The 70,960-nt window shown below is 46.3% G+C and overlaps 1 protein-coding gene across 6 annotated transcripts; it reads right to left on the bottom strand.

Moving 5' to 3' along the window:
• Positions 1 to 18,201: 18,201 nt before the first annotated feature.
• Positions 18,202 to 65,512, bottom strand: TTLL6 (tubulin tyrosine ligase like 6). 6 transcript variants are annotated; one of them, XM_077852893.1, is made up of 17 exons: positions 65,234 to 65,512; positions 62,021 to 62,113; positions 59,309 to 59,529; positions 57,847 to 57,885; positions 56,782 to 56,900; positions 56,515 to 56,645; positions 54,845 to 55,001; positions 53,544 to 53,687; positions 52,847 to 52,932; positions 47,241 to 47,466; positions 45,552 to 45,727; positions 43,233 to 43,421; positions 42,205 to 42,382; positions 41,016 to 41,297; positions 27,406 to 27,775; positions 26,490 to 26,758; positions 18,202 to 20,768 (listed from the first exon to the last, which is right to left on the bottom strand). In XM_077852893.1, exons 2-16 carry the CDS (start codon positions 62,095 to 62,097, stop codon positions 26,490 to 26,492), a joined length of 2,664 nt encoding a protein of 887 aa, XP_077709019.1. In that variant the 5' UTR covers positions 62,098 to 62,113; positions 65,234 to 65,512; the 3' UTR covers positions 18,202 to 20,768. The 6 variants fall into 6 exon arrangements, 3 of the variants coding, with proteins under 3 accessions (XP_077709019.1, XP_077709021.1, XP_077709020.1); XR_013354498.1 differs by lacking the exons at positions 59,309 to 59,529; positions 62,021 to 62,113; positions 65,234 to 65,512 and having other exon boundaries at positions 18,202 to 18,398; positions 18,981 to 19,038; positions 19,909 to 20,768; positions 57,847 to 57,887; XR_013354496.1 differs by lacking the exons at positions 59,309 to 59,529; positions 62,021 to 62,113; positions 65,234 to 65,512 and having other exon boundaries at positions 18,202 to 18,398; positions 18,981 to 20,768; positions 57,847 to 57,887.
• Positions 65,513 to 70,960: the final 5,448 nt, after the last annotated feature.

Genomic DNA, 70,960 nt, shown 5'->3' with positions numbered 1-70,960 from the left:
TCTTGGAAGGGAAGACCTCCCTCCCTCCTTTTCCTACTCTCAGATAGCCAAGAATAGGATCCTCTGATGAGTCCTTGGATTATTCAGGGCTCAGAGAGTGTCAAAGACTGAATATAGTCCCAGACCTAGAGGCAAAATTGCTGTTATCAGGCCAGAACTATCCAGTTCTTTCCTTGGGAATGCCCTGAGAGACCTCCATGCTTCCCAAGTGAACCAGAGCAGCCTCTGTTTCTGAGGTGGAATATCCAGACTAGTTTTGCTATCTCTTACTCCTTTCTGCTCCTAGGGCATCACTGCAGGGGGAACTTGAACTTCTGTCCCCGCTGTTCTGTGTTGCCAGCTGAGTGCCCTTGGGCTAGCTGCCTCCTCGCTCGGACCTTCAGTCTCCTCATCAGTAGAGTGGAAGTGATTTTCTTTGCCTACCCTTCTTCCCTGGGGCTGCTAAGAGACAGAGGAGGGAAGGAAAGATTGTCAAATTTACTATACATATGTAAATAACGGGTTGTTTCTGTCGTAGCTGCTGGTATCAGAGGAGAAGGTGAGGATTTCCACTGGGAGAAGAAGAACCAACCTACAACCTTGATCTGGCCTCATGCCTATGGAGAAACACTGCTCCCCACACCCACACAACACGACCTCCCAAACTGGGAGGTGAGCTGAGCTTGGTGGTGCCCAGCCAGAGGAGAAGCTGTGACTTCTCGGCTTGGAGAAGAGGATCAGGATGCCCACTCCTCTTTCCCAGGGACTGTGAAGGAGTCTGGAGCCAGGATTTTGTCTCATCCCTGAATTCCCTCCCTACAGCCCACACCCCTTCTGGCTTTCCAAGGCGCCCAGCTCTGCTGTATCAACCACCCCACAGCCCCAACTTGTTTCCAGGAGGAACTCCAGAAAACACTGGTGGGGTGGCCCTGGATACAGAAGCTGAAGAGGGGGTGCTACAGGCTGCTCTGCCCTACTCGTCTTAGCTGAAGTCCCTCCCACCACCCGGAGAGTTTGCTCTTGGGGACCTGGTGAGAGGGAGTCTCCATGAGTGAGTGCTGAATGCAGCGCCGACCTCATTCATTGAAGAGTGCTCGCATTTTTTATTTCCCAACTACACCTAGCTCATAAAAAGCTGGCAAATGTAATAAATTCTCCTCTGCAAGACATGGTTTTAATTAATTATTGGGTTATTCAAGGTGACTCATGTGTGAAACACAATTTGCCCTCGTAAACCGAATCTCACATAATCCATCCCGAGTAACGGGCTGCTTGTGATCCTCTCTGAGACATACACAAAACTTGTATTTATCCTTTGAAAGCCTTGGGGTGAAATATAAGCGTGACTTTTGCTTAGAGTGAGCTTGCTCATCCTAGCAGCAGTGCCTCTGAGAGAGAGAGAGAGAGAGAGAGAGAGAGAGAGAAGGGAGGGAGCTGGGGGAGAGCAAGCTAACTCACGCAGCCAGCCAGGGGTATTAAGTGAGTCTGACTTTCTCAACTGCTGGTTTGATAGGATTTCTTTCTTTAAAAATCTGTTTTTTTGGGTGCCTGGGTGGCTCAGCGGCTGAGCCTCTGCCTTTGGCTCAGGGCGTGATCCCGAGTCCCAGGATCGAGTCGAGTCCCGCATCAGGCTCCCTGCAGGAAGCCTGCTTCACCCCCGCTTATGTCTCTCTCTCTCTATCTATCTGTGTCTCTCATGAATAAATAAATAAAATCTTTTTTAAAAAAGAAAATCTGGTGTTTTATACACAAACACATCTTTATATACCTTATTCACTTGTTCTGCAATATCTGCAAGGGACACGTGAAGCTATCTCATTGCAGAAAAGAAATTTAGGCTCAATTTTGCTTCCGCTGACCTGGCAACTGCAGCTCCTCCTCCTACTGGGGCCTCTGGGTCTTTATCATCCAAGATTCCAGTTTGCCTTACATCACGAGGTCTTTGCAGCATGGAGTTTCCGTTTGGGATTTAAATTCCTTTCCATCTAACGTAAAAGCCCTTTACTCCAGACCCCCATCGACAAAGCAGGCTCCTTCCCTACGGAGTGCTGGATCCCCCTAGAGCCATTAGCATTGCAGGGCTGGTTCCTGGCACCAGGGAATCTACATTTTGAAAACTTTTCTGATTTGCTGGGATTGGAAAGCTGAAGCCCTTTATTTAAAGAGAATCTGGAAATACCATGTGGAGCGGGGCAATCTGGAGACTCTGGGCAGTGACACCTGTATGCCAAGCTCCTTTGCCCTGACCAGGACAGTGCAGAGTGGGGCAGGAAAGGTAGGAGAGTGGCAGGGATTCAAGGGGGACTTGGAGCCGGCCAACCTGAGTTCAAGCAAGAAGGGGTGGAAGACTCTGGCACTGCATCTGGGTTCCTGCCTCAGAGAAGAGTATGGGTATTTGAGGCGGGGAAAGAAGGGAAGACTTAAGGAAGAACAGCAGGATGGCTTGTTTACACAGTCTTTGGCACCTGAGGTGGGTGTGGAAGGTTCTGCTAGGGGCCCAAGACTGAGCCAGTTCTGAGCTAAGAAGGGCCTCACCACCGCCAGCTTTTTTTTCTTCCTGGTTTTTTTTTCCCTTTTGCCTCCTTTAATTTCCTTCCTTGGGTGCCTGGGTGGCTCAGGAGTTGAGTGTTTGCCTTCAGCTCAGGGCGTGATCCTGGGGTCCTGGGATTGAGTCCCACATCAGGCTTCCGGCAGGAAGCCTCCTTCTCTCTCTGCCTATGTCTCTGCCTCTCACTGTGCCTCATGGATAAATAAATAAAATCTTTAAAAAAATTTTTACTTCATTTGGATGCCAGAACTTATTTATTTTTTAGCAAAAGGGAGGCTGGATTCTAAACACCTTAGCTCCCTCTTAGTCCCCTCTGGACCCCAGAACTCTGTCCTAGCAGTTCCATCCAGTTCCCCAGATCCTTCCGAATGTAGGTGGTAAAGTCTGTATCTCAGCTGGAGTCTTGGCCTGGAAACTTTTTTTTTCCATTCATGGCCAGGCCAGCAAGACTACAAACTGAAACAAAATAAAATCTTCCATCTCTGACCTACTCGAATTTTCAGTTTCAGGAGGAACGAAATTTTGATGCTATTTCAAAGTGTGTGGGAATTTAATAAACACAGGCAGACAGCAGCTGCGTCCTCACATACAGGATCTCTGATGTAGCATTTGAACAAGCCAATTAATGGGTAACCAGGTAATTCCATCACCAGACCTATGGGACTGAATCCAGAGGAACCCCAGAACCCCCAGAGAAATGGATGCAGTGACAGACAGAGAAACAGATAGGAATATATATGTGTGGAGGAGGGAGGAAATGGATGAAAACTGAAGTTAAAGAACTTAGGGAATTTCAGTGCACACAGAGCAAAGGGAAGTCCAAACAAACTAGACAAGAGGATAGCAGGGGCTGGAATCATCCAGACCCCATGTTGACACAAATACAGATCACCTAGTTCAGTACCTGCTAGGCTGGCTTTCTAAGATGCCAAAGTAACCAGCTAGGCTCAGCCAATTCTGGAAGAAATCAGCCAGAGCCATTGTTTTGCTTTTCTTTGACCAAATATTTGATTGTCTGGAATATTCACTCTACCTGAGTTGTTAACTCCTGTAGGGAGGCTGTCAGGCCTCCTTTGCCCTTATCCAGGTATAGATCCACCCTTATGGGGGAAAATCTCTCACTTCTACCAATTACCGATTATTGAAGAGAAAGTATTCTGGTTCCTTGCTTATAAACAAATCAATCTAGAGTGATACTGAAGTTTTATCAGTTCTAATCTTATGTCGGAAGCAAGACCAAAGATCCACCCACAATTTAAAGTCCTCCAAAGCCAATGAGGTTTTGTTTCTATGTTTAGTGTTTAGTATAAGTCTTATTCTTGGTCATCTCCTCTCCTCTCGTTTGGTGTTACAGAGCCACATTACACAAAGAAAGCTAGAGCACTCAGATTCCAAGCCTCCCCCTCCTCCAGTTTAAGTCACGCCAGTCAAAGGGGGGAAAGAAGGAGGTGGTGGGGGTGACAGAGGAATACGATTCCAAGGACCTTGCTTAGCAGACACTAATCGGCCCTCATTTCCCAGTTTCTTTGAAGGGAACTGGCAACGCTGACAACTGGTAGCAGAGTCCCCAGTAAGGGAGAGGAAGGAGAAAAGGGAGGAAATTGATGGTTTTGGATGGGGAGGGGATAAATCCAGTCAGTTTATAATTCCAATAATGTTTGGATCATTTTAGCATCTGAGAGGCTGCTTTTTGAGAAGACTCCAGAAGCTGGGAAGGTTGGCTTGCTGGCTCTCAAGTCCGAGTTCTGCTCCCCAGGGCTCCTTGTGAGGCTCCTGGAGGGTCAGATCTCCCTGTTCTCCAGGATCCCCTCTCCTGGTTAGGATGTCTCTCACCCCCAGTTAGGGCTTTACCTCTTTGTTCCTCCTCACACCACGACGTGTCTTGGGCTTGCCAAGGATCCTGCTGACCACAAAACCATCCCGAGATCTCCTAATCCAATTGCAGCAAATCTCTTTATAATCTTCTGTGCCTCTGTTTCCCTGTATTTTTAGAGAAGGAGACCCGCAAGATAGCCGAGGCCTCGGTCTATGCAGGAAAGAGGATTTGGGCAAAGCTGCGGGGAGGGGTGTCTGACCCCAGGCCCAGGGTTCTGCTGAACGGGTCCAGGCGATCGCTGGTCGCTCCAGGGACCAGGAGAGCAAGCGCCCTGAGTCGCCCCAACCGAAAGGGCACCCCGCTCTCGCTCCACGTTTTCCGAGGGGAGGGGGGTGCCCAGCTCAGTACGGGCGGCGGGAGAACCTCAGGCCCGACGGCTTCCCCACCCAGTCCTCGGAGAACCTGCACCGGGAGGCCGACCTCTTTCTGAGTGAGGCGCGGGAACCGGCCCGACCCGCTGAGATTGCCCGAAGCGGGGCCCCAGCGACCCGGCGGGTCGGGGCGAAGGGCTCGGGGTCCAGGCCCTCCCTCTCGCCTGGGGTCTGGGGAGGCCGCAGACAAGCATTTCTTTCCATCAGGAGTACGGTGCACCGTGCACGCTCTCTCTGCCCCATCTCGGTTCCCAGGTGCCCTGGGCCCCCCAACCCCCGCGGCCCAGGGGCCCAGCGGCCGCCGCCGCAGCTTCTCCGCGGGCCGGGGACGAAAGGGCCGGAGATCCACGGAGCCACGCCGCCCAGGGAATTTGGGGAGCCCCCAGCAGACTCACATAGTGCCTATGTTTCCACTTAAAAACGCACGGTTAGACTTTGGCTTCATTTTTAGTCTGAATGGTGCAAATCTTTTCCCCTTCATTCTGCGTTGTTCCGAGGTCTCAGCTGTACAGACCTGGTCTAGGCGCCAAAAGAGTGAGTTCTTACACACCCTCCGCCCCCACCGAATACATCTTTTCACCCGGACCTGCTTTGGCATCATCCTGGTTGGATTAAACTGCAAACCTGCTTCAGAAAAAAAAAAAAGTAATAATAACTCTTTTTATTTTTTCAATGGATTAAGTCAACGATCTGATATTTTATTAGTTGTAATTATCTGAGAAAAGTCCACACGTTAGTTATTATCAAGATTGTGTAGATGAGATCTTATAAAAACAGGCATGTAATTTGTTTTTAATTTTTGTTTTCAATTTTTTTCACAATAAATTTCTATTGCCTACATAACACCATGTAACACAATACCTACATAACAAAATGAACACAATTAAAATAATAATTCCTGGCTTTTAATCCATCTTTTAAAAAACAGATAATGTATGCTAAAGGAAAAATTCAAAAGTTACCAAAAGACATACATTGAAAAGAAAAGTACTCCCGCTTCTTTCCTCAGACCTTCCCAGAAGCAACTGCTCTGCTGAGTTTTCAGTATCCTTATAAATATAGCCCTTAACACAAATAGCAGCATGCCATACACAAAGCTTTGTATTTTGTCTTTTATTTTAAAAATCATGTTGATAATGGTTCTCTATCTTTACTAATGCCTCCTTTTTAGTGACTCTATTTTATTGTATGAATGTGCCAGAACTTACTTAACTAGGCAACTATTGATAGCTATCTAAATTGTTTCCAATTTTTGTCTTCCTTTTCTTCTACTACTGTATACAAAATGCACAACTCGGTGTGTATATGCATGTTATAGTCTTAGAAATGGGTCCTATCAAAAGCCTTGTGCATTTTTTGCAAAGTTAATGATTTATTTATTTGTTCTGACTAGTAGGATAACATTTTCACTACTATATACCAAAAGATTATTGAATATTGTAAATCTACATTCCCTTGTGCATTTTTAATGATCGCAGAGTCTAAACTTATTTTCATAGTGTTACTTTTAACAATTTGTGTGTCCTTTTTTAGAGAACTGTCTTTTTGGATCTGCCCATTTTCTACTGTTTTTTGTTGATCTAGATTCTTTTTTTGTTTTTTAAGATTTTATCTATCTATTCATGAGAGACACCGAGAAAGCGGCAGAGACATAGGCAGAGGGAGGAGAAGCAGGCTCCATGCAAGGAGCCAGATGTGGGACTTGATCCCAGGACCCTGGGATCACACTCTGGGCCGAAGGCAGAGGCTCAACCGCTGAACCACCCAGTGTCCCTAGATTCATACTAATTTGTTTTTTATTATACTTATTAAAATGTAGGATTGTGGTTTTGTTCTGTCATTAGAGTTATACATGTGACAGAGGACTTAAAATGTACCCATCAGGGGATCCCTGAGTGGCTCAGCGGTTTAGCACCTGCCTTCCACCTGGGTGTGATCCTGGAGTCTTGGGATCTAATCTCACATCAGGTTTCCTGCATGGAGCCTGCTTCTCCCTCTACCTGTGTCTCTGCCTCTCTCTCTCTCTCTCTCTCTCTCTCTCTCTCTCTCTCTCTCGGTGTCTCATGAATAAATAAATAAAAATAAAAATTTAATTAAAAAATAAATAAAATGGGGATCCCTGGGTGGCGCAGCGGTTTGGCGCCTGCCTTTGGCCCAGGGCGCGATCCTGGAGACCCGGGATCGAATCCCACGTCGGGCTCCCGGTGCATGGAGCCTGCTTCTCCCTCTGCCTGTGTCTCTGCCTCTCTCTCTCTCTGTGTGACTATCATAAATAAATTTAAAAAAAATTTAAAAAGAAGTAAACTGTTAAATAAATAAATAAATAAATAAATGTATCCATCTGTAGGTACTGGAGTTTTTTTCTGGGAGGTGACAATTTTTTTCTGGGAGCTGAAGAAAAAAAATGGATGAAATGGGCTGTAGATTTAGGACTATTGCCCACTTCGATTTTCTCTTGCAGAATTCCATCTGTATTGGAAAATGGGGGTGGGAGATTTGGTTATTTTCTTAATTATCTCCTTGTCTTCTCCATTCTCCTTAAGATTAGAGGACACAGGGGCTCCTAGCTGGCTGTCGAACATGGGACTCTCCATTTGGGGTTGTAAATTCGAGTCCCAGATTGGGCTTATTACTTAAAAAAAAAAAAAAAAGACACAGGAAAGTCCCATGTTGGACAATGATGGAAACTTCAGCGTTGCAGAACAGAGACCTCAGGTCCGCTGCTCGCTCATCCTGGCTCCCTCTAAGCTTCAGCCCAGTGCAATGGCCTCCCAAGGTCACCAGACTCTCATCCAACAGCTTACAAAATACTAGAAAATTGGGGTGGAGTCTAAGATATAGCTCCTCCAGGCTTCTGGCAGATAGGTTTCTGGAAATTCCACCTTTCTAAGGGGGGGGGGGTGATGGTCTGTCTTTTGAGCCTCCAATTTTCTGGGGGAACTGAGAGAAAACAGCCAGTGCCCTGGCTGCTCCCTCCCATGACCTAGTGATCGCCATCCACTTATTACATCCGCAGAGGACACAAGGGACCACAAAGACTGGGTGGGGGCAGGAGGTTCAGTGGGACTGGAGTTGGGGTGCTAGGGTGCAAGAGAGGCAAGCAAGGAGTCAGAGATCCGAGGAGCTGCAGAGATCACTTTTTCAGACATGGGATCCCCACAGGGAGCCGACTGCCGGGGATCCCAGGGACAAAGCTGCAGGCGGGGGCTCCGCTGTCCCAGGCTTGGTGGCAAATGTAGCCCCATAAGGCTACACCAAATTTTCCACTGAATGGAGCGCTTCGGAGCCGGGCCATGGCCAGCGCTTTGCTGGGGGTTTACTGCTCAGCCCTGCACTCCCGGCATTTCCAGGAGTTCTTTGGAAGACAGAATGGTTTGCGTCCATTTATGTGCTTGAGATACTAGTCAAGAGACGTGGCAAAAAACCTAAGCAGATCTTTAGAGGGAAAGTCAAGAGAGAATTCAAGCCCCCTGCAGAGTTCCACTGAAGGGAGCCAGGGCCACGGCTGCAGAGGGGACGGTGTCGCTAACATTTACTGAGCACTACGGCAAGCCAGGAACTTGCTAACAACTTTGGGGTTGCGGGATCTCTCTGGTCAAACGGCTCAGGGCAGTATTCAAAGTTTGAAAATGATATATACTTCCCCCCAAAGTTTTGTTATTAAGCTTCATCCCCTCAAGAATTGTTGGAAGTGACATATAGATTGGGTAAATCACATTTTAAAGATTTTTTTAAGTATTCAGGTAATGATTTAATATCGATTTCTTTTTTGTCAAAAGACCTCTCTTTTGGAAAGAAATCTAAGGGCTTTACTACCTAATTTCTGGCCAAACGACATTTAATTTTGTGGTCCTATTACTGCATTACTTTCAGTTAGAAAATGTTCTCATTTGAGCACCTGGGTGGCTCAGTCGGTTAAGCATCTGCCTTCAGTTCAGGTTGTGATCCCAGGGTCCTGGGGTTGAGCCCCACGTGGGCTCCCTGCTCAGCGGGGAGCTTTCTTCTCCCTCTCCCTCTGCTGCTCCCCCTGCTTGCGTGCTCTCTTTCTAACAAATAAATACTCTTTTTTTTTTAAGGGAAATGTTCTGATTTATCCAAATAATTGTTCAAATTGGTAGAAACTGCACACTTAGACTTAAGACCTCAGGTCCCATCTAGAAAGGATGGTGGCCCCTCCAGGAAGGAAGAGCTCTCATCCCCACCACATCTGCCCTCTCTCCTGGATGCCACTTCCCCACACCCCCACCCTGCCTCTTTGGCCAGAGCCTGTCTTCCAGGGGTCTCTTCCAGGAGCCTTCTCTTTCTTTGGAGAAGGAGTGGGGAGAAGAGGGCTAGGAAAGATTCGAGGGCAGATTCCATGCCCCTGGTGGCAGTGAGGGTGCCTGGAGCAAGCAGCTGCATCAAAAATGACCGGCTTCTTTTCTTTTCTTTCTTCTGTTTTTTTTCTTCCTTTCTGTTTTCTTTCTTTCTTTCCTTCTAAATATTTTATTTATTTGAGAGAGAGCGAGAGAGCACATGGAGGAACATAGAGTCACAAGTAGACTCTATGTTCAGTGCTCAGCCCGACATGGGGCTTGATCTCAGGACCCTGACATCATGACCTAAGCTGAAACCAATAGTCAGAGCTTTCATCAACTGTGCCACCCAGGCGCCCCAAGAATGATAAGCTTTCTTCTTCTTTTTTTTTTTATGATAAGCTTTCAAACAGTGGTTCCCTCTGTCCCGGACAGATGGCCTGCAAACTCGAGACCGTGATCCACACTTTGTCCACACTCCGTCCATACCAGGGGAAAACTACCATCCTGATACTTCCCAGCAACTGGTTGTTTTGGTATAGACATTATCTCCTGTCTGTCCGATTCCTCCTTTTCCTTTGTGATCGAGGTTCTGAAAGGCAAAGGGAAACGAGCAACTCAGAACACTATTTGGTTGTGCAGTCCCAGTGGACAACCCAACTCCTTTCCCCTCACGTTCACAGTTAGGCTGAGAGGGATTTTAAGTTTCAATTTGTGAAATCGTTGCTGACATTTTCTGACATCCTTTCTCTCTCTGAGTTTTACTGTTTCCTGGAAGTCTTCTAAGAAGGTCCACATAGGCAAGCTGAGTTGTGGCTCATGGAGGGTGAGAAAACATTATTTTAGACCAACAGAGTGTCACAGAAAGTTGGTTCCTGGTCCAGAAGCATGAGGATGGGAAAGCAGACGTGTGGCAAAGGCCATATGTGTGGTGTGTAGAAGTCCAGTTCCCAGAGAAACTACAGACATCCACCCAGGCAACCCCTCCGCCCGAGGTCGGAGAAAGGACAGGCAGGAGTCTAGAAAGGCAAAGAAGTTAACGATGTTTAGCTGTCTGGGGGCTTATCAGTGTGTCGGGGTCAGGTGGGGGCCGGGGCAACACAGCTTGGGCAGATGAGGCTGAGTTGAGGCTGCACAGGTGAGGGAGGGGGCTGCCTGGGGCCCTTGCCACCCCACTGACCCAACCTGGGACCTGCCTTTCCCAGCCTGCAGACAGACGGGGTAGCTGGTAAAATATTAACCCCTTCTGGGTTCTGAAGTGGGGATATCGTCCCTGGAGGGCTTAGAGAAAGGGGGTGGGGAGGCTGCATTTATTCTTCTTCCCTGAATCCTGGGCTTCAAATCCAAGCCTTTGAACCCCTAACCCCTGGCCAATGGGAAGGTGCGAGTTCTCGTGTCTCCCTGCGTCCAGGCTCTTCCTCCATCAGTTTTTCAGCCCAGTTTGGAGGGGTGGAGGGTTGCTGAGCAGAGATCGCTAGGCTTTCAGCTGGGTATGCCTCAGGCAGGGTCACGAAAGTCTTCTGGTGAGTTGGGGTGAGGTGGAGCATATTATGGGCAACTGTCCTTCAGCGCCCTCGATCTCAATCCAGACAGGGACTTGGGGGTGGGGGCCACCCAGGGCCACCTAGGAGTTCTCCTAAGGTCTAGCTCTCATCCAGACCTGGCCAGCGGTGGGGGGGGGGGTAGGGCCGGTGGCGGGAGGGATGCCCTTGGGGCTGGGGAGGCGCAGAGACATTTATTGGCTGGGCGGGGTGGCGTTTCCCAGCCTTGATCACCTCCCTTAAGCCCGCCTGCTTGGGGCCTGCTTGGGGCCCACTGGGCCGGGGCCGGGCTTGGGTTCCTCCCTGCGGTGAATCAGGCTTCTGACCTCAGCCTAGAGTCCGCCTCGCTCAGGAGGGTAAACATCCTCTGCGTTTTGGGAACTGGTGGGACCAGAAAGGTGAGGGGGTGGCGAGAGAGGGAGGAGGGTTAGCAGAGAGGCTGAGAAGAGGGGACGTTCTGAAATCCCGTCTGCCTCCAGCCAGGAATCCAGTGGGCCCTCCTTGGGGGCTTCTGTGCTGCCTACCGGAGGCCAAAGAAGGAGCATCCCATGGCGCTGTCTCTCTCCTCCTACATAAAGAATCGGGTTACTCAAACCTGGGAAATGTGACTTTGGAAAAGGTCCCAGGCTTGGGGAGTGGGGGTAGGAGGGAGCAGGAAAGGGCTGAGAGGTGCCGGCCCTGTTCCCATTCCCCCAGGATTACCTGAAGGATATCCCTCTGAAGGGAGACAAGGCATGGGAGGGGTTAAGGATCTAGGCAGGATAAGAATGTAATCTTCACTCCTTAGGGAGGGACTTGGTCACAAAACTTTAAGAACATGGTTATTAAGGCTATCATTTTTGAAGGTTGAAGAATGGTGTGAAAAGAGCCTGTTTGGACTCCCAATTCAAGCCATCCTTGGGCTGGTCGAGAGGAGCTCTCAAGCCAAACAGATCCAACATAGACCTGGATCCCAGTGCCCACCAGCTTCAGGCCCAGCAAGTGTCTTCGTCACCCTGAGTAGTCTCCTTGCTTGTAAAAGAGAGATGACACTAACAGCCACAGAGTTGATGCTGGAATCAAATCAACAAACGGAGTGGCCCGCCCAGCACTTAGTGACCACAGGGATGTCCTGCCAGCCTCAGCTCCCTCTCTGACCTTGCCAAGCCCTGACTGCATATATCCCAGAGAAACCCTCTGCCACTTGTCTTCTGCTTAGTCCTAACCAAGTGACTAAAGGCCCTGAGAAGTGGATCAAAGGAAAAGTCATACTCTGCTCTTCTCCACAGCCCCCCTCCCCGCCCCAAGGGAGGGAAGCATGGAGCTCCATTCTCTGCTCTGGAGCCCAGGGGGTGGCCCTCCACACCAAGAGGTTCAATGGCTCTGAGAAGAGGTAGATGTGAGTAGATCTTACGTACTGTGGTCCAGAGACACTCCGTGTTTTCAGCATCCCATTTACTTCAAAGATGAAAATAATTCATGAGAGGGCTGAAAGCGCTTCCTGGGTTTAGGACATCAGAAGCCCTTTCGTGGAGCTGGCCTCTGGACTACCTGGGCCCTGGATGTGGCTGAACTTGTTCCTAGTCTGGAAAACTGGGGGAACTGTCATTCCCACCAAGTCTTCCCTCCCGAGGGGTCACAGAATGGAGGGGACTACACTGGAATGCTCTGTCTCCTGCGTGGTATTGCAATGATCTCCACATTAGGAACTAATTGGGAGCACACAGTTTCAAGTTCAAGCAACCGTCTCCTTGGAGTCGTGACCAAATTCAGTCTTGCCTCCCATACATATTGCCTCTAGCATTACTCTGCCTCTCAGGGCCCAGTTTTCTAATCTGTAAATGGGGACTGAACCCCTGCCCCCCATTAGGTGGTTTTAGCTCGGAAAGCGGAAAGCGCTTGGCCCCGGGGCCTGGCACATAAACGGGCAACACAAACAGCACAAAATGCAGTGTTCCCTGCGAAGGGGGGGGCGGGGCTTACCTCTGCGGCTTTGGGGTACCTGAGTGGGAGCCGCTGGGGCGCAACCTGGAGCGGGAGGCTCTTGGTAACTGGCGGTCGACCCGGCCCTGAGCGTTTCCACTGGGAGAGCTCGGCAGCTCCTCCAGCCCCGTCGTACTTCCTCCAGCCTCGAGCGGATCCTCCTGGGACCCCGCTGGGGCGAAGTCGGGCTTCTCTGCGCGCGAGGAGCCCCGAGACGAGACGCTGGGCTGGGCGGCCCCACGCACCAGACGGGATTTTTCCCGGGCCAGGAGAGCGCGGGGCTCAGCCTCAGCCGAAGACCTCGGTCGCTTGGAATGGGCCTGGGTCGTGGGGAGTGAACTTTTCTTCTCCGTGTGTCCTAATCTCCAATTCTGTGCAAAGTTGCCGGCTGCGCCTTTTCGCGTGCACCTTCTCCCACAGAACCCCCAAACCAGCCCCGCACAGGCCTCTCCCCCGACCCCCCTCCGGGATCCCTCTAAGTCCTCGCTCCAGATGTGGGGGATGGAGAACTCTCTCCACCCGAGCCCTCCGCCTCCACCATCCCAGGCCCCCTCTGGCGAATGGCATTTCCCTGCAAGGTCCCCGGAGGCAGAGCGAAGGAAAATTCCAGGGCAAGAGGACAGGTTGTAGGGGTTGAGTCTCATGAGAGACGCCTCTTTCCTCCTCCCGTCTTTCCCTCCCCTCAAAGAGGCACGATTGGAAAATAATCTGGAATTTTCAAAGACTCAGGAAATTTGCTGAGGAATGGAGACCCAGAAGAGAACAGGCAATCCAACAGCTGCCTTTCCTTCTCTCCGTAGGAACCCAGTCCTTCCATCACATAGGACTACAGCTACTGTACATCTTTCCATGAAACCTGAATTTCCCAACCAGGCTGCAAGAAATATGAATTTTTATGGGTACACTGAGCCTTTGAACCACAGAGACGCCAGGTTGTAAGAGGGTCTATTCAGGCCAAGTCTAACTACAACCAAATTACAATATGAAAACCAGAGATCTTGATTCAAATCTTTTATGTGTAAATAAAGAGGAGGGGATGGTACCTGGGTGGCTCAGTGGTTGAGTGTCTGCCTTTGGCTCAGGCGGTGATCCTGGGATGGAGTCCAGCATCAGGCTTCCCATGGGGAGCCTGCTTCTCCCTCTGCCTGTGTATCTCTCTGCCTCACTCTGTCTCTCATGAAAAAATAAATAAATAAAATCTTTTTTAAAAGAGAGAAGAAGAAAAGAGAAAGAAAGAAAAAGAAAGAAAGAAAGAAAGAAAGAAAGAAAGAAAGAAAGAAAGAAAGAAAGAAAGAAAGAAAAGAAAGGAGGGGGGACACACTTTTGAAATCTCCAAAGAATTCGAACTATTCATAAAGAGATTCATCTCACTGGGATTCTGGTTGGCGGGTGTGGCAGATAGAATCTGGGACAGCAACTAGCTATTCTCTGGTCTAAAACAAACATAACCCCCAACACACACCTCCTTTGAGCCTCTGCTCCTCAGCTATGAAATAGAAAGAACCCAGGTCCCATTTAGATGGTGAAAATTGACTTTGGAGAGTTCAAGGTGGAGAGATGGGTGGGTGGAGGGAATAGGAAGTGCAATAGTCACTGAATCAGAGGCCCTGAGGCTAAGTCCTGGCTGAGTCTTGACTTGCCCCTAGCCTCAGTGTTCTCATATGTAAAATGGGGATAATACTGACCTCCCAGGACTCCTGTGAAGAATAAACAAATACAGATGAAAGTGTTATCATTATCAGACTTTCCTTAGCCTATCCCAAATTGAAAGAGGACCTTGGCAAAGGAAAACAAGGGTTCAGCTTGGGGCTTTGCCTGGGGTTGGGTATGAGCATCCCCATGGCTACTTGATGCCTTGACACGTGGCTCTGCTGGCTCGGTCTCACCCTCCACCAGATCCAAGGGGAAGCGAGAGTCCACTGCAGCGGGCCTGCCTCAGCCTCTGTTTGCTTTGGCCACATGGTGATGGCCCTGCTAGGCTTGCCAACCGGATTTTGGTGTTTGCTCTCCCACCTGGCATGACTGCTGAGGCAGCTGGCATTCTGTTCCCAATTACCCCGCCAACAATGTTGCCCGTAGTGAGAGGGATCTGTCTCAGCACTACCTGCTGGACTTCCTGTTATTTCCACCCCTTTCTCAGATGGATGGGGTCCCTTTTCATTTTTAAGACTCCTAGGCGGGATGGGGGGGGGTGTGACAGCACAGTCTTGCCCTTTAAAATGGCTGCCCAAGGGGCACCTGGGTGGCTCAGTGGCTGAACATTTGCCTTTGGTTCAGGTTGTGATCTTAGAGTCCTGGGATCAAGTCTCATATCTGGTTCCCCGTGGGGAGCCTGCTCCTCCTTCTGCCCATGTCTCTGTGTCTTGCTCTGTGTCTCTCATGAATAAATAAGTGAAATCTTAAAATAAAATAAAATGAAGTAAATAAAAATAAAATAAAATAAAATGGCTGCCCAAGAAGTACATTTTCAAGGATTGAAAGGAATCAAGAAATAAGTCAGGAAAAGAAATCAGACAGCCAGAGAAATCAGGCACCAATTCTAGACTTTTTTTTTTTTTTTTATGATAGTCACAGAGAGAGAGAGAGAGAGAGAGAGGCAGAGACAGGCAGAGGGAGAAGCAGGCTCCATGCACCGGGAGCCCGATGTGGGATTCGATCCCGGGTCTCCAGGATCGCGCCCTGGGCCAAAGGCAGGCGCCAAACCGCTGCGCCACCCAAGGATCCCTAGACTTTTTTTGAATGACTTGTTTTGCTTTTCTACATTTCTTTCCTCATGTTTTCTGGGGATAGTAGATAGTTCAGGAGTAAAGAGGAAGGGGGACCCTTGTTGGAGGTCACCCCAGACCAGAGTCTGTGGTTCAGGAGAGTCATGGTGGATGAATGATTAGCAAGTACCTGATGGGAAGAACACATGCTCAGAGCAATCACAACCCTTCCCACCCCAAAGTAGCTCCTGGAGCCTCCAGCCACCTCCCCAACACACAGTACGCACTCAGGAGTCATGAAATATACTCCACATGACACATTGCCTACTTGGCTTTCCCAGGCTGCTGGTTAGTAACTTGAAGTCATGGCTGAAGAATGCAAAATAATTGAAAGCAATGCTTAGTAAATTGCAGTTCCACGGTCTTCATTGCCTTCCTAACAATTTGCAAAACCCATTTCATTGCTTTTTTAGATTCCTTGAATTGCAATGCCACTGTGTGCTGTAATTAAGCTAAGTGACATGCCAGCTGTAAAGACAAGGGTTGTGAATGATTATATTCAGCTCATGTAATCATCCAGTACCAGTGGGGGAAGCCGCTTGAACCAGCTGCCAATCTGCTTGACTTCCACTCCCTGCCAAAATGGAAGGAAAACTGGAATCTGCAATTGCCCTTTTAAGGCTAAGGAGAGTTTCCCAGCCTGTTCCACACATGGGTTAGGGGTTGCCCAGTGTGCGATGAGCCAGATAAGTGGCTCCCAAACCTGGCTATGGGGGAGCTTTCTAATTCAGGTCAACACTCTCCCCCATACTGACTACTCTGGTTTTCAAGGGGTGGAGCACACATGTATCTTAAGCTGCCCAGGTAGTTCTGAGCCTAGAGAACCTGCCCAGTCCAAGATGGCTATTTTTAACCATCTGGTCTTCAGGAAAATCATTTTTGCACTTGGAAGGTTTTCCTTTAGTGTTGTTCTTTTTTTATTATTTAAATTCAATTAACATATAATGTATTATTAGTTTCAGAGATAGTGGTCAGTAATACCTGTCTTATGTAACACCCAGTGCTCATTATATCATGTGCCCTCCTTAATGTCCATCACCCAGTTACCCTATCCCTCCTCCCCCCTCCCCTCCAGCAACTCTGTTTCCTATGATTAAGAGTCTCTTATGGTTTGTCTCCAACCCTGATTTTGTCGTTTTATTTTTCCCTCTCTTCCTCTGTGATCCTCTGTTCTGTTTAGACTCCATATATGAATGAGATCATATGATAATTATCTTTTTCTGATTGATTTATTTTGCTTAAGCATAATACCCTCTAGTTCCATCCACATCATTGCATGATTTTGTTTTTTGACGGCTGAGTAGTATGCCATTCTTTTTTTTTTTTTTTTTTTTTTTTTACTTATATTTTTTTATTCATGAGAATACACAGAGAGGAGACAGAGAGAGAGGCAGAGGGAGAAGCAGGCTCCATGCAGGGAGCCCGACGTGGGACTCGATCCGGGGTCTCCAGGGTCACGCCCTGGGATGAAGGCAGGCGCTAAACTGCTGAGCCACCCGGGCCGCCCCTAGTATGCCATTCTTTTAAATATATCTGCGGACAGGAACTCATCCACCTGCTTTATGAAATAGATGATGTGATTTCCATCACCCCAAAGCTCCTTCTCCCAATGTTTCTATTTTCTTTGAGGGGGCTCAGTTCTTTTTTTTTTTTTTAAGTAGGCTCCATGCCCACTGTGAAGCCCAATACAAGGCTTGAACTCATGACTCTAAGATCAAGACCTAAGCTGAGATCAAGAGTAGGATACTTAACCAACTGCACCACCCAGGCACAAGACTCAGCTCTTTTGAAGCTGTCATTGCTCTTCTCTTTTCCTACTCCCTTTCGTTCACTCAGCTGTGATGTCCCAGCTCTCCAGTGTTTTTCTCACCTGCCTCCTTTTCTTTCCCATGGCCCATCATCCTAAGAAGGGCTGCGAGGGCTTGACCTCTTATGGAGGTCACCAAAAGAGCCTCCTAACTGCTCTCCCACAATGGGTCTCTCCCTTATGCCAGTCATCCATTTTACCATCTCCCACCAGATTCGATTTTTTTTAAAGATTTTATTTATTTATCCATAGACACAGAGAGAGAGAGAGGTAGAGACACAAGAAGAGGGAGAAGCAGGCTCCACACAGGGAGCCAGATGTGGGACTCGATCCCAGGTCTCTAGGATCACACCCTGGGCTGCAGGCGGTGCCAAACCGCTGCACCACCGGGGCTGCCCCAGATTCGATTTTTTTTTTTGTATTTTATTAAAGATTTTATTTATTTATTCATGAGAGACACAGAGAGAGAGAGGCAGAGGGAGAAGCAGGCTCCATGCAGGGAGCCAGACGCGGGTCTCAATCCCGGGACTTCAGGATCATGCCCTGGGCTGAAGGCGGCGCTAAACTGCTGAGCCACCCAGGCTGCCCCAGATTCGATTTTCTAATGCTCAAATCCCCCACTCAAAATCTCTGTTGGTTTTCCACTGAATTCTGTAAACACTTCCCAGGATAACATTTTAGATCCTCAATATTCAGTCATTCAGCAAATATTTACCGAATTTTTATCATGTCCTAGGCACTAGGCTAAAAGCAGGGGATATAAAGATGTAAAGAAAAATAAAAAAATATATAAAAAAAAGATGTAAAGACATGGTATAGCCCTGTGGAGAGACAGCCACGTAAACAAGTTCACCATCACGAGGAACGCAATACTGGTGATATAAACAAGGGCGCTGGGGTCTCCAATATGGTCTGGTCTCACACACCACCTTCTCATTGTCACCTCCCAATTTTCCTTTTGGAACTATCCAGATTGGACTCGGCTTTGCTTTTTGACCATGTTTGGGATTGTTTTTGTCTTCTTCCAGACCAGTAAGCCTCAGTACCACACCTCATATCCGCTTTAAAAAGTCATATTTATTGTAAGGCACCTGGGTGTCTCAGTTGGTTAGGCACCCGACTCTTGGTTTCAGCTCAGGTCTGGTCTCAGGGTCTCAGGGTTGTGGGATCGAGCCCTGCATCCGGCTCCACACTCAGCCGGCAGTCTTCTTGAGGATTCTCTTCTCCCTCTCCCTTTGCCCCTCTTCCCACCCTCTAAAATAAAATAAATCTTTTAAAAAACAATTCAAAATTGTATTTATCTTTCCTTGCCATCTCAAATATCACCTCCTCTGAAGAAGGGGACTTGATCCTCCCAGCTGGTGCGAGGGCATTTCCTTCTCAACTAATGACACTTTTTATTAGTGGCACTTAATTCAGGCCAGCTGTCTGTGGACCTGTTTTAGTCTACTGCCAATCCACAGGGGCAAGGTCTGTCACAAGCATTTTTTGTTCAGCAGACAGTTGTTCTGCAAAACCCTATGGGTGAATAGGCAGGCGGTGCATGGGGCCTGCCATTTTGCCTTCTCATTGGATAACTCAGACCTGTTGAAGCCAGTAGCAGGACTGGCTACATAATGTGGTGGGTGCAAAATGAAAATGCGGGGCTCCTTGTTCAAAAAATGTCCAGAATTTCAAGAGGGTGACAACAGAGCATTAACCAAGTATAGGGCCCTTCTAAGTGTGGAGCCATGTGAGATTACACAGATTGCATGCTCATGAAGCTGAAACTATGTCTAGGATTAAGGATGTGGGCACCAAATTGTCCCCTAGAAAGACAAATAATTCTGACTTCACCTTATTAAAAGAATTCCTTTTTATCAGCTTAGGAACCTTGACTGGCTGGGGCTGGTGACTAGGGAGAAAAAGGGAAAGACATCGAGGTTTTAGAAAGCCCCATTTCAGAAAGTCTTAAAGTCTTACATCTTTTGTGTGGTCCAGGCTATAATCTATAGCAAACTGATAATGACAATGGAAAAACTGGCCTTGAATCAGTCCTTGTTGAGACTTCTAAATGGTGTTGGGAAAGGGCTGGCAAAGGGAGAGTGGATTTTTTTAAAAGTAATCTCTACACCCAATGTGGGGCTCAAACTCACAACCCCAAGATCAAGAGTCGCATGCTCCACTGACAGCCAGCCAGGTGCCCCAGGAGGGTTAATTTTTTACTAATCTCCCTAGTTGTAATCACGGCTTCCTTCTTCTGCCATCCAGGTAGGCCTCAACTCACTAAGAACTCTACACCAGGAGTCTTTGAAAACCAGGCATAAGTGGAGATGAAGGTGTTATGTATGTGTGTGTTTCACAGCTGGATGCAAATGGATTTTCCATTCAGTGTTTTGGATAATTAAGTGAGGAATAGTGTAGGCTTCAATTATCTCAGAATCTCCTGACATCCCTGGGGCCAGAAATTCATCCCATTAGGACTTCATAGAGTAAAGCTGAATCAACATTGTGAAGCAGGCTCTTGACTTCAGACCTCATCCTTCTTCCACCCCTGCCCCATACTCCTCTTCCAAAGCTCATTCCTGGGACCTAACTCAGAAAGAGCAAGTGAGGCAAAGTCTTGGATCACATTCTTAGAGAGGGTAGAGAACGAACTGGCAAAATGAAATGTTATGCCTGGAGTCTAGCCAGGATTTATGTTGGGCAGACACATGGCAACCATGGAGCCCCCCAAAAGGTCCACCTCAGACACAAGGCTCTCAGCAAGGAGGACAGGGCTTACCATTCATCCAAAGAAATTCTTCAAAGGCTCCCGATGCATTTTTGGTGAATTTGGACCTTTCTTAATGAGGAGTGCTCAGGAAAACTCTCTCTCCCACTTCCGTCTGCTCATTCTCACTCTGGATCAGGCTCACCATCCCAGCACTGAGCATGGCAATTTATTTTATTAGCAGATACCTGAGGGGAAGATGCATCATTTCTGCAGGCTGATGGAAGAAACACCTGCAGGCTGGGTATTCTTGCCTCACTTCTTCAGCAAGATTGATGTGGCTGTGGACTGGTAAGGGAGGTAGCAAGAAGGTGTTGGGCACAGAGGTGGCTCAGGTGGGAGGAGGAGGTCTGGTCTGTACCTGGTAAAGTTATACCTGCCTCAATTCCCTTACTCAGGGTTCAGAATCTTCCATCAAGCCTTGCCCTTTCTCTGTCTTTTCTCTTTGGAGTTGAAAACCTACTGACACAGACCTGTTGGTAGACTGAGGGCTTTAGATTCCTGGAAACTTTGAGTTCCTCTCTGAAACAGTCCTCCGTTCATATTGCTCTATCTGGGGGGAGTGTTCTGGATGATAGTGTCATCTGAGGGACCCAAAGGAATGCCACTAATGGGGCAACTGGGGTGTGTCCTGGAGTAGCACCGATACGTCTCAGAAGTCATGGGCCTACAGCACTAACTGGGAGGGTATAAAACACAAGGCTGTTGGCCCAGTGGTGTTAATGGGAAGTTATAAGACCAGGTTATCTAGATGAGGAAATAAAATTTTCAGTTGATTCTATGGACATTGTAGACACTTTAAAAATAAGATAAATCTTTTCCTGGGAATAAGAGGTAGAAAGAGGGAGAAATGGCAGAGATCCAGTATGATTCTGAAAAGAAAAAAAAAGATTTTTTTCTTAGATTTTCCTTTAAAATGGCACCTAGAGGATTCCAGTCAATTAACTCTCCTTACCATCCTGTCCAGCAGGTCAGGAGGCACTCAGATGATCACATCCATAATCACCAGAAACTCATTTTACCTACATGCCATTTATCTTCCTGCATCCTTACAGCCCCAAACATTGAATATGGACCATTTAAGAGCAGCCAAGATGGCTGGTCAGAGACAATAAGAGGTAGTGGTTAAGTGCATAGGCCCAGGAGCTCTGAGTGTTCTCGTGCAAGTTACTTAATCTCTCTAACCTTTGGCTTTCTCGTTTGAAAAAAAAAAAAAAAAAAAAGAATAGGGATCCCTGGGTGGCTCAGGGGTTTAACGTCTGCCTTCGGCCCAGGGTGTGATCCTGGAGTCCCAGGATCAAGTCCCGCATCAGGCTTCCTGCATGGAGCCTGCTTCTCCTTCTGCTATGTCTCTGCCTCTCTCTCTCTCTGTGCCTCTCATGAATAAATAAAATCTTAAAAAAAAAAAAAAGAATTATAGTGATTCTTACCACACAGTTACTTTGAGGATGGAGAGAATGCACACAAAGCTTTTAAAAGTACACCAAAAGCAAGTGTGTTTTGCTTTAGTCCCTACTGGGGTCATCACCATCAACACAGTATCATTATCATGATCATCATCACCACTGCAGCCACCATATACTCACCAGGGTGCCAAGCATCCCCCTTAATAAGCTTTTTTTTTTTTTAGATTTTATTTATTTATTCATGAGAGACAGAGAGAAAGAGAGGCAGAGACACAGGCAGAGGGAGAAGCAGGCTCCATGCAGGGAGCCCGACATGGGACTCGATCCCGGGACTCCAGGATCACTCCCTGGGCCAAAGGCAGGTGCCAAACCACTGAGCAACCCAGGGATCCCCCCTTAATAAGCTTTTAATCATCTTAAAATCTACAAAGTGGGCTATTTATCCCCTAAAACTGAATTGTTGACAGATCTGAAACCCTAGGCTCAGTGGCTGACCCACTGCGAAAGTAGATCGAGAGGAAGGATGATGAGATGATAGTGATCTAAGTAGAGACATGCAGGAAATTGTCAGGGCTCCTTCTTCACATGGATCAAGATGGAAGAAACATCATGCTATTTGTCCAGAATGCATCACTTGTGTGAGGTTGGGCGAGTCATTTACTGCCCCAAATTGATGTCTTCTTGCTAACCTCACAGCACTGACCTGAGGAATTACACAGGACATGGTACCTCAACTTGATGTGTGGAGGGTATTACACTGACCAAGAGAGCCCTTGATCCATAATTCAGACCTCTGCTCTACTCTTTCCTTCCTTCATTCAACCATTATTTATTTTATTTTATTCATTTATTTGACAGAGAGAAAGCACAAGCGGGGAGAGCAGCAGGCAGAGGAAAAGGGAGAAACAGGTTTCCTGTGGAACAGGGAGCCCAATGCAGGGCTCGATCCCAGGAAGATCATGAGATCTTGAGTCCCATGACTCGAGAGTCCTATAAGATCATGACTAGAGCCCAAGGCAGACAGCCTAACTGACAGAGCCACCCAGGTGCTCCTAACCATTACTTATTATACAGAAGCCCTATTCTTATGCCACATCATCCTCCATTTGTTTTTGTTTTTAAGATTTTTTATTTATTTATTCATGAGAGACAAGAGAGAGAGGCAGAGATACAGGCAGAGGGAGAAGCAGGCTCCATGCAGGGAGCCCAACATGGGACTCGATCCTGGGTCCCCAGGATCACGCCCTGGGCAAGCACTAAACCGCTGAGCCACCCAGGCTGCCCTCATCCTTCATTTGTAAATCAAAGCATCGATAGCCAGGCATTGCCCTGTATATAACTAGACTTTATGAGTTTGCCTTGTATGTGTCAGTCCTTTGTGGACTGATTAATTGGGCATTTTTTGAAGCCATCATTTGACCTAAGAGCAGAGAGCCAGCTCTGAGATCTGGTGACCCCCATGGCATTCTAAGAGGCCTTGCCTGGTCTTGGCTACCTCTGCTACCTGCAGAAATGCCTTCATACAGAGCTATTTATTATGCCCTTAGGCTCAAACTGAAGATTATTATTATTTTTTTAAAGATTTTATTTATTTATTCATGAGAGATGGAGAGAGAGGCAGAGACACAGGCAGAGGAAGAAGCAGGCTCTCTGCAGGAGCCTGATGTGGGACCCGATCCCCAAACCCGGGATCAGGCTCTGAATCAAAGGCAGATGCTTAACCACTAAGCCACCCAGGCGTCCCATCAAACTGAAGATTATTAAAAATGCCATTTGAAAGAAAGATAGTATGGTTTGGGAATCAGAAACATCTGACTCATATCCTTGCTCTATCACTTAAAAGCTGTGTGACCTCCCAAAGGTTAGGCGTTACGCTTTTTGAGACTCAATTTTTTTTCTTTTCTAAAGTGCACAATTGAGATTGGAATGAAATTAGATTAAAAAAATAAGTGCTGGCACACTTATATGGTAGACTACCAAAAAATAGAGGTAACTATTACCATCATTAATATTCATTAAAAGTCAATGCCTTCAGTCACTGTCCACTACGGTAGTAAAAATCTATAATATGAGACTCCGTATGACAAACTGCTCTCAGAAATTAGAGCCAGGGCAACAAGTCTCTCCTAAGGAATTATCTATCTTTATTTTTTAACTTATTTTTACTCATTTAGGAGAAAATACCAAAAACTTCTCTGCCAAAAAAAAAATCCCAGAGCCTCTCAGGGAGTCTCAATCCACGCTGGACTTTGCTAAAGAATGACACAAAGAGGGGTGCCTGACGTCAGAGATTCAACTGAGCAAAAAGCTCTCCCTGTTTCCAGCTCACTATAACCCAAATCTGGTGTTGAGGAACCAATTATGTAAGTGCCAGCATGGGGGCACCTGGAGGGTACAGTCAGTTAAGCCTCTGGCTCTTGGTTTTGACTCAGGTCATGATCTCAGGGTCATGAGATCAAGCCCCAAGTCCAGCTCCACACTCAGTGTGGAGTCTGCTTGAGATTCTCTCTCCCTCTGTCCCTGTCCCCAAGAACGCGCACTGTCTCTGTCTAAAAATAAATAAATATATTTTTTAAAATACCAGTATGTATTAAAAAAAAAAAAAATACCAGTATGTACAAGGATGTACCAAGAGCCCAGGGGATGAAGTGACCAATAGCCCTAATCTTTGAGGAGCTCCCAGTCTGGGCTTAGCAGGGGAGATGCAGCCCCTGCCCTCAGGAAGACCCCAGTCTGACAGTAGACACATAGTCCATATACTTTTTTTAAAACCTTTTTTTTTTTTTTTTAGGATTTTATTTATTTATTCAAAGAGACACACACACAGAGAAGCAGAGACATGGGCAGAGGGAGAAGCAGGCTTCTGGACTCGATCCTGGATTGTGGATCCTGGGATCACGCCCTGAGCCAAAGGCAGGTGCTCAACCGCTGAGTCACCCAGGTGTCCCCATAGTCCATATCCTTAAGAGAGTCTCTATTCTTATTGGAGAGACAAGAAAGACCCAAACAGAATGCTTTGTTTGGCCTTTTCTGTTTAAGAGATTCTGGGCCAGGGGATCCCTGGGTGGCTCAGCGGTTTGGCGCCTGCCTTCGGCCAGGCCGCAATCCTGGAGTCCCGGGATTGAGTCCCACGACGGGCTTCCGGTATGGAGCCTACTTCTCCCTCTGCCTGTGTCTCTGCCTCTCTCTCTATGTCTATCATGAATAAATAAATAAAATCTCTTAAAAAAAAAACTAAAAAAAAAAAAAAAGAGATTCTGAGCCAAATTCAATAGTCAATTCAAGAAGCCCTTTATCACTCTCTCTTAATATAATGATCTTCTCTCTTTCTCTGTGTGGCTTCTGATCATTATAACTTCATTGTAACAGTCACATTGAATAAATTTTTCACTGTAATCTGCTATATCACCCCCCCTTTTCTTAACAATAGGAGCATAAATAGCAATAAATAAGTAACCGTATCTTCACTTAAATTTTGAATTTGGGGTACCTGGGTGGCTCAGTTGGTTAGGCATCTGACTCTTGATTTTGGCTCAGGTCATGATCTCAGGGTTATGAGACTGAGCCCCAGGTGGGGCTCCATGCTCATCTGGAAATCTGCTTGAGATTCTTTCCTTCTGCCCCTTCCTTTGGTTGGCTTGGCCACCTACATGTGCACACATTTATACATGCATTTTCTCTCTCTCTCTCTCTCTCTCTCTCTCCCCCTAAAATAAATAAATAAATCTAAAAAAAATTTTTTTTTTAATTTTAGTACTATAAAATTACAAACCAAAGATAGTAGGGGTAGGTTTGAGCTCCATAAGGATCAGGGAGTTTTGTACTAATATCAGGCCCACAGGTCAGGCCTGGCTATCACAGGTTCCTCTGCCCAGGCCTGGGTCTAGATGTAGGACAGCCCTCACTACCACACCTGAGGTACTTATTCAAGAGACAGATGCCCAGGGCCTCATCTCAATCCTCTTGTGTCAATTTTCAGGGGTGTCACCCAGAAAGCAATAGGCTTAACAAGGGCCCCCCATGATTTGTATTGCCAAGGAAGTTTGGGAAACACCAGGCCCACTTTTTCTCTGAGGGTGGTGAGAAGGGCATCAGAATCATAAAGAAGACCTTCTCAAATGCAAATTCTTGGGCCCCTACTAGGACTTATTGAATCAGAATTTCTGGAAGCACGCCCTGGCATATGCATTTTTACAAGCACCCAAAGTGTTTACTGGCCCACCCTTCTGCAGTGTGAGCTACTGGTCATGAAGGGGCCCAGTCAAACTGGTGGTCATAGTCTGCTTTAGTGGCAGGAGTGAGGGTGATGATTAGAATGCAGAGCCTTGGGGTGCCTGGGTGGCTCATTTCATTAAGCGTTTGCCTTCGGCTCAGGTCATGATCTCAGGGTCCTGGGATGGAGCCCCAGGTCCGGCTCCCTGCTCAGTGGGGAGTCTGCTTCTCTCTCTGCCTCTGCCTCTCCGCCCTGCTCATGCACCTGTGCTCTCTCTCTCTCTCAAATAAATAAATAAAATCTTAAAAAAAAAAGCACAGCCTTCCTCTCTAGGTAGCCAAGTAGCATAAGCCCCCCTTCTTCACACCACGCTACGCTGTCGAGCTCTCCTAAGTTGGTACATACCAGCCTTGATCATTTGGATCCCACAAAATGACGTTGTGGAAGCCTAGGGCTTCTTCCTATGCCTTCTTGATTTAAACAGACTAAATAAGCCAAGCTCATCACAGAGGGCTCCTTGCTATCTCCTCCATTCTTGCACATAGTGGGATCAAAGCTTCTCCAGGGTCTTTGTTTTCAGATCCCCTCAGGTTCCATTGTCCTGTTGTATTGTTCCTTCTGTGCATGTCATTAGAGGGCCAGCTTTTGGGGCAAGAGACCTGGACTGAGGTGGAATGAAAGGTGTGGTAATCAATCCCTCATGGTTCTACTTCTGGGATCAATGTTAACGACTCTCAATTTTAGCCATAAGTGGAAGACAAGCAAAGCACCCCCAAAGCAGTGGGGACAGAGTGGTCATGGCAGATTTATACATTGCAAGGGGGCCACATCATGACTGAGGTCTGTCTTAATTATTTACTTACCTGTATGTCTTTATCCATCCAATCATCTACCTACCTACCTGATGTTCCAGAAATACGCACGTGGTGCCTGCCAATGAAACAAGCACATGAAGGGAACATGGGTGGGCCTACCTAGTCCCTCTCACATCCTTTCTGGCCAGAGATCAGGCCGTGGCTGTATGCTTCCTGCTCCTGCACACACGGGCCTCTCATGGCGCCACTATGGCTCCTGCCAGGCCTGGGATCCAGTCGGGCCGGGGTGGCAACCACCAGCAGATCATTCAGAGACACGTCAGGGCTGGGAGGATCATTCAGGAGGAGCACGGAGGACACACGCAGCTGTTTCTTCTCACCAGAGCTCCGGCTGCTGAAGTAGCCCTCCCAGGGCGGGGAGCGGTTTTCTGGAAAGGTGAAGTGATAGGCATCAGATATTTGTGTTGCTGGACTGGGCACACGTTGCGGGCGGGAGGCCACCTCCCACAAGGGTCCCCTGGCTTAAAAACCAGCTGAAGTTCCTGAATCACAAACAGCCACGACATGCCCCTTAACTGATGCAGACTCAGCTGCATGTGCCTCACCTGAGTAACAACCAGGAAACATGGAACAGGGTACTTGTCTAAAGCATTCTGTTTACCCTTTTTTTTTTTTGTATTTTCTTTTCTTTTTTTTTTAAAGATTTTATTTATTTATTCATGAAAGACAAAGGAAGAGGGGCAGAGACATAGGCAGAGGGAGAAGCAGGCTCCCTGTGGGGAGCTCGATGGGGGACTCGATCCCAGGACCCCGGGATCACGACCTAGCCAAAGGCAGACGCTCAACCACTGAGCCACCCAGGTACCCTCCACCATTTTTTTTTTTTTTTTTGTATTTCAGTAAGACCTGAGATCCCCTAAGGATGTGGCCTATGTCTCCACTATCAGATGGGGGTCTCCCTGCAGGCAGGGGCTGCATCTCCCCCAATCCCCCCAAACTGGGCTCTCTGCAAAGACGAGACTGGTTGTGTTAGTTACCCGGTCCCCTGGACAGGCCTGGACACACTGGCACTCACGTGATTTGCTATTCAGCATCAGCTTCGGGTTGTAGTAAGCTGGGAACAGGGAAAGTTTCTCCCTCGGTTGAACCTTGGTGAAGAGCTCTGACATCAGATGCTGCTTCCTCCTGTCGTTCTTCAGTGAAGTCCGCTTTCGGTTCAGACTTCCTAAGAAGGTCTGGGATTTGGTTGGAAGAGAAATTTTTGCTATTTTACCCTGGATGAGGTGCTGGGGAGTGTAGTGGTGCTTGTATTTAAGGGAGACCGCCTTATCCATCTCGGGGCTGCTGCATTCAGAGCTGGTTGTCCCGGTCCTGCTCAGCAGAGACTCTGGGGAGTCTGAGACCTGGGTGGCAGAGTCTGAGGAGGTTTCTATTGAGGTTAAGGGCTGGAAGAGAAAACAGTCCAAAATGAGGTTGTGGAAGCCTAGGGCTCCTTCCTATGCCTTCTTGATTTATTGTTTATTTTTTTAAGATTTTATTAATTTATTCATGAGAGACACAGAGAGAGGGAGGCAGAGACATAGGAAGAGGGAAGAGAAGCAGGCTCCATGCAAAGATCCCGATGAGGGACTCGATCTAGGGACTCTGGGATCACGCCTGAGCCAAAGGCAGATGCTCAACCGCTGAGCCACCCAGACGTCCCTTTTTTTTTTCCTTTTTTAATATATTTATTTATTCATGAGAGACACAGAGAGAGGCAGAGACACAGACAGAGGGAGAAGCAGGCTTCGTGCTGGGAGCCTGATGTGGGACTCGATTCCCGGATCCCGGGATCATGACCTGAACCAAAGGCAGTCGCTCAGCCACTGAGCCACGCAGGTGCTCCGCCTTCTTGATTTAAACAGACTAAGTAAGCCAAGCTCATCAGCAACAAGAAAGATTAGGTTAGAATCATTTCCTAGTCGATTCCTAACCAGGAATCGACTAACCACTAGGGCAGAGGATGGTGGAGAGGTCCACAGAGCTTCTTCTGTTTTTTTTTTTTTTTTTTTTTTTTGTTGTTGTTGTTGTTAACAAACGAGAGATTTTTAAACTCTAGAAACCGGTCATCAGAAAAATAGATATTATTTCACAGCTATGATACTGGAAAAAATTAGAAAGCTATTGGTGGGGGTGCAGAATAGGGACTCTCATGCACTGCTGATAATGTAGACTGGTATAGTCATTCTGGTGAATCATCTGGAAATAGTCAGTTAAATAAGATTATAAATACTCTGTGACCCAGTATTTCTGCTTCTAGGTATGAGTTATTATATGACTCCTTTTTAAAAGGCATGTACACCAACATTCCCAGCAACATTATTCATAACAGCCAAAAGGTGGACATAACCCAAATATCCACCAATGGATGAATGGATGGAATACTATTCAGTTTTAAAAAGGAAGGAAATTCTGATATATACTACAACATGAGTAAACTTTGACATGTTATGCTAAGTGAAATAAACCAGACACAACAGTATAAATATTGTATGATTCTAATTATCTGAGGTACCTACAGTGATAGACACAGTAAAATAGAGAGGAATGAAATAAGGCAGAAAAAATACTTGAAGAAATAATAGCCATAAACTTGTCAAATTTGGTAAAAGACATCAATTTATAAAACCAACAAGCTCAAGAATCTTAAATAGAATAAGTACAAATAAAATGACACCCAGATGCAGTGCCCGGCTGGCTCAGTCAAAAGCATGTGACTCTTTTTTTTTTAAGATTTTATTTATATATTCATGAGAGACAGAGAGAAAGAGAGAGAGAGAGAGAGGCAGAGACACCAGCAGAGGGAGAAGCAGGCTCCACGCAGGGAGCCCGACATGGAACTCCATCCTGGGTCTCCAGGATCACGCCCTGGGCCAAAGGAGGCGCCAAACCACTGAGCCACCCGGGCTGCCCTAGAGATTACTTAAAAAAAAATAAAATCTTTAAAAATAATGACACCCAGACACATCATAGTCAAATTGCTGAAATCCAAAGATAGAACAGCCAAAGAAAAATGACACAGTGCATATAGGGGACAATGTTACAAATACAGTTGACTTCTTAAAAAAGAAAAAGAAGACGGGAAGATAATGAAACAACATTTTTTAAAAATATTTTATTTATTTATTCATGAGAGACAGAGAGAGAGAGAGACAGAGACGCAGAGACACAGGCACAGGGAGAAGCAGACTCCATAGAGGGAGCCTGATGTGGAACTTGATCCCAGGACTGCAGGATCATGCCCTGGGTCGAAGGCAGGTGTTAAACCGCTGAGCCACCAAGGGATCCCCTGAAACAATATTTTTAAAATGCTGCAAGAAAAAAATGTCAACCCAGAATTCTAGGTCCAATAAAAATAGCCTTCAAAATGAAAGCTAAATAAAGACATTTTTAGATAAACAAAAATAGAAAATTCATCACCAGCAAAGAGATATGCACTACAGTAAATGCTAGAGAGAGTTTTTCCGGCTAAAAGGAAATGACATATAGATATACATACATATGCATATAAACACACATATATACATATTTTACATATATACATACAAATATATTCTTAAAATATCCTTCTTCTTCTTGAGGCACCTGGGTGGTGCAGTTGGTTAAGCATTCACTCTTGGTTTGGGCTCAGGTCCTGATTTTGGGGTCATGGAGCCAAGCGCCCCCCAGTGGGTTCTGTTCTTGGCATGGAGTCTGCTTGGGATTCTTTCTCCCACTCCCTCTGCTCCTCCTACTTGTTCTCTCTCTCTTTCTCTCTCTCAAATAAATAAATAGATATTTTTAAAAAATATCTTCCTGGGATGCCTGGGTGGTTCAGTGGTTGAGCATTCGCCTTCAGCTCAGGTCATGATCCCGGGGTCCTAGGATCAAGTATCACATCAGGCTCCCACAGATGTCTCTCTCTGCCTATGTCTCTGCCTCTCTCTGTATGTCTCTCATGAGTAAATAAATAAGTAATCTTTAAAAATTTTCTAAATAAAAATAATATCTTCCTCTTAATTCTTTTAAATATTATGACTGTTTAAAGCAAAATTTAGGTGCACCTGGCTGGCTCAGTCAGGGGAACATGCAATTCCTGATCTCAGGGTTGTGAGTTCAAGCCCCACATTGGGTGTAGAGCTTATTTAAAAATAAAATCTTTTTTAAAACAAGAAAAATTGGGGACCCCTGGGTGGCGCAGCGGTTTAGCGCCTGCCTTTGGCCCAGGGCGCGATCCTGGAGACCCGGGATCGAATCCCACGTGGGGCTCCCAGTGCATGGAGCCTGCTTCTCCCTCTGCCTATGTCTCTGCCTCTCTCTCTCTCTCTGTGTGACTATCATAAATAAAAAAAAGATGTGTATATATATTAAAAAAAAACAAGAAAAATTTATAACACTGTGTTGTGGGATTTATAATGTATGTTAGAACAAAAGAGGGAATTATTTTCCCATATTCAAAATGAAATATATTACCTCTAAGTAGATTCTAACAAGCTGGAGATACATATTGGAATCCCCAGAGCAACCACTAAGAAAAAAAGCAAAAAGTTATAACTAAAAAAAATTATATACATATGAATAAAAACAAATATTCAATTTTGAATTAACCCAAAAGAAGGCGAAAAAAGAGGAACATGAGAAAAAAGCAATAGAAAACAAAATTTCAGCCCTAAATTCAATTGTATTAATAATTATATTAAATGAAAATGGAGTAAATATTCCAATTTGAAGGCAGAGGTTGTCATACTGGATTTTAAAAAGCAAGATCCACTTATGTCTGTCTATAAGAGATGTTCTTTAAATATGAGAGGGTGAGAGGGTCACCGGGGTGTCTCAGTCACTTAAGTGTCTGACTCTTGATTTTGGCTCAAGTCATGATCTCAAGGTTGTGGGATCAAGCCGTCCATAAGGCTCCATACTCAGTGCAGTCAGCTTGGGATTCTCTCTGCCCCTCCCCCTACTCACAGGCTCTCTCTCTCTTTCTCTCTGTCTTTCTCTTTCTCTCAAATAAATAAAATCTTGGGAAGCCCAGGTGGCTCAGCGGTTTAGCGCCGCCTTCAGCCCAGGGCATGATCCTGGAGACCCGGATCAAGTCCCACATCAGGCTCCCTGCATAGAGCCTGCTGTTCCCTCTGCCTGTGTCTCTGCCTCTCTTTCTCTCTGTGTGTCTCATGAATAAATAAATAAAATCTTTATAAATAAAATGAGAAAAATAAGTTGAAAGTAAAAAGATATATCAAAAAAGATATATAAACATTAATCATAACCAGCTCAAGTGGTTATATTAATATTAAACAAAATAGATTCTTTTTTTTAAAGATTTCATTTATTTATATGAGAGTGTGTGTGTGTGTGTGTGCAGATGAGCTGGTGGAAGGGCAGAGGGAGAGGAAAAGAGAATCCTGAGCAGACTCCCTGCTGAGTGTGGAGTCAATGTGGGGCTCAATTCCATGGCCCTGAGATCATGACCTGAACTGAAATCAAGACACACTCACCCCACTGAGCCTCCCAGGCGCCCCCAACAAAACAGATTCTAAGACAAGGAGTATTATCTAGGATAAATAGGATTTTATCATTTCATGATGATTTTAAAAAAGGGTCAATACATCAAAAAGGCAAGGTAATTGCAAATATGTACCTAATAAAAGACCTTCAAAATACATGAAACAGAAACACAGGGTAAAAATGAATAAATCCACAATTAGAGTTGAGATTTTAACATCTCTCTCAGTAACCAAAATAAAAAGTAGACACTGAATTAGTCTGGGTATGAACAATCTGAACAACACTGCCAACCACAGTGATCTAACTGACACATAAGACACTATACTCAACAATTGTAGAATACACATTTTTTTTTGAAGTGCACATAGGATATTAATCAAGATAAACCATTTGCTGGGTCATAAAACAATTCTTGGAAAATTTCAAGCACTGAAATTTCACAAAGCATGTACACTAGCCACAAAGGAATTAAATTAGAAACTAATAACAGTACAAGATACTTCTAAAAACCCCCAAAACTTAAAAATTCAACAATACACTTCTAGATCACCCATGGGACAAAAATGAAATCAGAAGGAAATTAGACAAGGGGGCGCCTGGGTGGCTCAGCGGTTGAGTGTCTGCCTTTGGCTCAGGTCGTGATCTCCTAGTCCTGGGATGGGGTCCCACATCAGGCTCCTCACAGGAAGCCTGCTTCTCCCTCTGCCTATGTCTCTGCCTCTTTCTCTGTGTTTCTCATGAATAAATAAATAAAATCTTTTTTAAAAAATTTAAAAGAAGCTAATTAGTATTTCAAACTGAATGATAATAAAAATGCAACATCTCAAAATTTGTGGTGTGCAGATAAAACTAGTGTGTACAGGTGCCTAGGTGGCTCAGTGGGTTGAATTCGAAAATAAATCACAGAGAAAAGTTAACAAAACCTAAAGTTCTTTTTTTTTTTTTTTTAAGATTTTGTTTATTCATGAGAGACAGAGAGGCAGAGACATAGGCAGAGGGAGAAGCAGGCTCCCCGCAGAGAGCCTGATATGGGACTTGATCCCAGAACCCTGGGATCACAATCTGAGCCTCAGGCTCAACCACTGAGCTACCCAGGCCAATGAACTGGATGGATCTGTCGATGGAAAAAGACCCACCATCCAAACACTAATCAAAAGAAAGCAGGAGTGGCTTTATGAATATCAGACAAGGCAGACTTCAGAATCAAATAATTAGAGCAAGAGAGTTAAGAGGAAGTGCATAACGAGAAAAGGGTCAATTTGCCAAGACATAACAATCCTAAATATGTATATACCTAATGAGAAGGCTGCAAAATACATGAAGAAAGAGCTTCCAGAAATGAAACGAGAAATGGACAAATTCCTAATTATATTTGGAGATTTCATCATTTCTCTCTCACAGGAATTGATAGAACTCATACACAGAAAATTAACAAGGACATAGAAGAATTAAACATCATTAATGAAACAAATGCAATTGACCACTACCCAGCAACGGCAAGATGCACATTCCCCAAAAGAAACTAATATCCTGGGTCATAACATAAACTTTGACAAGTTTAGAAGAACTGAAATCTGACCATATGGAATTAAAATAGAAATCAGTAACAGGAAAAACACCAGGAAGATCTCCAAACAATTGGAAATTAAATAACACATTTCTAAATAATCCATAAGTCATAAAGGAAATCTGAAGTGAAATTAGAAAGCATTTTGAACTAAATGAAAACAAAAAAACAGTATAGTGGAATGCCTGGGTGGCTCAGTGGCTGAGTGTCTCCCTTCGGCTCAGGGAGTGATCCTGGGGCCAGGGATGAGTCCTGCATCAGGCTCCTTGCAAGGAGCCTCCTTCTCTCTCTGCCTATGTCTCTGCCTCTCTTTCTCTCTCTATGTCTCTAATGAATAAATAAGTAAAATCTTTTTAAAAACCAGTATGGCAAAATATACCAAAATATAGCATTAAATGTTATATTAGAAAAGGTCTTGGGCATCTGGCTGGCTCAGTTGATATAGCATAGGACTCTTTTTTTTTTAATATTTTATTTATTTATTCATGAGAGACACAGACTGAGAGAAAGGCAGAGACACAGGCAGAAGGAGAAGCAGGCTCCATGCAGGGAGCCCGATGTGGGACCCGATCCCAGGACTCCAGGATCACACCCTGGACCCAAGGCAGGCACCAAACCGCTGAGCCACTTAGGGATCCCCAGCATAGGACTCTTGATCTCTGGGTTGTAAGTTTAGCCCCACACTGGGTGTAGAAATTACTTAAAATTTTTTAAAAAATAAAATCTTTAAATAGAAAGAAAGAAACAAAGAAAGGGAAAGAAACGGTCTTAAGACACCTGGCTGGCTTGTAGGCAGAGCACGCAACTCTTGACCTCCGGGTGTAGGTTCAGTGTGGAGCCTACTTTACAAAAAAAAAGGAAAAAGGTTTTAACCAATAATCAAAGCTTTCAAAGCTTCTCCCTTAAAAAACTAGAAAAAGGGGGCAGCCTGGGTGGCTCAGCGGTTTAGCACCGCCTTCAGCCCAGGACATGATCCTGGAGTCCTGGGATCGAGTCCCACATCGGGCTCCCTGCATGGAGCCTGCTTCTCTCTCTACCTGTGTCTCTGCCACTCTCTCTCTGTGTCTCCCATGAATAAATAAATAAAATCTTAAAAAAAAAAAAACTAGAAAAAGGAAAGGAAAATAAATCCAAAGAAAGCAGAAGGAAAACATTAATAAAGAGCAGAAATCAGTAAAATCAAAAGTAGAAAAACCATATGATCTTATCAACTGATACCAAAAGAACACTTGACAAAATTCAATATCCATGCATGATTTAAAACAACTCTCAGCAAACTAGGAATTGAAGTGAACTTCTTCAATCTGATAAAGAACCCCTACAAAAACCCTACAGTTCACATCATATTTGATGATAGAAGACTGAATGTTTCCCCCCCTAAGACTGGAAACAGGTCAAGGATGTCTTCTCTATCCAATGTCATACTAGAAATCTCAGTGCATAATAAGGCAAGAAAAAGAGATAAAGGCATAATGATTGGAAAGAAGTAAAAATGTCTTTATTTAAAAGTGACATAATTTTGATAAAAATTCTGAAGAATCAACAACAAAAAACTTACCAGCAAAGCATTTGCATGAGAAAAGAAAGTCTTTTCAATAAATAATATTAGAAATAGATACATATATGGGAAAAACAAACCCTAGTTCCCGTTACTGAATGTATTCAAAAATTAATTTGAAGTAGATCATGGACCTATACACAAAGCTAAAGCTATAAAGCTTTTAGAAAAGATCTAGGGAAAAGAAAAAAAAGAAAAAAAAGAAAAGGGATCCCTGGGTGGTGCAGCGGTTTGGCGCCTGCCTTTGGCCCAGGGCGCGATCCTGGAGACCCGGGATCGAATCCCACGTCGGGCTCCCGGTGCATGGAGCCTGCTTCTCCCTCTGCCTGTGTCTCTGCCTCTCTCTCTCTCTGTGACTATCATAAATAAATAAAAATTAAAAAAAAATAAAAAAAAATAAAAAAAAGAAAAGATCTAGGGGAGGGATGCCTGAGTGGCTCAGTGGTTGAGCGTCTGCCTTCGGCTCAGGTCATGATGCTGGAATTCTGGGATAGAGTCCCACATAGGGCTCCCTGCATGAAGCCTGCTTCTCCCTCTGCCTGTGTCTCTGCCTTTCTTTCTGTCTCTCTCATGAATAAAGAAATAAAATTTTAAAAGAAAGAAGAAAGAAAGAAAGAAAGAAAGAAAGAAAGAAAGAAAGAAAGAAAGAAAGAAAGAAAGAAAGAAAGAAAGAAAACCTAGAAGAAGGGTGCCTGGGTAGCTTGGGTGATTAAGCGTCTGCCTTCAGCTCAGATCAGGGTCCTGGGATCAAGCCCTATGTTGGGCTCCCTGCTCAGTGGAAAGTCTGCTACTCCCTCTGCCCTCCTCCCCTGCTCATGCCCTCTCTCTCTCTCTCTCTCTTCCCCTCTCTCTGTCTCTCTCTCTCAAATAAATAAATAAATAAAATCTTAGAAAAGAAAAGAAAAAATCTCAGAGAACATCTTTGTGACCTGGAAGTACCTGAAAATGTCTTAGGTAAGACATAGAAAGCAATAACCATAAGAGAAAATTTGATAATATTCATCAAAATTAAAAATTTTCACTAATCAAAGACATTATTAAGAAAAAGAATAGGTTGGGCGCTTGGGGGTAGCTCAGTGGTTGAGAATCTGCCTTCGGCTCAGGTTGTGATCCCGGGGGTCCTAGGATCGAGTCCCACATTGGGCTCCCCGTGAGGAGCCTGCTTCTCCCTCTGCCTGTGTCTCTGCCTCTCTGTCTCTCATGAATAAATAAATTTTTTTAAAAAGTAAAAGAATAAGCAAGTTTCCTGAATATACAAAGAATTGCTACAATTGAATAGAAAGATAAATAATCCTTTTTTCTTTTTTTACTTTTTTTTTTTTAAGATCTTATCTATTCATCCATGAGAGACAGAGAGAGAGAGAGAGAGAGAGAGAGAGAGGCAGAGACACAGGCAGAGGGAGAAGCAGGCTCCATGCAGGGAGCCCGACATGGGACTCGATCTCGGGACTCGATCTCGGGACTCCAGAACCATGCCCCAGGCGAAGACAGGCGCTAAACCGCTGAGCCACCCAGGGATCCCCTTTTTTACATTTTTTAAATTTAAATTCAATCTCCCAACATATAGTATAACACCCAGTGCTCATCCCATCAAATGCTCTCCTCAGTGTCCATCACCCAGTTACCCCATTCCCCCCACCCCACTTACCCTTCCACAACCCTTTGTTTGTTTCCCAAAGTTAGGAGTCTCTCATGGTTTGTTTCCATCTCTAATTTTTCCCACGTAGTTCCCCTTCATCCTTTATAATTCCTAATAATCCTAATTTTTAAAAGAGAGGGAAGCAAAACCCTGAAATACTCTTCACAAAGTAAGACATATAAATGGGGGCACCTGGGTGGCATAGTTGGTTAAATGTCTGACTCTTGGTTTCAGCTCAGGTCATAATCTCAGGGATGTGAGATCAAGCCTGGCATCTGGTTCTGCACTCAGTATGAAGTCTGCTTGAGATTCTCTCTCCCTCTCCCTCTGCCGCTCCTTCTCGTGCTCTCTCTCTCAAATAAATAACTTTTAAAAACAACAAAGATATATGAATGGCCAACAAGCACGTGGCAAAGTGCTTAACACAGTTAATCATCAGGGAAATACAAATTAAAACCACAGTGTAAAATCACAAATAGCCATCAGAGTGACTAAAATTTAAAAAGTGGGTAACACCAAATGTTGACAAAGATGGAACAGAGACATGGGCAGAGGGAGAAGCAGGCTCCATGCAGGGAGCCCAATGTGGGACTTGATCCCGAGACCACAGGATCACTCCCTGAGCAGATACTCAACTGCTGAGCCACCAGGCGTCCCAAGTGCTTTTTTAAAATCTTTAGGGCAGCCCGGGTGGTTCAGCGGTTTAGCGCTGCCTTGGGTCCAGGGCCTGATCCTAGAGGCCCGGGATCGAGTCCCGCATCGGGCTCCCTGCACAGAGCCTGCTTCTCCCTCTGCCTGTGTCTGTGTCTTCTCTCTCTCTCTCTCATGAATAAATAAATAAAATATTTTAAAAATAAAATAAAATAAAATCTTAAAAAAAATAGGGACGCCTGGGTGGCTCAGCGCTTGAGCATCTGCCTTTGGCTCAGGGTGTGATCCCAGGGTCTAGGGATCGAATCCCACATCGGGCTCCCGGCAGGGAGCCTGCTTCTCTCTCTGCCTCTCTCTGTGTCTCTCATGAATAAATAAAATCTTTAAGGGCAACCCCGGTGGCGCAGCGGTTTAGCGCTGCCTGCAGCCCAGGGCGTGATCCTAGACACCCTGGATCGAGTCCCGTGTAGGGCTCTCTGCGTGGAGCCTGTGTCTCTGCTTCTCTATGTCTCTATGAATAAATAAATAAAATCTTTAAAATAAATAAATAAATAAAAATCTTTTAAAAAGAAAAAAATCTTTTAAAAAAAGAAAAAAAATGTTCAAGAAGAAAAAGAATAGGTGATAGAATGAAATAAATGACCCAATCACATTTAAATAAAGTTTAAATGTATACATTTTTTAAAAGATCCCTACTTTGCCAGGAAACATTCTTTTTGTTTTTTCTTTTCTCTTTTTTTTAAGACTTTATTTATTGGGGGGGGATCCCTGGGTGGCTCAGCGGTTTAGCGCCTGCCTTTGGCCCTGGGCATGATCCTGGAGTCCCAGGATCGAGTCCCGCATCAGACTCCCTGTATGGAGCCTGCTTCTCCCTCTGCCTGTGTCTCTGTCTCTCTCTCTCTGTGTGTCTTTCATGAATAAATAAATAAACTCTTTTAAAAAATAAGACTTTATTTATTGGGGATGCATTATTCATGAGAGACACAGAGAGAGAGGGAGAGACATAGGCAGAGAGAGAAGCAGGCTCCCAGCAGGAAGCCTGATATGGGACTCAATCCCAGGACCTGGAGATCATGACCTGAGACAAAGTCAGATGCTTAATCAACTGAGTCACTCAGGCACCCAAATACATTTTTTTTAGATGGGGAAACTGAGGGAGCTAAGAGTGGCTAGATGTAAGTCATGGAGGAGACTCCAGGATCCAAACAGAGGCAGCCAGATCCCAATAGATACTCTCTTTTTTTTTTTATTGCAGGAAAAAAAAAAAAAAAAAACCTACACACACGACATAAAATTTACTACAATAACCATTTTTAAATATACAGTAAGTAGCATTAACAATATGCACAATGTTATGCAACAGACATCTGGAATCTTTTTAATTTGTAAGATTGAAGCTCTATCACTATGAAATAACTCTGTAAGCCCTGGCAACTGCCATTCTACTTTCTTAGGAGTTTCTACCCTCCATAGCTCACATAAGTGGAATCATGCAGTCTTCCACTTTTTGTGACTAGCTTATTTTTGGAGACATGTCTATTTAATTCCTTTGCTCATTTTATTTTTTTTTAAGATTTATTTATTTATTTACTTACTTACTTATTTATTTATTTATTTATTTATTTATTTATTTATTTATTTATTTATTTTAGGGAGAATAGAGAGTGGGGGTGGGGGCAGAGGGAGAGAATCTTCCAAGAAGACTCCTCGCTGAGTAGGAAGCCTGACATGGGGCTTGATTCCATGACCCCTGAGATCACCACTGAGAGTCAGAAGCTTAACTGGCTGAGTCACCCAAGTGCCCCTCATTTTTTTTTTTAAAGATTGATTGATTGATTGATTGATTCCAGAAAAGGGTAGGGGGAAGGGCAGAGGGAGAGAGAGAGGGAGAGAAAATCTCAAGCAGACTTCACACTGAGTGTGGAGCCGAATGGAGGAGCTTGATCCCACAACCCCAAGATCACAGCCTGAGCTGAAACCAAGAACCAAGAACTCAACCAACTGGGCCACCCATAAATATTTTGGCCATTTCAAAACCAGATTATCTTTGTGGCTTTTTTTTTTTTCAGATTATCTTTGTTATGAGTTGTAACGGTCCTTTATATTTTCTGGATATGAACCCCTTATCAGATACACCATTTGAAAATATTTCCTGCCATTTCACAGGTTGCCTTTTAACTCTGTTGATTGTTCAAGTTTGATGTAGTCCCATTTATCTATTTTTGCTTTTTGTTTGTTTATTTATTTACTTAAGTAATCTTTACCTGCATCATGGGGCTTGAACTCATGGCCCCAAGATCAAGAGCCACACACTCTTCTGATTGAGCCAGCCAGGCAGCCCTGCTTTTGTTGCCTGTGCTTTTGTGTCATGTCTGTGACATACAATGTCATGAAGTTCCAAAGCCTACCTTCTTAAAGGTGTTTCTCGAACAGTGGTTGTAAATGTATTAACCAGTCATGAAATTAATTTAGTGGGTTGTAACTGTTTTTTTTTTCAAGAATAGAACAGAGTAGAATAAATATGAAAAGAGTCACCATGGGTGGTATTGCTAATCATTGTTCTAAAAATTTTTTTCCAGTGTGTGTATACGGATGGATGAAATAAAACAGATTTCTACTGTGGGATATGGTTAGAAACTTGAAACACACTGCACTCCTCTATATTGCACTTGGACCCAGCAAAGGCCCAACAATGCTGAAGAGTTTCTAGTTCTTACAATACAGTCATCATATAGCTTTTGGTGGGATGACTACAGTAAACACAGAGGGACCTATTCTAGAACCGTCAGTACCACATTTATGTGGCAACATAGTTTCTGCAAAAAAAAAAAAAAAAAATCAACTGTCACATTCAATATAATATTTTTGATGTTTATTTTCATTGGTGATGTTTATTTTGATTTCATAGTTTCATAGTTGTATGAGAGTTGTAAACATAAAGATTTTATAAATCTGGTTTTATGCTTGTATATATCTATAAAAATTATTTAGATCTGCCATGGGGATCTGGAAGAGTTTTCTTTCCTTCAAAAGATGTCCATACACAAATGGAGTTTGAAAAACACTGTTTAAGTGATGTACCAACAGTGCCACAAGTGCTCAGAAGGTGACCTTATTTGGAAATAGAGTCTTTGTAGATATAATCAGTCAAATTAAAGTGAGATCATACAGGATTAGGGTGGGCCCTAAATCCAATGCCTGGTGTCCTTACACGAAGGCCACATAAGGATATATAGAGGAGAAACTCAAGGAGGGAGTCTGTGTAACAAGACAACAGAGGTAGAGGTTGAGGTCATGGTGCCACAAGTCAAGGAACAGCAAGGATTGCTGGCAACCACCAGAATCTAGCCAGAAGCAAGGAAGGATCCTCCCTCTAGGGCCTTCAGATGCCCTGCCAACACCTTGTTTTCAGACTTCTAGCCTCCAGAACTGTGAAAGAATAAACTTGTGCTTTCAGCCCCCAAGTCTGTGGTGAGCTAGCTGCTCCAGTAGCCACAGGAAGCTAACACAGCTTCCTATGGGACTAAAGATGGGGTGCAGAAGATGGCCATTCGAAGAGCCCTAAAAGTATGGGTGCATTCTCCTAGCTGGTAAGCTATTCCACAACTTGGGTTCCACAGGTGGGGAAATTGGGGCTCGAGCGGCTTACTTAAAGGGAGACAGCAAGTCAGGAGTGGAAAAAGGACCAGAAAGTAAGCCATTGGCCCCCGAGGTTAGCCCTGTGGGGAGGTAGACCACTCTACTCACCACAGTGTGGGTGAGTATGTTCACTGCAGAGGCAGACTTGACCTCCTTGATCCTGGAGATGGGTTTGCTGAGCTCCAGCCCCGGGCCGCAGAGAAGGCTCGAGTGCCTCAGGTCGGGTACAGAGGTATACCGCCTTGCAGATACCGGCTCGCAGGGAGCAGGGCTGGCCTCTTTGGTGGGGGTTTCCTGCTCGAGGCTGCTGTTCGTCTCATTTTTCTTTGCATCTCTGACACTCAAGAGCAAGTCAGGGGTGCAGCACACTAGTGTCGATGGCTGGAGATACTGGGAAGGAGGAAACCAGACAGCCCATGGGAACCCAGCTCTGTCCACTTCCAGTTTCACTTGCACCAAGGGTAGGTGCCAAGGAGAAGAAGAGGTTCTTATCCTGGGGTGTAGGGACTCCCCGAAGGCTCACAGATGGTTTCACGGGGTCCTTGAACCACTTAGAACTGCAGTTTTAAAACTGTATCTTTGTATAGTTTATGGCAAGAGAGTCCATAGCTTTTATCAGTTTCTCAAAAGGCCTATGACCCTCACAAAGTTATAAAATACAAGAAGCCAAAAATATCTCTAACCGTGCTCTAACCGTGCTCTAACCGTGTCCCTTCCAGTGAGTGTTTGAGAAAAAGGTAATTGACCACAAAGCCATCTGGGTCTTTCCACTGAGCCCAAAGAGACGGGGAAGCAGACAGGGGCCATCCAAAGATTTGGATTGTGGGACAACTGAATAGCTGGCCCACGGTACAGGGCCAGTCCCCACTTTGAACAGAGAGCAGGCTGGTGGGAGCCAGCTATGGTCAGTCACCCCAGGTGATGGTGAGGGTCCCAGCTCCCTGCAGCCCATCTCTGCGGCCCCCTCTCTCAGCTGTGCCCCTGGCCTGCCAGAGGGGAGCAACCCAACTCAAACTGGAGTTGGGACCCATGAGTACAAGCAGTCCCAGTGCCCACTCCCTACATGGGGATTGGCTTTTACTCCTACCGAGGGACACAAAGAGGGTGAGAGTTCTCTGAAGGGTGCCAGGCTCCTGGTGACCTCCAGGGTCCCCTCCTGTGGCTCAGCCCTCTGCGCAGCCTCGTTCCTTCAGTGTGTCAGGGCTCTGAGCAGTGATCTCCTTGGCACCCCCCCACAGATCGGCCCCAGGCGGGGAAGGGTGCTGGCCACACATGCTCCCCTCCCAGCCAGGTTTACTTGTTTGGAGGTGAGGGTGGTGTCCTTGTATTTCTGCTGTGGTTTCTGTTGGCAGCTCTTCATGCTCTTGCCTCTCACTTGCTCGCCTGCCGACTCCCCCTGCATCTCCACCTTCTTCTCTTTCCCAATTTGGAAGGATTTTTTCTCCTGCTTTAGCCTCAGGTTCTGGATCAGTTGCCTGTCCAAGAGGAATGGGGAGTGTTATGGAAGTTAGGGGATGGGCTGCAAATGTGGGTGCTCTCTCCAAGGGGTGGGTGGATGATGCTTGGCAAAGAGTGCGGTGTTCCTCGTGCCTTCCCTCAGTGTGTCCAGTCTGCACAAATGGTTGTGGGGCACAGAGCAGGAGGTGGGGGCGGGGGGAAGTCATTTTTCTCATCATACCATTTCCAGTCTGCGGAATAGCATCCAAGGAGAGATGCAAAGTCAGCAGCACTACCCAGTTCCCCTACCTTCTCTCTCTCCTCACTTCCCAGCTGGCCAAATGCCACACATGGAAGGTGCTGGGAAAAGGGTCTGGGTTGGTGGCCGGACCGAGAGGCCCCCACATCGGACCATTTTATACCTGGGCCTCTCTGGCCAATGATACAGTGTAAATAACACAGTCACATGGGTCAGGAGACAGGGATCATCACCTGCCATATGACCCTTTCTGTGCTCTGACTTCCCAGTCTATAACATGAGGTGATGGGTAGGGATTGGACTGGACAGGAAGAGTCCCTTCCAGCTCTTAGATTTCATGCCTATGTGAATCCAGGAGGTAGCTCCCAGGGGCTGGGAATTCTGGAGAAGGGTGAGGGTACCTGTCTCAGGGGTCGAGTTTCTAAAAACAGCTACATATCAGCACCCCCCACCAAGGAATCTTATGATTCCTGATCCTCATGAGACTAAAGCAAATGTTCCCCCGGCAACTTCTAGGTTGGGGACTGAAGCTCATAAGTCCCTCTTGACCATCCCAGGCTGGTCACCCAGAAGTCAAGCACCACCCAACGGACCCCAACACCCACCCACCTCACCCAGGGCTTTCCTACCGGGCATACACCTCCCGAGCCCTGGAGGTAACAGTATTCTGGAAGAGGGAGTTGTTATCCTGGAAAAACTTGTCATACTTCTCCGAATTCAGAGTAGGATAAATCAGACGGAACCCCCCACAGTTTTCCTTCTCGTACTTCTCCATTTTCTCCAACCGAATGGCCTGGAAGCCTTTGACTTCCTCTATCCTGTGGTGGAACAGAACACAGGGCTGCTGTAGATTTTTCTCAGGGCAAATCTTGGAAGGGATGTGCCAAGCTGGATGCCATGTGGGGCCCGGCAGAGGCCTTGCACACAACAGTGGTCCACCTGTTTTTGCTAAATAAACTTGTGTTTCCCTAAAAGGAGAATCTAGCCCTCTCAGGGTAGCCAGCATCATGAGGCACTGCAAGCTGGTTAGAAACAGTCTTTCTGACAGCTCACCAAATTCTCTCCTCATACAAAAATCCATTTCCCCTTGGCTCAGTTCTGTCGCCACCTCCCCATTCACAGCCCTTATAACCCTCCTCTGAAGAACAGCAGCTTGCATTTTGCTGAATTTGAGGGCTTCTTGGATGAGCTTTTATGAGCTATGATGATCTCATTCTCCCTCACAGCCCCTCGGGGAGGTGGAGGTCGCAGGGGGAAGGAATGATAAGCCCCTTTTATAGCAAGGAAACCGAGAGCACTGAGCTACCCAGGGCCAAGTCATGACAAAGAGAATGATCCAGGGCAGGGCCCAGCTCCTCCCTGATGTTGCCTCCTCCTTCAGAAAATTAGAGAGTGCTGGCAAAGTGGAAGGCATCCTGGAATCCCAAGGAACACTACTCACTGTGCTCTGGCACTAGGCCTGCCACCTCCCAGCAAGGGGATCTTGCACATGTGAGCTCCCCTTCCAGAAGCCTGGTCTCCTTAGCTCCAACAACAGGACCAATGTAACACCCCCACTACCTATCCACCACCCTCCTCATAGGGAAGACAGGGCACCTGCAAAAGTGCTCTGAGAAACACAGTGCCATCTGAACATAGATGCCATTGCCCCCAGTTCTAGAAGCTGATAACCAAGAATCAGCAGGCTCTGCACATGGGGACCTGGGGGCTGCTGTGGGACCTGACAAGCAACAAAGGCATCTCTTTGACCAGGTTCCGAGTCTTCAGACACTAGAATCACTCCACAGAATGGAAGCCTCTGTTTAAAGGCAAATGCTGCCATGCAGGAAGCAGGGGACATAGATCCTACCAACCCAGTAACATGAAGTAGGTCAGACAAATGTGTCTTTTTTTTTTTTAAGGGATTTTTTTTTTAATTCATGGCCTAGTTGTTGTTGTTGTTGTTTTTAAGATTTTATTTATTTATTCATGAGAGACACACAGAGAGAGACACAGGCAGAGGGAGAAGCAGGCTCCATGCAGGAAGCCTGATGCAGGACTCCATCCCAGGACTCCAGGATCACGCCCTGGGCCAAAGACAGGCACTGAACCACTGGGCCACCCAGGGATCCCCGACAAATGTGTCTTTCTGTAAAAATAAAGCAATGGCTTTATTTTTTGATTGGTAATCCCTGAATCTTCATATTATATTAATAACTCATATCCATGATACATAGTTCCGTCTATAACTTAATCTCCTATTTTTAGGTACAAAAAAAAAAAAATGCTCACAGTAAAACTATCCAAACTGCCACATTCTGCAAATATAAACTAATTTTCAAATAGGATTATCATTTGTTAGAACTGACTCCCTGCCCTACCAACTCCAAGCAAGAGTCTTTTTAAAAATTTAATTGTTTTTTTTTTTTATCGAAGTATAATAGACGGATAATGCTCTGTCAGTTTCTTGGGCATGCAACACGATTCACTATTTGTATGTATTGTGAAATGACCACCACAGCAAGTATATTTAACCTCTGTAACCATACATCATTAACAAAATTTTTTTCTTCTGATGAGAACTCTTAAGATCGTAGCAACTTTCAAATATGCAATACAATCTTACCAACTATAGTCACCAACATTACCTCCCCATGACTTATTTATTTTGTAACTAGAAGTTTGTATCTTAACCTCCTTCACTCATTTTGCCCAGGCAATCCCCTTCACCATCTCTAACACACACTATAGTGTCAGGCACTGTGACGAACCTTTGATTATACATTATTTCATTCAATTCCACCTTAGAGACTATTGGCTCCATTTGACAGAAAGAACACTGAAGCTCAGAGAAGTGACATAAAGGCCATATAACTAGTAGGTTGTCGAGGACCAGGACAGGCCAGTCTTACTGGGAGCAGGGAAGTCATAGAGAATGGGGTTCCCTGGGTGCTGGGGCATCTCTGTACCTGATCTCCCGAGAACGACATTGCTGTAGGAATCGTCCCCGTTGTCTCTCTTCCTCCAAGACTTTCTTTTTGTCACAGCTTCCCAGGTTGATCAGAACCAAGGTGTCATAGAGCAGACTGTCTTTTACCTCTTTATCCAGCCAGGAGTCAGTGGAGAAGCTCGGAGAGTGGTTGACCTGTGTGCAGCAGGGGTGTCAGGGGGTTGGGCTGTTCAGAGCCGAAGGACGGAGCAAGGCCAAAACACCGCCTCCCTGGAGCCACCTAAGGCCAGTGTGAGGCCCTGGCTACCAGAGGAGCAGGTGTGGGAGAGATGGGGAGAGGGAGTCTGCACCAGAGCCACAGTGAGGAGAGAAGGAAGCAGAATCTCCTCTACTTTAACCAGTTTGATTTCAATCTTTTCCTCTTGAGAAGCATCGGGGTGCCCTGTCTTTTGTCTCCCCTCCACCTGGTGGGTGTGCTTGGGTGTGCTTTCTCACATACACAGCATACCATAGAGCAGATGGAAGGGGGCAATACAAAGGGTCAGGCTGGGACATGGGAAAGAAACCAGAGTGATGCATTCAGGACCCTCACCAGGACTGAGGGGGAGGCAGGTGGGAGGAGGGAGAGGACTCAGTCCTGCTCACAGTAAAGTCCGTATGCACTATGTAACATAAGAAGATTTCCAGCAGTTTCTGAAGGCCTGTGCCTGGTGGCCAATTCCGCTCTTTGTGTAAGAGCTCCAAACACCCGGGGCACCTGGGTGGCTCAGTGGTTGAGCAGCTGCCTTTAGTTCAGGTCGTGATCCTGGGGTTCCGGGATCATGGAACCCGGGCTTCCTGTGAGGAGCCTGCTTCTCCCTCTGCCTGTGCCTCTGCCTCTCTCTGTATCTCTCATGAATAAGTAAATAAAAATTTTTTAAATTTTTTTAAAAAGAGCTCCAAACACCCATATTCTCCTTCCCACCTATACCTGGGAACAGGGGCTGGGAATGGAGGAAAGGCAAGGCCCCAGGAATGGGACCCATAATTCTGGCTCTGCCTCCTGAAGGCTGACTATGACCACGTACCAACCGGCCCTAGCACCTCTGACTTGGCACCTCGCTTCCCACAACCTCACCTCCTTATAATGGATCCTCAAGGGCCCCTTGAGGGCTGCTGAACACAAGTCTAATTGGGAAGAGAGAGAGACAGCCAGATGCTTTTCTTTCTCCTTCATCTACCCTGCCATGGGTCTGGGGAAGGCAGGAAACTCACTGCATGGCTCCTCATCTGTGCCCTGGGCCACAGACTCCAGGCCACTTTCCATTGGTGCTGGGCACTCAGTGGCCCAAGCCCCTGAGAGCCAAGCTTGGCAGCTCCTCTCTGATCTTAACATCAACTAAGCTTTGATGAAGAATACCCCCTTTTTGGGAGATGATTTTTGTTACAAAAAATAGAGCTGTCTTTAGAGTCTTTCCGTGCCTGAGATCCAAGTTTCCAGGTCTGGGTGGACCTCAAGGAGGCACAAAGAATTCTCTAATTCCCAGCCATCTACCCCCCTCTGGTGGCCACTTCTCAGCTAAGGGAGAAGCCTCGGGCAGCAAGCACAGGGCCTGGCCAGGAAGTTGATGAAAATGACCTGACTGAGCCAGGGATGAAGGGATGAGCCTGACCCTGGCTGACCCCAGTAACAGTGGCCGATTTTTACCCCTCGCCCTGACCCCTCTACCTCCAGCAGCCACGGCTTGAGTTTGTGGTCCAACAAGATGTCAAAGCCCAGGATTTCAAAGCAGGCGCTGTTGAGTGTGTGGTTGGGGAAGCAGGTGTGGTAGTTATGCTTGATGATGGGGTGGGCGGAGATGATCGTCTTGATGATGACATCCTCAATATCTCTCCAGATCTGCTCTGTGTTGTAGCCACGGTTCTCCATGTACATGTTAAAGGTGGAGAGCTTCCTGGAAGGAAACTGCAGGCTATGAGGCAAAGCAGCCCACCTCTGTCATCTAAGGCCATCTCATGCTGGGAACCAGAAGATTCTGGAGAAGTTAAGTCCCCAGAGGTAATGGGGACAGACATCTGGAACCCAGGGAGACAACAGGGCTATGTCAGCTCAGGAAGGACCTGCAGGAACCACAGAGTCACAAGCCTCCACTGTCTGAAAGTGGGTGCTGGTATAATGGCGCATAAGACTTGGCTTTTGGTACTTTCACTGTGACCCAGAAAACACCCACTAGGCTGGGGCAGGGACTGGGTATTCTGGGTGGAAAGCTTAATGGGTGAATTAAAAACAAAAACAAAAACCCTACATCATGGTTTTGCTTTGATAGCAAATGGTTTCTCAGCCTTTGGTGTTCATTAGAAACACTTTTAAGAACACCTACACCTGAGTCCTACCCCAGCCATCTGACGGGATTCTGGGAACCCCCAAAGTCACAGAAACTTTGCTTTAGGACTTCCACAAAGAAAAGGCAGCCCCAAGGCATGTCAAAAGATGGGGTTAACAACTGTCCAGGTAAATCAAGATGGTCTTGATTTCAAATAAATAAGATGTGGTATAGGGGTGCCTGGGTGGCTCAGTGGTTGAGCATCTGCCTTTGGCTCAGGACATGATCCTGGGGTCCTGGGATCGAGTCTCACATCAGGACCCCTGCTCAGTGGGGAGCCTGATTCTCCCTCTGCCTATGTCTCTGACCCTCTATCTGTCTCTCATGAATAAATAAATTTTTTTTTTAAAAAAGATGTGGTATATATATATATATAATGGAATATTACTCAGCCATCAAAAATGAAATCTTGCCATTTGCAGCAATGTGGATGGAACTAGAGGGTATTATGCTAAGCAAAATAAGTCAATCAGAGAAAGACGATTATCATATGATTTCACCCATATGTGGAATTCAAGAAACAAAACAGAAGAGTCTAGGGGCAGGAGGGAAAAATAAAATAAAATGAAATCAGGGACAGAGACAAACCATAGGAGACTCTTAACTATAGGAAACAAACTGAGGCAGTCGCTGGAGAGGAGGGGGCCGGGGGAGGGGGTAATTGTGTGATAGACATTAAGGAGGGTGCAGGATGTAATGAGCACTGGGTGGCTCATGAGGCAGTTCAAAGAGCTCACTGGACCCCAGCCAGCAGAGCCAAAAAGTATGAAGCTGGGGTGGCCAGCCAATGCACACTTGCTAAAGGACTGCTGTACACATGAAATGAGAGAACCCCAAGAAACTGCCCCCACTGTCATGGGGAGCCTAAGGACCATTTGGGGAGGGTTCAACACACATATGGATCAACTGAGGATGCATTTATATAAAGACAGATTAGTAAAGGCCACTCAATTCAGAGGCCTACTGCCTCTACCTGTCATTGTCAGGGAATAATATGTGGCACATAAATGAATTTTCCAGATCGCTTGAAGCCAATCCACTCAAGTGCAAAAAAAGATGTGCTTAATTTGCCTAATTGGGAAATAAATTTTCCCAAAATAGATTATATACTTCCTTGCCTTCTTATAACAGACACTGCAAATCATAACATAACCTCTTCTTGATGATTCAGGCACATCACAATGAATATATATTATTGTATAATTTCATAATGCCCAGTGGTTAGCCAATTCAATTTAACACACCAGTTATGTGCCAGGCGCCCTGAGAGATGAAGAGGACCTGGTCTCTGCCCCCAAGCCCTGCCAGATTTCCAGTCGTTCTGTCTTTCCTTCACTGTTTCTGCTAAGTTTACAGCTGGTGGGGGGTTTACCTGGGGTGCAGTTGGCCGAGCTGGGGATGAGGGAATTGGGGCAGGTGAGGTAGTCAGAATGAGAAGCAGATCGCCTCAGAAGAGGAGGAAGGGGAAGAACAGGAGAGGTAAAAGGAAAAGGGAGGAACAGGAGGAAAGAAGGACTCTGCCCAGCATATGGGAGGCGCCTAGAAGGCCAGGGTGCCACTCTAACCCTCAAGGAGGCTAAGCACAATTGAGAACACGTGACAGACGTGTGCACCAAGCCAAGAGTGGTCATGAGGTATGGCTGATGTTGACCAGAGGGTAGTGGGAGTCCAGAGATGGGAAGGTTGCTGTGGGTGGTTTGACTCGGATTCCACAGGCTCGTCCTCAGAGACAGATCTCATCTGATTAACTGAGCAGAGACTCACAGAGAAGGCTGGCTTCACGGTGGCTATATGGCTGGACCAGGACCCAAAGCCAGATCAGGGGAGGCAACATGGAAGCCCAGTGAGCCAGAAGAACCTTCAAGGATGTTATCCCATGTTTTTGGTTGGTGCTGAGCAAAGATGGAGAAGTGGGAATGAACAAGGCTCATATATGGAATGTGAGCCACAGAGTGTCCAACAGACACCACAGAGTGAACAGACAGACAGTGTGGCCCAGTGGTTAAGGGTAGAGACTCAGGAGTTTTCCTTGCAGCTCTACCACCTGTTTCCTAATATGCAAAATCATGCTGATAATAATAATTCTTACCTTCAAGTGCTGTTGTGAGTGTTGTGAGTGGGCTGAGGTGTGTATGTTTCCTAGAGTAGTGCCTGCCAGATAGCAAGTCCCCAACAATGCTGACTACCAGTGTAGTAGTGTAACAATGGATGGTGGCGTCTGGTCAAATTACAGTAGATTGAGAAGAAGAGTTTGAACCTGAATCTCTAGGTACCTGGGAGCCCCATCGCTGTGGAAGTAATGAGTAGAGAAGTCCTCCCTTATGTACGGAGGACGCTTGGCCCCATGGATAGTGCCAAACTCTACATGCACTGCTTTTCTCCTATACATACACTTCTATAATAAAGGTTAGTTTATAAATTAGGCCCAGAAAGAGATCCATAATAGTAACGTCACATGCCTACATCATTCACCTCATTTATCTCATCAGGTAGGACCTTATCATTTCACATCATCATCATAAGGAGGGCCAGTACAGTAAAGGAAGATATTATGAGAGAGAGAGAGAGAGACACCGCATTCACCTAACTGCAGGTAGCTGAAACCATGGATAAGCAGGGACCACTGGATACGGAATACAGAATAACAATAACATTCACCTGCATGGGGGTTAATGTTTTTGAAGCCCATTCGTACACGTCATCTCAATAGGTCCCTCATGGCAAATCTGAGGATGGCCAGCCAGAATTCATATTTTCCTGTCATTTTATTTTATTTTTTAAAGATTTATTTACTTATTTACGACAGACACACACACACAGAGAGAGAGAGAGAGAGAGAGGCAGAGACACAGGAAGAGGGAGAAGCAGGCTCCATGCAGGGAGCCTGACGCGGGACTCGATCCCAGGTCTCCAGGATCACACCCCCGGCCAAAGGCGGCGCTAAACTGCTGAGCCACCAGGGCTGCCCTTTCCTGTCATTTTAGAGATGAGAAAATGGAGGTACCAAGAAGTCGAAGCCTGGATTTAGGGAGAAAAGCAAGGAGGCTGAGCAGACATCAGGTCTGAGGCAGAAGCAAGGCCTAGGTCTGGTGGAAAGAAGGGACACGGGGACATCTGCAGGAGGAACCTTCAAGATTCAACAACCAAGATGACACCAAACTCCCCCATCCTGCAGGCCAGGAGGCAGAGATGGGGAAGTTGAGCAAGGGGACCATTTTGGAACTCTGGGGTGGGAACAAGGAGCAAGAAAAGGCTGAGTTGTAGGCAACAGATGTCAGGGTATAGTGAGGGATGAGCCTGGTGCTTAGGGAGAGGTGGCAGGGTGGAGGCCAGGGGAGCAGAGCAGAAGGGTGAGGCCTGACCTGGGGGGAGAGAGAGGTGAGGAAAAAGAGCAGGAAGGGAGGGGGGTGAAGGGCAGCAGAACAATTCTGCACACTCTTCTCCCTGAGTCCTGGCACCCCCTAACACCCCATCCATCATGGCCTGAGGGCCCAAAGCCTGTTGATGGGGTGTCTTCTCCTAAGAAGAAAGAAATGGGGGTCCTTAGGTTACATGCCTTCTGACTAAGGAAAAAAATCCCTGCAGCTATCAGGGGCCATTTGAGTCTCACAGTGACCCTGGGAGGTGGGCAGGGCACACAGGACAGGGCAGGGCAAGACATATCACTGCCCTCATTGTACACACCAAGTGGAGGCTCAGAGAGCTGAAGAGCCTTGCCTACACTTACTTAGCTGGCAAGAGTCGGAGCCGGGCCTGAAAGCTAGGCCTCACCGAGCACCGGCTCTCGGCCTGCAGCAGCGTGGGAGGCTGAGCTGGTGCCCACGGGCCTGATGAGGAGCTGAGAGCTTCGGGCGAGACGGGTGCCGGCACCCTCCGACGCAGGGGAGACTTCCCCTTCAAGCAGGCATCAGCTAGTGATTTTCCATTTGCTTTTTGGCACTCTGCCACCAGGGGAGTTGGGAAATTTCACGTGCCTCTCTGATGCTTTGAAGCCAAACAGACTGTGTGTTTATCCATCCTTTGAAGCCTGCTGCAAGGGGACGGAGCATGCGCCTTGCAACCGACAGACCTACTTTCTCATCCTGCTCTAACATTTACAGCTGTGTGACCTTGGGCAGCTTAGCCTCTCAGAGACTCAGTTTCCTTGTCTGTAAAGAAAATGAGATGGTACCTAACTCATTGTTCTGCACCTACAAAGGGCAGATGACAACGCCCCTGTCATGGTGTGGTGAAGATGCAATGGGGAACAATGCACACGGACTCCCCTGCACAGGCCCCACCACACAGGAGGCCTCCATAAGTACTGCCTCCTTGTGCCTGGCTGTGTTCACTTCTTTCAGCTCCCCCTTTTTCCTACAACTCAACCCCATCCATCTCAGATGAGACAGGATTAGGATTAGACAATAACATGCATGTAATAACTGGGAAGACTCTCATGCATTCCTCCCATCTCTCCCCTCTCCTGGGGAATCTCAAAGCCAGCCAGCCACGGTCAGGCCACACCAGGCATCGTGACCTATCATTCAAGAATCTCTGTTGGAGCAACACCCCGGAAGCCACAGGCCAACAACTGCCTGGCATGTCCACCTCCCTTGGCTGACTAGCAATCGATAAATATCCGTTGGTTTGGAAATGTCAGAAATGCCCAGGGTAACAAGCATATGTTTTGGGGTGTGCGTGTGTGTGTGTGTGTGTGTGTGTGTGTGTGTGTCCTGCTGGGGAAACGTTCATGTTTATCTCTCCTCCTCCCAACCTCCTAGGGTTTACGATGTAGCCTTCTTTTAATGATTAACAGCCAGAGGGCAGAGACTAAGGAGGCAAAGAAATATTTGCTGAGACCATGTGACCCAAGATAGAAACACTGCTGGGGACTGACAGGGTTTGGGTAGATCCTAGGCAGCAACTCTGAGCCTGGCAGGGCAAGAAAAGAGAAGTGAAGCAGCTTCCTTACCTCTTGCTTCCAGCGTGAGCGTCTCGAATGAAATTGGAACTGTGCTTATTAATGGAATAATTAGTCAGGTGCATGCAGATCTCATCCTGGGGAAAGAGACACAATTCTGTGAGGTCAGGAGGAAGGGCAGGCCATCCGCTTTTTCTCTGTACCCTCCTGTGTAGCCCCCACGGCATGAAGAGAGGAGGGGAAGTCTTGGGGCTTACTTCAATTGATGAAACAGAGGCAGTAAAGTGGGAGCCTGCAACCTGGGGTAGGAGAGAGTCCAGCTCCTCCTGAGATTGGGTGGTTCACTGCCTGAGGGAGATTTCAGAAGTCCTGGGGGATCAGAGGGTGCAGGGTATGGGTGGGGGAGAGACCCATGGCCTTCTCCCCTCAGATACCACAGATCTGGGGCACTAACTTTGTGGTAGGGCAGATCTGGCCATGACGAGGCCCAGCCTCATCTCTTCCCAGATCTGTGACCTTGGACAAGTTCCTTTTACTGAGTTTTCATTTCCTCATTTGTAAAATGGAAATTATAATCCCTATTTCTGAGGGCTTCTAAGAGGGCTAAACGAAGGGACATCTGCAACCTGGCACATAGGAAGTGTTCAGCAAATGACAGCCATATCCACAACGCCTTGAGAATGTGGAATGAACTGGGATTTTTCATCCCCCTAAGGAGGAGGGGGAAGGACACATCCACTGAGCTCACCAGGTTGTCTGTGCTGGGGTGGGAGTAAGAGGTGGTGGCGAAGCGTGCTAGTCCTTCCTTGTATGCAAAAATCCTGAGAGGGTCACAGGATGTCATCAGAACATAAATCCGGAGGTCAAACTTGAACCCATCAATAATAAAGGGCTACGAGGAGGGAAGAGAAGTCATGTAAGCTTCCGAGGAGAGATTCAGTCTTGAATATTAGTGCCTTGTCTTGGTCTTGGTACTACAGAGTACGGGCTGGGCTGGGGTAGGGGACGAGGACAAGGTGACTTGACCCGTGGGAGTCACTAAACTACACCGTGCCTCAGTTTCCTGCAGCACAAGTAACCTCCTCCCAGAGATCTCCTGGCAACCAAACAAAATAACATTATAAAGTCCTGTGATAGGGCCCCTGGGTGGCTCAGTTGGTTAAGTGTCTGCCTTTGGCTCATGTCATGATCCTGGGGTCCTGGGATTGAGTCCCACATCGGGGTCTCTGCTCAGCGAGAGCCTGCTTCTCTCTTTCCCTTTGCTGCTCCCCTTGCTTGTGTGCGTACTCTCTCTCTCTCAAATGAAGAAATATTTTTTTAAAAATTAAAAGTCCTGTGATGAAGGACATGTGTCACCATCGAGGGCTGTATTACATGGCAGCTCTGCAAAAGTGTTTCCTACAATGCTGGCCAGTCCTTTCCAGTCCACACATACTTCTAGAGGGTTCCCCCCTGCGGTAAGCTATACCACTGTGACTTCTGACCTCCAGCCATGGAGGAAGGCTGGTTACCATGAACCCTCCAGGACTATTACCCTCTCCTAAATGAAATGGGGCATCCACAGACCAAATGTGCCCTCTAGCTGTCATCTGTTAGAGGTGACAGGCCAGCCTACTAAGGCCAGACCAGCTACAAGGGTACAAGGGTGAGGGATGCTCTGGCCCAGACACATGTCACAGCCCTGGTCGGAAGGCCTGGTCTGGGGAAATTGGGTGGCTCAATGGTTGAGCTTCTGCCTTCAGCTCAGGTCACAGTCCTGGGGTCCTGGGATCGAGTCCAACATCGGGCTCCCCACAGGGAGCCTGCTTCTCCCTCTGCCTATGTCTCTGCCTCTCTCTCTCTGTATCTCTCATGGATAAATAAATAAAATCTTTAGGGAAAAAAAAAGAAGGCTTGGTCTGACAACTTTTAAGGCAGAAGACCGGACTCAGCTTTGACACGCACACACCCCAACCCCCCCCCGCCTCATTCCCTCACTGCCCTTGGTGCGGAGGAGCTAGAGCTGAGGTTGCTATGAGCGAGAAATAAATGACCATGATGAAGAAGTACCTTTGAAATATAGAGCTGACAGATCTTATCCTCGCCTGGCTTGATATCTTTCACTGTCCGGGTGATGAATATACCTCTCCCTTGGCAGCCCGAATCCGGCTTACAAATGTATGTCTTATTTTTTCTTGACCTGCTGTAGTTCTGCAAATCCCCCCAGCTACCAGAGCAGCAGGGAGGGAACGAGATACACCTTTAGTGGAGGGAGCAGTGAAAAGGAAGCCTAGCTCTTTATTTAAAAAAAAAACCACCAAAAACCAAAAAACCACTAAAGCTATCTCATGTGACAAAGCCCCAGAGTTGACAGACATGTCAACTGGCAAGAAGAGAAACAGCCATGCACGTGGATACATGGTGGAGAGAGGGTGGGCTTTGGAGGGAACTCAGGCCTGGATTTAAACCCAGGCTACACCACTTACCAGCTGTGTGACCCTCTGCAAGGACTTAACCTATTTAAGCCTAAATTCCACTTTCTACACAATGAGGATAATGACACCTGTTTTGTACAGTGGTTAATTATGTAACAGACAGGCAAGGTGCTGATACATGTTGCATGGCCCATGAAGGTAGCTGTGATCCAAGTACTTTGACTTTCTAGGTTTGCAGACAGGAGACGTGGACTTCTGTGTGGGGCACAAGCCCTGACAAGTGTTGTGACCTTGGATACACCAGTCTCTTCCTCTATTCCAGGCTGCAGCTCTTCCCCAGGAACACCCCCACTCCAGCCAGAGTATCAAAGCACAAATACTGTCCTCGAATATACTCTGTAGAAAGTATATTCAGAAGAAAGAAACCACTTTAATGCATTCTAGATCTCAGGCTTGCTCCACTTCTTGTTTTGCATTTGAACTCATTTGCATCGAGATCACTGGAGAAGTCACTTCACTGCAATGTTCCTCAGTGGCCATGAAATCTGGAGGTGACTGAAGGCAAGTATGTTTCCTTCTAAGTTGCTATTAAGTCCTAAAACTTTCCAGACTCGGGAAGTCTGGGAATCCTGGAGCTCTTAGTTTTGAAAAGCAGTGAGTGCAGAGGACAGAGTGGGATTCTTGTCATGTGAATATAATTCCAATGGCAATGCTTCTCTGCACCCCCTCTCCTCATCCCAAAGACCAGACTGTACCCCGGTGACAATCATGTCATCTCGCATTTCTTCTGTTTCTTGGTGCTACGGTCCAGAGCATTTTGTATACTAAGAATGGATGCTCAGTTTCAAGATGGATAAAGCGAGGCAGGAGACAGGGAAAGGCTGGCTGCCATCCATGCTTCTGCCATGGAACAGAGGTCAGGTGTCCCTCCCTACTCCTAATCTGGGCACTAACCATTATCTCACTCCCTCCAGAAGTGCTCACGGTCCTTAAAAATTCAGAAACTGCACAGTTAAGAAGCTGGAACAAGTTCAAAATCAACAGATTTCAGGGTCAGAACAAATTCTCATCCCAACTGCAGGCACGGGTTCCAAGGCACCCAGCCCCTAAATGTCATCTGATTCTTTTATAGCAGAGCCTTGTATTCTCTTAACCTTGGACACACCCTTTATCCCTCCTCTTCCTGAAAAGGAGAGAGAGATGGGAGATCCTCTGGGAAGGGAAGTAGCACTGGGGAATGAGGAGCAAGCGGGAAATGTAAATTGGGGGTGGGTGGCATAGAAGGGAACACAGGTAGGCACTCACTCAGCAGGAAGACACCAGGTCCTAGGGAAAAAGTGGAAATCCCTAGGGAACATCTTTAACATGCGGCTCATATTCCTGGCCAGCAAGTCCTTGCGGCAGATTTCACTCATCCCAGGGAAGTGATTGATTTTCTGCAAAGGAAGGCAAAATTCATGAACAACAGGGGCCATGGAGTACCCAGGAGATCCCCTCAGGGGACAGTCCAAAAAGTAGGGACCCACTGAGTAGATGTCACCCTTATACGGAGGACCAGCTCTGCCCAGATACCTGGTAACTTTTCATTTCCATCACCCTCTCCAGCGACACAGAGTAGTCCGTCCAGTAGAGAGTCCAGTCATTGGTTTCCCCTCCCTCTCGAAGGCCATATCTCTGGGCAGCCCTACGCACTGCCATGGAGTTGGAAAAAGAAAGGCCTGTTAGTCCAGGAAGTGGGGGAGGAATGTGGGGTGGGGAGGTTATGTTTCTAGGTGCTCTCAGACCACATGCTGAAGAGAGACACCTCAGCTTATTGGGCCTGGAAGCCATCTTGCCCGGCCTGACCTCACCACTGCCAAGAAAGGAACATGAAGAGCTATTGAGGCATACAGCCAATACCCAGTGAACCCCACAGCAGGTTATCTGGGAAGAATGTTTTATCCGCACTGCTTCCCCTTACCAGGAAGTAGAATTCTGGCTTTCCTCCAAATACTAAGCACAGAATGTTCAGGGAAGATAAACCTAAACTTAACATCAGCCAGAGCCAAGCTTAATTAGAAGATAAATTGACAGAAAAAGAAAAAAGCATACAATGATTTTCAAAACCACATATATGCTATCACAGCCTTCTTCCCCTGACCCTCTTAGCATTAGTAACTGCGAGCTGACTCCAACACAAACTCAAATGTCTTCAAGGACCTGGAAAACCAGAAGTGCCTTCAGTGACCCAGAGGAGTCAGGACTAGCCTAAAACATTCTGATTTGAAATCCATATAATGACAACACTGCTCTGTAGTACAATGTAGGTCTGTAGGTCATTTTCAGTCTGTGGACTGCTAATCTCTAACTTATGCTCTAGCAAGGAGCAACAACTGCCTTCTCTACAATCAGATTCCCAAAGAACCCTATATGAGAACTACAGAGAGCTGAAATATACACCAACTGTGGTCAAAACCCATATTTTCTTGGAATAAGATTCCCAACTTCTTCAAATAGTTAATCCAGCTAGATGAAGGAAACAATGGGATGTGAAGACACCCACTTTTCATCCTCAAGAATATACAAGAGTGACCCTTCCCAACCCTTTGGGGTAATCCCCTGGTCCCCATCATGGATCCCTTGAATGCAAGTGCTCACCACTCTCATATCGGCAGGTGGAGAGATCGATCACCAATCATCTGGAAAAGAGAAAAAGGAAAGCAAGACAGAGACAGACACACTTGCCAGAACAAGTGACCACACCCAGAAGCATCCGGTCCTGGGCGAGGCTGCATGAAACCCACTCTGCCACACTAATCCTGGTTTGATGAACCCCACTAACTGAAGACACAAATCCAAAGGGTTGCAGAGAGGCAGAAGGCAGACTCAACTGGTACCCTGTCCACAGGGTAGGAATTCTGTATTGGGGTCATAACTAATTCTGCTTCAGCTCCATATGAATATCATCACCTCTTCAATCCTTTTGCTCCAGCGGCCCATCAGGAACAGGAAGTGAAAATCTTTTGGGCCAGGGTGTGATCCTGGAGACCAGGGATCAAGTCCCGCATCAGGCTTCCTGCATGGAGCCTGCTTCTCTCTGCCTGTGTCTCTGCCTCTCTCTCCGTCTGTGTCTCTCATGCATAAATAAATAAAATCTTAAAAAAAAAAAAAAAAAAGAAAAAGAAAATCTCTTGGGCCAAATTACTTCATGGTCTCCCTCCTCTTGCCCCCCACAAAAGGAAGTTGTGAGTTAGAAAGTGGACAAACTTTCAGACAACAATGAGTCTGAGGAGTAACTCATTGTCCCCAAAAGGAACCAGGTTTGACAGAATAGTAAGTAGGAACTAAAAGGCAGAAGCCACAGGCAGATCCTAAGAAGTCAGCATCAGCTTCATTATCTTTAAAATGTACTAAGTTCCCAGGACAATAAGCACTTCCTTAAAACAAGGAAATTAAATTATCTTTCTCCACACAGTTAAAAAAAGGGGAGGGGGATCCCTGGGTGGCTCAGTGGTTTAGCGCCTGCCTTTGGCCCAGGGCGTGATCCTGGAGTCCCGGGATCGAGTCTCCCATCGGGCTCCCTGCATGGAGCCTGCTTCTCCCTCTGCCTGTGTCTCTGCCTCTCTCTGTCTCTGTATCTTTCATGAATAAATAAATAAAATCTTTTTTTTAAAAAAAAAGCATTCTAAACACATATGGAATGAAGATTAGTGGGACACCTGCATGGTTCAGTGGTTGGGTGTCTGCCTTTGGCTCAGGTCGTGATCCCTGGGTCCTGGGATCGAGTCCTGCATCAGGTTCCCCACAGGGAGCCTGCTTCTCCCTCTGCCTGTGTCTCTGCCTCTCTCTGTGCATCTCACGAGTTAATAAATAAAATCTTAAAAAAAAAAAAAAAAGGAATGAAGATTAGGACAGGGTGTGGTTGGAGATTACACACACCATTATCTGATTCTATAAAACTGATCATCAGGTGGGTTCTTCCCATACACCTGAATGGGGGTGTGATTTTGAGCACACAGCATCTCTTTAACCTCTCATTAGTGGCCAAGGCCCCCTCCCTTCCAGGTCCCTTCTGCTCCCAACAATGTGGACTCCCATTCCTTATCTTTCAGTCCTAACCTCTTTTTCTTCCTCTTCTTCTTGCCTTGCTGCTGGGCATTCTGAAGCCCCTCGTGCACCCCAGTGTCCTCGCTCACGAAAGCCAGGGTGATGATTTCTTTCAGATCGTCTTGGGAACTGTCTTCTCGCACTTCTGAATCTGCTCCTTCCTCACCTTCCAAAGACAGGCACTGAAGCATCTCCCTAGCCTGGGAGGAGGCTCTGGGGAAATCCCTGCCCACCCTGGGGAGAGAGCAGAGGGAGCAGCAGTGACTTGTATCGGCCTGCAGGGGGACCCCCTCCCTTGCTCATGTGGGTGGTAGACCCGCTCTGAGACCAAGGAAGGATTGCAGTTTAGAAAATGCCACCCCACCTCCAAGGTTGGTGCAGGCTCAGGGAGAGAACTCATTCTACCTTTTGCCCTTGGAGACTCTGCCCTTAGGGACTCACTCAGCCAATCCAGGCTTTGGTTTTGTCCTCCTGGGATTTGCAGGAGCAGGCTGAGATGCTATGCATGGCACCACCTGGTAAACAATCTTAGTGAAATGAGTGAGTGTCTGGAGACAGCCTCAGAACCAAGCCCTAAGCCTTCCCAACAGAAGTTAGTCCCAGTGGGTGCAGATGAGGGACTCTGAGGAGGTCTGTTAACTGTTTTGACACTACACTGAACCTCCTACCCCCAACCTGCTGCTGATGGTGAATGCAAAGGTAGCTCGTGGAGCATGGGGTCAATAGGTAGCTGACTTAACACAATTCAAGCCTAGGGCCATAGGAGACCTTCAGTGATCCCAACCACAGAAAAAGCTAGTGTCTCCCACACCATGCAATTCAACACAAAAACAACACCAAATGGTAAAACACCGATAACAAGGTCCAGCAAAGGTCTTGTCCCTCCCCTATTCCCATGATGATTTCTTTGTTGTTTGCTTGAGATTTCAAATATCAAATTCTTTTAATGGTTTTTAATGCTTCTGATTCAATAATCCTTAGGGAATATGCTTAGTGTGACTTTGGGTAACCTAGAACAGCCCAGATCCAATTAACTGATCCATCTCCTTCACATCCAGGGCTTCTGTGACCATAAAGCCAACTTTCTGGAGCTCCTCCTCCTCTGTACCTCCAAAACACTGCCAACCTCTTCCTCCTCACTCTTGCCACCCCTGTCCTTTGATGCCCTTGCTACTTACTATCTGTTCTTCCCTCAACTCTTCGGTTTTTAAAAGATAGTAATATCTTCATTATAATTTATTATAATGAAAAATAAAACACTAAAGGGAGTTTATTTATTTTTTTAAAGGGAGTTTAGAAAAGGATAAAGTGGGAAATCACTGTGGCTTTTCTACCCTAGTATAGCAACTTTGTCCCTTTTGCATATTCTCTTTAATTATTAATTTCTAAGCATAATTATTCGTCTATAATTGTAACCATAATATAGAAACAATTTTCTTTTACTCTTTTTTTTTTAGAAACAATTTTCTATCTGCTTATCTCCCCCGACTTCATATCATATCAGAAACATCCTGGGGCACCTGGGTGGCTCAGTGTTTTGAGCGTCTGCTTTTGGCTCATGTCATGATCCCAGGGTCCAAGGGATCCCGGGGATCAAGGAGTCCTGCTTCAGGCTCCCCACAAGGAGCCTGCTTCTCCTTCTGCCTATGTCTATGCTTCTCCGTGTGTGTGTGTCTCTCTCATCAATCAATAAAATCTTAAAAAAAAAAAAAAAGAAACATCCTTTTGCTGGTAACAAAGCTTATATGTTTCCAGTGTTTAATGGCGGTGTAATAATGCTGCACAGAAGGAATGTGCCTGAATTTAACCAACCATTGCCCTAATGTTGGCAATGTAAGTTTCTTCCAATTTTGCTATTACATTAATAGCTCTAAAATGTGCACTTCCATGTACAGAAGGCCTTTTACATCTTGAGGATTATTTTTCTTAAGATATATATCCAGAACCAGGATTACTAGGTTAATATAAAAATTATATAGCTTTTGTTTTTGTTTTAGTTTATCTATCTATCTATCTTGCCATGTTGTTTCCCAGAGGGACTCCAACAGTTTGGATTACTATCAGCAATACGTGGTAACAGCAGACCCACCAGACATCTCATGGGAATCACGTTTCCTCCATACCCAAACTTGCTAATTCTAGACAACTTTTTGTATCTTATGGGCCATGTTTTTAACATTACTGCATCCTTCCACATCTTTCTGCCTCTATCCCAAACCAAACTGGGGAGTGGAGAGCTCTAACTGGGAGCCTACCTATGAATAACTTCATAATAAGCCCTTAGAGGAGTGTACTTCTTTATGTCTTTCAAAGAGTCATCACATACACCATTGCACCAAATGCTCATAACCATTGCCAAGAGGAAGGGCAGCATTATTAAGTCATCCAAAGATCACAACTGGTTTCTCTCTTTGCTGAAGAGGACTGCCCCTTACAGTCAAGCCCCTTTATGGTGACACCTGAGCTGGGGGAGAAAAAGTCATACTCAGCACAACAGACCAAGGGCACCTGGGTCTTGGAAGTCCATTTTTCCCAGTGAATAGGCACATTCTTGTTCAAGAGGACTAAGGTCCATGAAATCTTGACCTCAACCTGCTCCCTTGATTTCAGGTAAACGGCCAACTCTACTCCCCGAGCCCTCCACAATGGCCTCTGTTTACCCAGCCATGGAGGAGTGGCTCCGTTTACCTAAAGGTTAATGTTAACTGGAGGAGAGAAAACTGACCCTGAATTCGGCCTCTGGAGTTGTGAGTTGCCTTTGCTCTTTTTCGAGTCCTTGCCCATGTGGTAGGAACAAGTCATAGCTGCCGCTGTTCGCCTACCTCAAAGAGAAAAACAATGGCAAAAAGATCAAAATCTGTTAGTTTTGCACGACAAGAGGGACCCAAGCGCATAGACCAAGGAACGGAGCCTGAGTACTTCTCAAGGAACGGGTTACCGTGGCATTCTCACCTACCTTCCCTGGATTCTAGGCTGTGATACAAGAGTCCCTTGACCGGTACCTGAGTCAGGTGCAAGATGGTGGAGAGCAGTCAATGCTACATGCGTCTATTTTTGCTTTGCCTTTGTCCACCTAGCTTTCTCTTCCCCCGGTCCTTTCCTTCCTATTTCACCCCCAACACTAAATCCCGTTGACTTATCTCAAAGGCTCACTGACAGAGAATATCTTGCTCAAATTCTGTCGGGGTGGGGATAGGGGGTACATGTGTTGCGTGCTGAATCTAGCCTGCAGAAGTGTTCGCTTGGCCCATGTCAGTGTGTTGTGGTGATGGTTTGAAATAGAAGTAGTTGCCAATAACTAGACAATATCAATTTCTCATAAAAATCCAGATTTCCATTTCTTTTGGAAAAATGGGTTCCCATTGCTTCATGCCAGTAATCCCCCAGAGCCAAGTAATGGCTCCCTCTTTAGATATTTTTCAGTCTTTCCCCATCCTGTCCCTATGGTGACCCTGATACTGGAGCCAAGCGACAGTTGCTCTTGTGTTATTTTCCTTGTAGAAGCATTAAGAGAGAGGGAACATTTTTTGTATGCCAAGATCATTTCTCTCCTTTAGGCCAGAGGTCCAGCCTCATTGACATCTGGACTGACCTGTCCTCTTTTAGCACATCCCTGGCCCCCAAGCAGCAATGAGTTAGAATAAAAGCTGCTTCTCCCAGAACCTCTCAAGGTTTATCTTACTCTACCAGCCAGAATTCTCTTTGCCAGTCTCAGCAGCCACTCCCTGCTAACCCGGGGGTTCCCACCCACTCTTCTGCCCAATAATTTGGTTATCAAAAGTAGTTTTGCAGCCTTGAGGAATCAAAGGAGGATAGCCAATAAATGCTAAAGACAAGGCCTAAGGAAAATACAAAAGAATGAAAGGGGCTGCCAGCATCCTGAGCTATACATACACTGTAGTATAAGGGCCTCTGCAGTCAGAGATGTGACTTTATTTCATATATATATATATATATATATATATATATTTTTTTTTAAGTAGGCCAGTATGGAAGATCAAGAGTCAGACACTCAACTGACTAAGCCACCCAGTGAAGCATCTGATTCTTGAACTCAGCTCAGGTCTTGATCTCAGGGTCATGAGTTCAAGTCCCATCTTGGGCCCCACGCTGGGTATGGAACCTGCTTCAAAAATAAAATAAAATAAAGGAAAAAATAAAAAAGAATCAGATGCTTAACCGAATGGGCCACCTAGGCACCCCCAAAGATGTGGCTTTAAATCACTTACTAAGAGGCAGCTGAAGTTTCCTTCCATTTTAGTGTGGGGTTTGATCTTGGATCTTCCAAGCCAGAAAAAGCCAACCAAACCCTGGTTAGACAGCATGAAAATGCACTACATTGGCCACCAGGGGGAGGGAATGCACCCTGGGATAGCTTCATGCAAACACAAGGCAGGTTATTTCGGAAATCTCAAAGGAGGGACCATAGTCCATTTCCACTTCCAAAGAGTACATGTTGACTATTCTTCTTATTCCCAGAGGTGCTGCAGAGCATGGAAAATATTTATTGCTTTCTTTTGCAAGGCTGAATTAATACAATAATAATGCAAGGTCAATAAACTGGAGGAAAGAATCATTTGATGATTGATTAAGAACAGATAGTAGAGCATGTTTAAAGTTTAAAGCTTTTCTATGATTACTGGTCCACCAAGAAGATAAAGACTTCACATCTAGAATGGTGCTTTGAGTTTTGATGCAGGCAGAGTAAACTAAGATGCTTTTCATGGCCTTTTGGCTTTTCATTCTAGCTACCCTTGAAATTTCAGAACAGGGACTGAGTGAGTTCTTAGAAAGACATTGAGTAACAAGGAAGGATAGGGGTGCTCAACTGCTCAAGGACTGGACAGTAAGAAGTGCTGAGAATGGCCACATTCCCTGGAAACACTAAGGATCTTGCTGACTCAGGTGACATTTTTCATTCTGCTAAAAACTGAGAGGAAGATGCAATTTTCAGGGCCGACTCATGCCCAGCCATTTTCTACAAAACATTCAGTGCATCTCCAGCAAAGACTGATGGATCTGGATCCAAATCCCAGCTCTACTTACTGGCAGATGACTGTGGATGAGAAACTGAGCCTCTCTCTGTTCCTCGGTCTCCTCATTAGTAAAACGAGGATAATAATATCCACCTTGTGGCATTATTTTAAAGATTAAATTAGTTAATATTTATAATGCTCTTAAAGCAGTGCTTGGTTCAAAATAAAAGCTGTATTATAAAAGGAAAATAGAACAGTAGGGTTAGCTCCCTTCCCACCTCATCCCCAAAATGGAAGTTACATTTTTCCTACAATTCAAATCCCAAAGGAGGACATTCCTCAAGCCCAGAAGAATTCTTCGGGAGGTGAGAAATAATAACCAGAAGGGGGAGGGGGGTTGGAAAAGAGGGGTAGGTGTATTTATTTGCAGAGGGCTGGGCTGGCAATCCAAAACAGAAGAGTCTCTCTCCCTGGAAGACTTCTCCACTTAAAGGAAGAAAGGTGATCAGGAGAAGGACCCAGTGATGAGGAAGGAGGAATCCTTTTGCGATTCCCAGGGATCTAAGGGACAGCTCCCCGGGGCACACTAGGTTTGGGAACTCGAGGGAAGGCAGGAAATGAGGGGAAGTGGGGACAGGAGGGAATATGGAGCTAGGGAAAAAAAGTTGGCGTGTGGCAAGGTCCTGGCATCGGAGTCTTGAGGATGATAAAGAGAGAGGGTATTTCAGAGGTGAACGCGAGTATGGGGCTGGGAAGAGATGAGCTACCACGCCAAGGGGGAGCAGGGACCCGGAGGGTGAGCGGCTTTGCTGGTAGAGCGCCACCGGGGAGGGCCGAGGGGGTAGGTAGCCCTGGGGAAGTGGGCATCGAGGGGGATTTTGGGGGTAGGGCGAACCGGGTTTCAGCGGGGAGCACTGGAAGGCCACGATCTGGGGCCGGCACCAGGTTTGGGGGACTCTTACCCGCGATTCCTATTCCCCGGTCTTGCCCCGGCTCTGCCGCCCGGACCGCTCGCAACCACACCTGCTGGCCCCCTCCTCAAAGGGTTAAGCTCCCATTGGCTGCCGGACAACACTAAGCCCAACCCCCGCTCCTCCTAACTTGGGGTGCGTTCAGCCGTCATAGGTTTATTTGCATATAGGACTTTCTAGGTCTTCGATTGGCCCCAGAGGCAGGCTGTTGTGCCCCCGCTCCGTCCCGAATCCAATTAACCGCCCCTGCGCTCTGAGAGGGCAGCGCCCGACGTCGTCCCGGGAGACGCAGAGGACGCTTGGGCCGCGCTCCCGGCGCCCCGGGGCCCCGCTACCGCTGGGCCAGCGCGGGTCCCCGCCCTCCCGGCCCGCTCCGTCGGGGCGCCGGGACGTCGTGCGCAGGCGCAGCCGGAGCCTCGGGGCCGAGCGGACTCCAACCGTCCGCCTGGGCAGCTCCAGTGGCTGCGAAGGGGAAGCTGAGCGCTAAAGCCGGTACTCAGGCCCTCTGGGGAGGGTACATAGCTCAAACCAGGACCAGGGGGAGCCCTGCAGAGGCACGGATTGAGCCCCCAAGTCGAGGCCTCAGGCATGTGTAATGTGGGCAATTGACATCACCTCTCTGGGCTTAGCTTCTCTAACGGCGAAGTAGCTAATCTCAAACCTACAAAGAACCGCTCTGGCTTATTGAATCATGACATCTCAGAGAGTGGCGGGGTCGTGGCCCTTCTACTGACCTGGCCCATGAGACAGAGCCCCCCGGGGCTCTGAGGTCTTGTCTTGGCTTCTCACAGCGACGCTTTGACCTACCTCTGGCAGATGGGGAATCAGAGTAGTGAGTGGATTCAAATAATTGTGGTTTCCTCCCCTTTCCACCTGTCTGAGCGCAGACTTGTGTCCCAGACCGCCTGCAAAGGCTTGGCAGCTGGTAGAACTGTTTCTGCCTGAGTTAATTCAGGATTGGTGAAAGGCCAAAGGATCGATCTAACATTCCTGAACTATAGTATTTTTAGGAAACTCTCTTATGGATTGAGCCAAAGATTCTTGTTGCCTATATCCATCCCGCTCTTTCTGGAGATTTCCAGATGTTTGAATTGATGATACTGAATGCAGCTGCTCATGTAAAATAGGATTGTTTAGTTCCAATGAGTAAGAGTTGGGTAGGACTATGCATCGTTACTCTCTTAGGATAGAGCTCTCTTCCTGCAGTTGAGGGGAGACATATAAGGAGAGACAGGCCCTTCTCAGAAAAGCTCTAGTCAAAAAGACTAATGGAAGGGGCAATATCCTCGCTGATGTAGAGTTCAGGAAAGTTTCCTAGAGGTTGTAAGCTTTTGGCAGATGCATTATGAACATGGTGTTCAATGTGTGCTTGGGACTTCATGTTGGCCTGTGATCCCTTATGTGAATAAAACAGAGCTTTACAACAATCAGCCCTCATATACCACTCCATATTCCTGGGTGAGATCTCCAATCGGGCAGGCTCTGTCCTTGGACACATGGACACTCTAAAAATTATGTAATCAAGTCTCATCAGAAGCCCATTTTGAGGCCCTAACTCCCACCCCCTTGTAAAACTGGTATATAATAAGACTTTATGCCTAGCTATTTGGACAGTTACTCATTGCTGAGTGCTCTCATATGCATATAAATAAACTGTGGCCTTTTGGATCTAAGTTGGAAGAACTTTTCCTCCCAGCACAGGACACTGCTCTTTTACCTGCTGATCTTCCCAGGCAGGAACCTAGAGGCAAAGGCATGGCTTAGCCCCAAGTGGACAATGAAAGTCTGGTTCATGATGCTTAAATACACTCTGGAGGGTCTGAGGTGGAACCAACGGCCCATCTGCTGCTCTTCCAGAAGCCTCTCTGCCATCCTATCCTCTTCCTCTTCCCCCTTCCCTTCCCTCCAGGTGGCCCTGGGCTATGTTGCCCCACCCCCTCTTCAGAGCCCAGGAGGCTCAGGTGACCATCATCAACTGGCCGGGAACAGATGCTTCCCTAAGACCAACTGTCCCAGCTCTGTTCCCTCCCCCATCCCGTCTCTTTCTTTCCCTTGTGTCCTACCAATCTGCTCTGCCAAGCTCCGGCTTTAGGTCTCAGGTCCCTCTGGAGTGATATTGTGATGGAAATGAGGGAAAGGATGCAGGAGAGAGCAACAAAGATTTACAGCTTCCAGAGGGTTTCCATTAAAATCCTTGACAACCGGTTATTTATGAGAGGGTTGGCTGCCGCAGGAGCTAATAGGCCAGAGCCTGGCACCCCTGTCCTTTCAGGGGTGATGACAGGAACAAACATGGGGTGAACAGTAGAGCTGCCCCCACTGTAAAGCAAAGCAGGCTTCAATCCTGTCAGGCACCCCTCCAGGGCCAGAGTGACAGCCAGGAAATCAGAAAGCATCAGTGATTTGTGTCAGGCAAACCCAAAACAGAAAAATCCCCGAGGCCATGGCTGGGGCACCTGGGGGGCTCAGTTGGTTAAGTGTCCGACTCTTGATTTCAGCTGAGGTCATGATCTCAGGGTTGGGGCTAATGTGAGGCTCAGTGCTCAGTGGGGAGTCTGCTTAAGATTCTCCCTATCCTTCCATCCCCCCTTTCCCTCCCAAATAAATCTTATTTTTTAAAAAATATTTTATTTATTTATTCATGAGAGACACAGAAAGAGAGAGAGAGGCAGAGATACAGGCAGAAGGAGAAGCAGGCTCCATGTGGGAAGACCAATGCAGGACTCCATCTTCGGACTCCAGGATCAGGCCCTGGGCCGAAAGCAGGCGCTAAACCACTGAGCCACCAGGGATCCCAATAAATAAATCTCAAAAAGAAAAAAAATACAAGAAAAACCCCTGAGGCAAACACTGAGGGTTTTTCTGGGCCTGGGTGTGAAAGTTTGAGGTAGTGTGTTGGGAGTCTCCCTTCTAGCAGTCAGATAATTGGGACCACGTCCCCTCCTCTGAGCTCCAACTCAGGCAAAACTGTGCAAGAAGGACTATAGGACACAGGTATGAAACTTATTTTCACTGTCTTTTTGTTCGTAAGGCACCTACCTGTCTAAATAATAAGACAATAACAAGGGGCAGCTGAGTGGCTCAGTTGTTGCATGTTTACCTTTGGCTCAGGTCATGATCCCGGGGTCCTGGGATCGAGTCCTGCATCGGGCTCCCCGCAGGAAGCCTGCCCCTCTCTCTGTGGCTGTCATGAATAAATAAAATCTTTAAAATAATAATAATAAAATCCTCAGAATGTTGTTTGCCTGACAGTAGATGCACAGACTCTTTTTCTCAGTTTGGGACTCTTTCCCTAAGTAGTTAATGGGAAAAAAAGAGAGTCCTGCTTCTGTCTGTGCAGTCAAAGAAAGTCTTGGTATATGTACCAGAGACAGGCTAAGGAGTAGAAATGAAACAAAGATTCCTAGAAGATCTTTATTTTCATATACCAGATTTTTTTTTTTTTTAAAGTCTGTAAGGTATGAGGGAGTGTTGTGGAAGTATGTACAATCACAGAATCAGAATTCTGGTTAAATCAGAAAAGCTCTTACAACCTGGTATTTCCCTTGCATTTAGAAGAGGACACTGAGGCCCAGAAAAATGTAGTGGCTTGACCAAGGCCTTGCAGTGAGTGGGCTCACAGAGACCACTACTTCCTCCTTCACATACTCTTATTACTGTTACTGCTGAGATAGAAGCAGAGATTGCTGCTCAGCACCTCTTTTGAGTTCCCCCGTTTTGACATCTATCGATGGGGCCAACAGAGCCCCTGGGAATGGGGCCAGTTGTCCACGAGCAATGGGGCTTCCAGGCTTCTGTCATTATCTTGTCCTTCCTCATCCTTCCCTTTTCCTTCTGGGGAAAACAGCTTACCCTGAAAGGAGCTGTTCATAGTTGTATTCAGGGCTTCCTCTCCTTGGTGTGGTGAATCTTAGAAGCAAGTTCCATAAAAAGTGCCCTCCTGCATGTGAAGTCACAGGCACATTACTTGAACACCTCCTGTGTGCAAAGCAGTTTTCTGGGTGCCTTGGGAACCACACAGACACATGCCCTAATACATCTGCTATGTGTAGCAGAAGGACCCTCTGCCATCAGATCAAAGTTGCCTGTTTATCTTCAAAGAGCTTGGAGCATACATTTCCTGTTAACACTTATTTTGGGGGGTGCCTGGGTGGCTCAGTCGGTTAAGTGTCTGCCCTCAGCTAGTGTCATGATCCCAGGGTCCTGGGATCCAGCCCCATATCATATCATCAGGCTCCCTGCTCAGCAGGGAGTCTACTTCTCCCTCTCCTGCCTCCTCTCCTCTGCTCATGCTCTGTCTCTCTCTCTCTCTATCTCTTAAATAAAGAAATAAGATCTTTTAAAAAAAAACACTTATTTTTGGTGGGTCAAACAATATGTATGTGTACAAAATGAGTATAATAATAGGAGGTCCTCTTTCTTGCACAGTGATATCATTTTATATGGTGAAAAAAAATAGTAATATATAATCCAGACATACATGCAGTTAAATTCACATAGAATCTTTGCTTTTTGAAAACTATTTATTTTTTTTTTTGAAAACTATTTAATGAATAATTTAAATATTCAATGGTTAGAGAATGGTGAAGTAAATTATAATAGAATCACTTATTAAGAAAGAAACCAAAAAAAAAAAAAAAAAGAAAGAAACCAATAATCAGGAAGTTTATACCAATAAACATAAGTGTTTGACCTAAAAGCTGTAAGAAAAAAAAACTGTAAAAGCTATGACTATAATTGTGTCAAACACATATTTGTATGCATAAAAAACTGAAAGAGGGCAGCCCCGGTGGTGCAGCGGTTTGGCGCCGCCTGCGGCCCAGGGTGTAATCCTAGAGACTAAGGATTGAGTCCCTCGTTGGGCTCCCTGCACGGAGCCTGCTTCTCCCTCTGCCTGTTTCTCCGCCTATCTCTCTCTCTGAATGAATAAATAAATAAATCTTTAAAAAAAAAAAAAACTGAAAGAAATGTTAAGAGAATTTTCCCCAAAAGGGGGCAAATCATGACTCTCTTCCAGATATGAAAATGTACACATGTTAAAGATTTTATGTAACTCAGTCAGTAAGGGAACTGGTCAGATAGTCAGATGTTCAGCTGGTTCCAAAAAGGCAGCACAATTTGAGAAAATGAATGTTGAAAGAAATTGTAAGAGGATACAAAACTGCTTCCCCCCCCCACCCACACACACACAAGGAAAGGAGGGAAAATAGTCAAACCTCTATCAGACCAAGCAGGAATTCCTTGCCTATCAGTTACCTACAATTTACAGAGTTGTAAAATAATTCCCATAGAATCAGTTTAAGTCAGCTAATCAAGGAAAGGTGTCCTACATTTTTCTCTATAGAGAACAATTTTGAAAATATGGGTGGTATTATGAAATGTCTCTCTCTCACTCTCTTTTTTAATTTTACTTTATTTAGTGTAATTTTAAAAAAGATTTTATTTATTTATTCATGAGAAAGAGAGAGAGGCAGAGACACAAGCAGAGGGAGAAGCAGCCTCCATGCAGGGAGCCCGACATGGGACTCAGTCCTGGGTCTCCAAGGATCACACCTTGGGCTGAAGGCAGTGCTAAACCACTGAGCCACCCGGGCTGCCCAGTGTAATTTTTTAAAACAAAGATAGCCCTCTAAAATTCTTACAGGGACCACTGCAAAGCACCTTTAAATATTAACATCCCCTGCAGTGTTTAATAGGTCACTTGGTTTGCCCATACAT

This window comes from Canis aureus, chromosome 16, assembly GCF_053574225.1.
Source record: "Canis aureus isolate CA01 chromosome 16, VMU_Caureus_v.1.0, whole genome shotgun sequence".
In the NCBI taxonomy this organism is placed as follows: domain Eukaryota; kingdom Metazoa; phylum Chordata; class Mammalia; order Carnivora; family Canidae; genus Canis; species Canis aureus.
The sequence above is the reverse complement of the archived record's forward strand: the minus strand, read 5'-3'. Positions and strand labels throughout refer to the sequence as shown.

Excerpts from the sequence above, each read along its gene's own strand:
- TTLL6 (XM_077852893.1), bottom strand. The coding sequence starts at position 62,097 with ATGACTTGTTCCTACCACATGGGCAAGGACTCGAAAAAGAGCAAAGGC. Across the intron at positions 56,901-57,846 it reads CACCTGCCGATATGAGAGTG|TGCGTAGGGCTGCCCAGAGA; the intron begins GTGAGCACTTGC and ends ACTCCATGGCAG. Across the intron at positions 56,646-56,781 it reads TGGAAATGAAAAGTTACCAG|AAAATCAATCACTTCCCTGG; the intron begins GTATCTGGGCAG and ends CTTCCTTTGCAG.